The following is a 56,610-nucleotide window of genomic DNA, read 5'->3' as shown; positions in this document are numbered from 1 at the left end:
CTCAACTGTCTAAGGTCTTCTTTGTCTCATCTTCCTCTTTATGATGCGCCAAATGTTTTCTATGGGTGAAAGATCTGGACTGCAGGCTGGCCATTTCAGTACCCGGATCCTTCTTCTACGCAGTCATGTTGTAATTGATGCAGTATGTGGTCTGCCATTGTTATGTTGGAAAATGTAAGCTCTTTCCTGAAAGAGACAACGTCTGGATGGGAGCATATGTTGTCCTAGAATTTGGATATACCTTTCAGCATTGATGCTGCCTTTCCAGTTGTGTAAGCTGCTCATGCCACACACACTCATGCAGCCCCATACCCTCAGAGATCCAGGCTTCTGAACTGAGCGCTGATAACAACTTGCCCTTTGGTTGTCTTTGTCCTCTTTAGTCCGGATGATATGGCATCCCAGTTTACCAAAAATAACTTAAAATTTTGATTCGTCTGACCACAGAACAGTTTTCCACTTCACAACAGTCCATTTTAAATGAATATTGGCCCAGAGAAAACGTCTGCGCTTCCTGATCAGATGGTTTAGATATGGCTTCTTTTTTGACCTATAGAGTTTTAGCTGGCAGTGGCGAATGGAACAACCCCATGTATGTGATGCAGTGCCGTCTAAAGGCCTGAAGATCACTGGCATCCAGTATGGTTTTTGCGGCCTTGACCCTTGAAATTGTTCCAGGTTTTCTGAATCTTTGGATGATATTATGCACTGTAGATAATGATAACTTCAAAATATTTGCAATTTTTCTCTGAGAAACTCCTTTCTGATATTGCTCCACTTTTTTCACCTCAGCAGTATTGAGGGAATTGGTGATCCTCTGCCCATCTTGACTTCTGGGAGACACTGCCACTCTGAGAGGCTCTTTTTATACCCAATCATGTTGCCAATTGACCTAATAATTTACAGATTTGTCCTTCAGCTATCCCCAAATGAGCCGATATTTGGCATGCCATTTCAAAATGTCTCACTTTCAACATTTGCTATTTTATGTATATTCTATAAAATAAAATACAAGTTTGTAAATTATTGCATTCCTTTTTTATTTACAATTTGTACAGTGTCCCGACTTTTTTGGAATCGGGTTTGAAGATATTATATTAAAAGTACACAACAAAAAATCTGAATAAAATCCAAAAGTAGATAAAAGATGGCTATGTGCAATCAAACAAGCAAGAAATAACCAAACATACAGTATTGAATACACTGATCAGAATTATTACCACTGACAGGTGAAGTGAAAAACACTGACTGTGTCTTCATCACTGCATCAGTTAGTGGGTGGGATATATTAGGCAGCAAGTGATTTCGTCCTCAAAGTCGATGTGTTAGAAGCAGGAAAAATTGGCAAGCGTAATAATTTGATCGAGTTTGACAACGATCAAATTGTCATGGCTAGACGACTAGGTCAGAGCCCCAAACTGCAGCTCTTGTCGGGTGTTCCCAGTCTGCAGTGGTCAGTCTATCAAAAGTGCTCAAAGCAAGAAACCAGTGGTGAACCGACGACACTGTCATGGGCGTTCAATGATGCACGTGGGGAGCGAAGGTTGGCCTGCTTGACCCAATCAAACAGATGAGATACTGTGCTGAACAAAAAAGTCTTATCCATGGAGGCCTTACCTCGCAACTCACAGGACTTAAAGGACCTGCTGCTAACATATTGGTGCCAGATACCACAGCACACCTTCAGGGGTCTATAAGTCCATGCCTCGACAGGTCAGGGCTGTTTTGGCAGCAAAAAGGGGACCAACACAATATTAGGTCATAATGTTATGCCTGATTGGAGTATACTATAACCAAATTAAATAGAAAACTTCCTTGACTACTGATAATTATATGCATTAAATAAATACAGTCAAAAAATGTCAATGTCCGTCTTTTAGAAGGGAATATTTTTTACAACTGATGTGTCAAAGTTCATTTGGTGACCTTTGTTATGCTCACGTTGTTCTTTGTTAGGGCTTCTCCTCTCAAGCACATGCTGCATTGAATTTCATGCTTTTTCACTGTACATTGCACAAATTATAAGAGTTTGCGCTAAAACTCTGGAGTCTTAATACCGTCTAATGAACATGGATCACTTGAAGGTGAGTGAAGACTGAACACTGTTAACTGCCTGTGCTTTCATTTCAAATGTCCTTTAGCTGGTATAATAGACCAACAAATCTTCTTCCCTTGTAAGCTTAAATGTAATTAAAGAAGCTCTTCTTGAGTGATGCTAGTAATCTTAAGTGCTCGGTTTTCTGTCTAACACAGCAGTCGTGTTACGAGCTATCTCTACCCGTGACGGAGAAATGCAACCCCATCAGCAGAGATATTGATAGAGCGCACAGCAAACAGATGGTGCAAATACTGAAACGATGTGACGCTGAGATGTTTGAGAAAAAAATCAATCATGATCCATTTTATCAGGTTTGGCATATTGGGTGTAAACAGGATGGATTAATTCTGTTTTCTTAAGCCATTACACTCCTAACAAGAGTTTTCCATGAAATGCTGACCTGTGCATTTTGTTATATAGAGACTGTATAGTTCACCTGTCATCCAAACGATGGTGGATGTTGCAAAGAGGGTTGAAATGATTCTGAGGGTCAGTAATATATACATTAAGTCCTTTATTTTAATCAACAACTTAAAAAGAGCAGTTTAATTTTAAGTATATTTTAATATGAATATAGTATTTAATATATTTATATAATATACAGTGCCTTGCGAAGGTATTTGTACCCCTTTGTTTTACTGCCTTATGCTAAACTGCTTTACATTACTTTTTTCTAATTAAACTACACTCTATACACCATAATGACGAAGCTAAAACAGATCTGTGATACCTTTGCAAATTTATAACAAATTAAAAAGTGAAACAATTCTACTGCATAAGTATTCATACCCTTTTAGGGGACAGGTTGCTGCTTGTAGAGGTTTTAGTGAGTGTGGGTCCTAATGCCCCAGTATAGTGTTGGGGACACTATACTGTCCAAGAGCACAGAGACGTTAAACCAAGGTCCTGACTCTCAGTGATGATAAAAAATCCCAGGAAGTCCTTCAAAAAAAAAAAAAAAAAAAAAACATTCAGCTACAAAAAAAAAAAAAAAAAACCTTCAGCTATATTGAAGGTTCATTAGAAGGCTCCATAATCATTAATGGAAGAAGATTGAAACAACCAGGACTCTTCCTAGAGCTCAGCAAATCGATGGAGAAGGGCCTTGGTTAGAGTGATGGCCCAGACGAGCCATGATTAAATATGCAGACGGGAGAAACTTTTAGAAGGACAAACATCATTGCTATACTCCACTGATCTGGGCTTCATGGCAGAGTGGCCAGACTTATGCCTGTCCTCAGTGAAGACACATGAAAACCTGCTTTGAATTTGTAAATATGCACCTAAAGGTTTTAAGCATCATGTATGTAAGAAACCAGGCGCTGCTCATCACCTGTACAATACCATCCCAACATTAAAGCAGCCTCGTGATGTGTTTTTTTTTTCAAAAGCAGTGACTTGGGGACTTATCGGGATGTCCTTAATAAAAATCTGGCCTAGTGCATTCAGAACCTCGGACTGGCAGAAGGTTCACCTTCCAACTGGACAATGACCCTTAGCAAACAGCTAAGACAATGCAAGACTGGCAACTGTGTTAATGTCCTTGAGTGGCCCAGCCACAGTGGCTTGAACCCAATCAAACATCTCTGGAGAAACCTAAAAATGTCTGTCCACTGATGGTCCCCATTCAACCTGAAAGAGATTGTGAGGATCTGAGGAGAAGAATGGCAGAAAATCCCCAAATGCAGATGTGCAGTCACATCATATCCCAAAAGACTTGAGGCTGTAAAGGTGCTTTAAATAAGTACTGAGCTATCAGCAGCCATATCACCCTGTAACCAAAGACTGGTTTTCCACTGAAGCTAAGCAGGGCTGAGCCTGGTTAGTACCAGGATGGGAGAACGATGGGGAAAACTAGGTGTCTGCTGGTAGAGGTGATAGTGAGGCCAGCAGGGGGCGCTCACCCTGTGGTCTGTGTGGGTCCTAATGCCCCAGTATAGTGATGGGGACACTATACTGTCAAAGAGCACCGTCCTTCGGATGAGATGTTAAACCGAGGTCCTGACTCTCTGTGGTCATTAAAAATCCCATGATGTCCTTCGATAAAGAGTAGGGGTGTAACCCCGGCATCCTGGCCAAATTTGCCCAATTGGCCTCTGTCCATCATGGCCTCCTAATCATCCCCCTCTCCTGATTGGCTTCATCACTCGGTCTCCTCTCCTCCAATCAGCCGGTGTGTTGTGGCTGCACATTGGTGGTGGTTGAGGAGATTGCGCTCTTCTGTATGTAAAAGCACTTCGAGTTCCCAGAAAAGCACTATATACATGTAACAAATTATTAATTATTACTAATTATTAAGGGTATAAATACTTATGCAATGTACTTGTTTCAGTATTTTCTTTTTAAAACATTTGCAAAGTTGTCACCAATATATATATATATATATATATTGCTTTGTCATTATGGTGTATGGAGTGTATTAATGTAAAACATTTTTTTTAAGCTTTTTAACATAAGGCAGCAACAACAACATGTGAACAAATGAAGGGGTATAAATAATTTTGCAAGGCATTGTACATATTTAACATTTTATTTTTATTCATTTTTTTTTAAATTATATTTATTCCTTTAATTAATATCAGAAACTTTAAATAAATAAAAAAAAAACATCATAACTATTTTGTCTTTGCAGGACCCAGAGGAGAGTTTGATTGTTTTAAGTGGTTGTGGAACATCAGGCCGTATTGCATTTCTTTTGGTGGTATAGAGTTTAAGAAAGATTAATTGATTTAAATAATTATAATAAATAAAAATGCCGTGTTCAGTTTCTATTTTCTATCACCTCAGACATCCTTTAATGAGATGTTGAATGCCCAAAGACAGAAACAGATCTGTTCGTACATCATAGCTGGAGGTGACAGGTAAATAAACAGTCTGTCTGTTTGATGCATAAGATGAGACTCCAGTGTGACACTGCAGTATTTCAGGACTCTGTTTTTAAAGGGCCCTGCTGACATCACAGGAGGCTCCAGAGGACGACCCGGAGCTCGGAGCTCGCATGCTGGACAAGGTGAACACAAGCGCAGAGAGGGAAGACAAACAATGCAATGCAGCTTTACCATAGTAATAAATCAGTTTCCCCATGGAGAGACAATAGGCTATTCTTTCACATTTTCAGAAGAACATGTAAGCAGCACCTCATCGTAACCATCAGAGTGTTCTGGGCGGTTGCCAGGCTGTAGTTATGTGATTACTAAAGTGTTCAAAATGGTTGTTATAATTTTTCTCAGTTGCTTTGGTGCATTATTCAGATCAATTCTTCTCAAAATGATTTATATAGTTCTTTGTGCAATATCTTACCCCTCAAAACATCTAGTTATTAGTTAAAGGTCCCGTTCTTCGCGTGTTTTTGAAGCTTTGATTATGTTTACAGTGTGCAATATAACATGAGTTCATGTTTCACGTGTAAAAAAAAAACAGTTATTTTTCACACAATTGACTTATCTGTACAGCGCTTTTTTCTCTGTCCTAAAAAGGGCCTGATGATTTCCTTGTTCTATGAAGTCCCTCCTTCAGAAACACGTAACGTGTTCTGATTGGACCAGCGCTTCCTGTGTTGTGATTGGACAGCAGCTTAGCGCACTTTGCCCGGAAAGGTCCCGCCTCTTACCATAACGGGGAGATGCAAGCGCTGAATGCGCGCTCTTCTCCACGTGGGAGAGCAAAAAGACCACGCCCCCTGTGTTCTTTTGGGTGGAGGGTTCGTCAACAAACGATTCTAGTGACGTCATTCCTGAAGGAAGTGCAGAGGTGTAGTCCAAACCGGCCGTTCGCTGTAGGCTTTGAAAGGGAACTTCTGTTAAATAAAATATCTCGCTTGGCATTGAACTTTGAGGTTTATAATTTTACAGCTATTATTTATACTCTGACAGCAACATTACACACTAACTAAAGTTTGAAAGATGGAATCGCAAAGAATGGGACCTTTAATGGAATAAGTCATTAATGCAATATGGCTGATCTTGTTGTCATAAACTATCAAGCATTTTATCTACACATTTCCATTAGACTTTTTGTAAATGTGTCATGAATCGATGAATTGTGCAGGTGAATCTTGACTTTCACTAATGATGAGAATGTAGAGCTACCAATGAGAATCCAGCTCTCCTTACCTTCTTAGAGACCCTCTACAGTGTTCTCATCCCTGATGATGGGTCTATTTTGAGATGATTTACCAAAATTCGTGGTAATTTGGGATAATGTGAGATTACAGCTTGTTCTCGACATGTCGACTGCGTCCGAAAACCTAGGCAGCTTATTCGTTGCCTCAAAGGCAGCATGGCTTGTAAGGCAGCATGTTGTGCACGAAGGAACCTCACGAAACTAATTTCAGACAGACTTCTAAGGCAGTGTAACAGTTCAGTGATCTACAGCAAAATAGAGCAATCTTTGGTGAAAACAAAATATATTTAATTACTACATTAGTAATTTCTCGCTAGAAAAGACATCAGAAGTGGAAAAAATTGGTTAAAAAAAACATAGCCTGATGTGGTCATACTCAATTCTAGTCAGAATATGAGTCTGAAACTGCTCCATTGGGCTGTGATTATGGGGCGTGTTTCAACCGAACCAGGAAAGACCTCAATTGGATAGACCTACAACCAATCAGAGCAACGAAGCGACGCATTGTCAAATGTCAACAGACAGAGCTCAACTACTGTGTTGCCAAGTCAGCGTTTTTTTCCGCAGTTGTTTTATATGTCCAAGGGTTGAAGCGACTATTATGTGATATATAGACCCATGAGTGCGAATTTTAGCAGGCAAACTTGCCAAAATAACACACATTTTACCCCCAAACGCCATTTCCCCCCCGGAGAACCCCCTGAGAAGCTATTGTTTAGGGCTAGTAGTTGGCGGATTTTGTTGTAAAAACTTGGCAACCCTGTCTGCACACGCGCTGGAATAAACGATCTTTGCCGGTGTTGTAAAAAAATAAAAGAATTTATTGATACACAGAGTACTTACCCAACATGATCATCATCTTTAAGAGAAATTATGAAATGCATGTACAAACAAGCTCTCCGTTTAGGATTCGAGTAAATATAATCCAAGCCCCTTTGATGACGTGATGATTACGTTACTGTTGATCATCTGTCCGTCATCGTCTGAAGCCCGTCCTGATGATTTCATTGGTCCGAACAGTTTCTGTTCGGGGATAATTACTCCTCTATGGAGCGATGCCAGACCGAATTGCCCGACCTAAAAATGTTGTGGGCGGGGCTAAGTTCGGCTGGCATCCAGGCTAAAAAAAAAAACATACATTTACACCCAAACTGACCAGCAAATGTCAGTTTTTCAATGATCATATTTCCCAGCTCGACTGCCCTTGAATGGAAAGCACAGGATTGTGGGATATCTGGCAGTAAAGGATACATGTGTGCTGCCTTCAAAAATCGATCAGATGAAGTTAAGGAGACAGTAAAGCAAACATTTGAATCGGACATTGCTTTATGCCTTCCAGCCTTGAAATGTGTCCTCCGAAGGCAGCATTTTCCAGGTTTCGGACGCAGCCATTACCTGAGCAGAACTTTTTTCGGGTGTCCGAGAACTATTGTGTGATTGGTCATACATTTAAAGTGGGCGTGGTTAATGCAGAGAAACGCGAATTATCGGCAACTGCTTTTCTCGTGAAGTATAGAATGCACTGGCCAGAACAAACTTTGTTCTTGTTCTTGCCACCTTGAGAAAACAAACAAATTTCTTTGTTCTTGCAGAGCATGTTCCAAGCTTTATTCCCCATTCCTTAACCCAACTGAGTTCTTCTCAGCATGGAGGCGGAAAGTCTATGAGAGGGCTATTCAAATTTTGCCCTGGAGGGCCAATGCGCTGCAGAGTTTAGCTCCAACCCTAATCAAACACACCTGAACATCTTAATCAATGTCTTCAGGATCATTAGAAAATCCAACCCATTCTCACTCCCAAGGCGTCAAAATCCGAAGCATGGTCAAGTGCCTTCCGCGTCACAATAAAGACGCTAAAGGTGCCCCAAGGCGTCATGTTTCGACGCGCTGGGTGTTCCATTCATTTCAGTGAGAAACCTTTGGCGTCATACACAGACGCGCTGGGTATTAGTAATGTTATCGTCATGGTGAAATTGTATTAGTTTATAATTTTGCCATTATGACATGTTGGAGTGTGTTTTTCAATTTAATCAGCAAGCATAATTTTATTTACATTTATTTTATTTACGCTATTTAGACATGCTTAACATGTAACCCAACCCCATCCCATCCCTAAACCTACCCATTTGTCTGAACATGATATAAAACACAGGATATAACACATACGACTGCATCCACGAGTTATTCAAAAAAGTTAAATAATCCAAGTTTTCCGAGGCCAAACGATTGATTTGTATGAAGAAAATCCCCAAAAGCGATCAGCATCTCCATCCGCAGAAGATCATCAACAAACACAATCAAATTTCAAATATTGGCGCCCGTTACGTGAGATTTCATAGTGAAATTGCATTGGCTCTCGTATGTCTTGTGACCAATTGCGTCATTACGTCAGCATTGATTGTAAAATGTCATTGGCTCTCGTGTGTCTTGTGACCGATTGCGTCATGCTCAGGGGTATTTTAAATTATTTGAATGAGATATGAATGAGTTCGTTCACGGGGCAGCGGGATCATCATTTCAGCGATTAAAACATCAAGATCGACTCTGTTCTTCACATGAAGATATCGTATGACTTCAGAAGACTTGGAATGCAACATGAGTTAATACTTTTATACTGCTTTGGTCAGTTTTTGCAATAAATACCTGTGACTGTACATTTATTTGCCTGTTATGTGTTTTATATTGTTTAGATATGGGTAGGTTTAGGGTAGGAGTGGAGTTAGTTGCTCCAAAATATGAAAGTAGCCTTTAAATATTAATAAAATCATGTCTGCTTTTATAAACGCAAATAATTAAATGCGTCTGTTTATGACGCCAAAGGTTTATCATTGTAATGAATGGAGCACCCAGCGCGTCGCAAAATGACGCCCAGGGGCACCTTTAGCGTCTTAATTGTGACGCGGAAGGCACTTGACCATGCTTCGGATTTTGACGCCTTGGGAGTGAGAACGGGTTGGAAAATCACAGGTGGGTGTGTTTGATCAGGGTTGCAGCTAAACTCAGTCATTGGCCCTCCATGCAGGGCAAGATTTGAATAGCCCTGGTCTATGATCGCTAGCAACATGAACCTGCCATGGATGTAGCCTGTCAGGTCAGGACATCATAGGTTGAATAAGACATTCCAAAATATTTTTTTATTGCAAACAAATCCCACATTGCATTGCAAAGGGATATTCGTTGTGATGTACAGTACATAGATGATAATCTTGTGGCCAGACAGACTGGCATGTCAGGAGATAGACTGCACTGCAATTCCTCATACAGTGCTGCATGCAAAAGCAAAGCTCTGCCTAAGGGGTGTTGCCTGTGTTTGCCTTTAAAACTGAGCATTTTCGGTTTTCGCCTTTTGTGCCCCTATTTCTTTTTCTTTTCTATACCACAATGACATTGTAATGTTGTTGTTTTTTGTCAGACAACTAGTAAAAGTGTAACTGTAAATCCTACCCAATCTCTTTCAATCAGTATCCCACATACAGTAATGTGTAAATGTGTACTTTTACATCAGGTAATACTAACAGAGTGCATTGTTATATTGACAACATGACTAAGCATTTTGACTATATTGTGAACAATGACACAAGGACTTTTCATTCTGATGGCACTGATATGATCGTTGACATCCTTACTTTTAGATTTTGAGTAAGTTACAGGATTTTGCAGGTAATCCATTGCGTGGTGCGGTTTATACAAAGTGTTTTGAGAAATGCAAATACTTCTCTGCAAACATTAAGGATGATTAAAAAAAAAGGCACCAAAGCGAATGAGAAACTTTGCTAGGGTGTTGCTTGCTCAACCCAAGTCCCTCCAATAAAAGTCTTAATTTGTTTTCACCTGTTCATCAGCATCTTTTAGTTGAAAATATGTCTACTCGATTAGAAAAGAGGTACATACATTTTACTAAATTTTTGTTTAATAATTTGAAAAAATATACCAATTAATTTATTAAATAATTTATATTTGAATAATGAAAGTGATCCATGCCTTTACAAAAACAACATTCATATATTATGGATAAACAATGACATGATAAAACATAGGCTACTTAACTTTTCACTATGTCCTGTTTTCTTTTTCTAATAACAGGTTTGTGCGGGAAAGAAGCACGTGCTGTTCTTTGGAATATCCTGTGGCATGTCGGTATGATGTCTGTTTTTTCAAAACACATTCCATTTAGTAGTAAAAAAAAAAAAAAGAATAGTCATCATGACAACACCAAGAGCGATAACTATTACAATAGACATACTTCTAAAAGTCCACACAATAACAATAATGATAACGCAGTGTCGGCAAATAGAAACAATATATTTGAAATCACTTTCAGAACGATTTTTTCCAACTGATGAAAAACAATGACAGCCAATCAGAATCCATACTGCTTTCAAAGGGTTAGTTCACGAAAAATGAAAATTCAGTCATTAATTACTAACCCTCACCTCCAACTGTGATTTGGAATCTGATATGGGACACCTTCTTCCCTTGTAGTTAGTCAACCATATATTCTAATAAACTGATTATAATTCGTGCATGTCCATGTAATTCGATTTCACAAACTTAATTCCTATCGATCAGCTCAGTTCGACAAGCGTTCGTGGCTCGACTTGTCGAGACTGTTGTCCAAGATGGCTACTGTGTTTATACGCGTAATGGTCTTTATAAAGTATCTTCTTATTAACCCTTTAAGGACTCGAGCTTTTAAAGCGGCAGAAGACAAAACTGCTGCCTGGAAATATCTCTGTTCCCTCTCTGACGGCCACTTTTAACATTATGTTAAAAAATACCGACACTTAACTCACCTTTCTTCAGGCACCCCCCACCCAGGTACAGTGGAGCGCTTCCACCTCGAGGAGAGAATGCTCCTGTCCTTCTGGCAAAGGACGATCAAAAATGTGTTTTTGTGCCTGATACAGCTTCTTAAACAAGAAAATAATAAGGGGACTATTAATTGATCTCACTCTAAAAAAATGCTGGGTTAAAAACAACCCAAGTTGGTTTGAAAATGGACAAACCCAGAAATTGGGTTGTTTGAATGGGTCCATTCACTGGGTTCAAACAACCAAATTTCTGGGTTTGTCCATTTTCAACCCAACTTGGGTTGTTTTTAACCCAGCATTTTTTAGAGTGCATGTGAGTGACAGGTTGTTCCACACTTGTGCCAATTAACACACCATTATAAAAGAGAAGAGATGATGCTGCAAGAGGGAGGGATAGGGAAGATGGGAAGATGGGAGGGAAGATATTTCAGTTAAAGTGCGCTTTAAAGAATAAAGTCTTTTTTTTACTAAAGTGACTGCAGCCTAATAATCCTGCAGCCATCTGTGTAATTAAAGTTAATTTAAAAAAAAAAATCACTCACTGTCCTTTACTGCTTTTGTAACTATATTTGTAATGTATATTTTAATTATAAAGTGCAGTGTTATTTTATATCCTACAGTGTCTGTACTAGACCTACCTGAAAATCTTAAAACACTTTATTTCATTTGTATATTTGTTAATTTGTATTTTAATTACTGAGTGTTTACTTACTGCTGAAATTTATATCAGGCTAATTGTTTTGTTGAGCTTTTTTTTAAAAAGGCAACTGCGGGTTGGAGTTAATTGATAAGCAGAATCAGAATCTGAATGGTTAATAAAATGATACCCAACCCTATATAATGCATGCTCATATCAAAGCCCCCTGCAGGTAACCTGTGAGCGTGCTTCATGATGTTGTTCTGTTTCAAAGGCACCATTTGTTGCTGGGCAACTGGATTTTTGTCTGAACCACTTAGACATCTTCACCCCAGTGCTTCTGGGATTCAATCCTGTGCATATGGCAAGGTAAGGCTAATGTAGAAAAGAACAATGCCTCTGTCTGTATTGCAAAAACAAACTTTTTTAATCGATAGCAACAACAGATTGCTAAACTTGCCATCCTGACAGGAGTGAGCAAATGCAGGGCTGTTCATTTCATTTTAAAGATGTTGCCGAAAGGATGGCTGCAGAGCAGAGTCATAAAAAAGCATTCGTGATAAATCCTGTATTGGGGGTATGAGAAATTGCATTGACATAATTATTTAAATGAACACATAAACAAGAAACATCAATGTTATTACTGCTGTGTAAAGGATTCACTTCAAAATGAACATTTCCTGATATTTTACTCACCCCCATCTCATTCAAAATGTTCATGTCTTTCTTTATTCAGTCAAAAACAGTAACGTTTTTTGAGGAAAACATTTCAACATTTTTCTCCACATTATAGACTTACATTGCAACTAAAATGTTGAAGGTCCAAATCAATGCTGTTTCAAATCAGTGCAGTTTCAAACAGCTTCAAAGGGCTACACAGGCTCTGCACGATCCACGAATAGTTTCGGTCAAAAAAAAAAGAAAAAAAAAAAGAGTAATTGCGACTTTTTGCTCACAGTTGCAAGCTATAAAGTCAGAATTCTGAGACATAATCTCACAATTGTGCGAAAAAAGGTCAGAATTGTGACTATACCTCAGAATTCGGACTTTATATCATGCAATTGTGAGAAAAAAAGTAAGAATTCTGAGATAAAAATTCCCAATTTCTCTTTTTAATTTTATAGTGGCGGAATCCGGAATCGGGCTTCCATAGGGTTGATCGGCTATTTTTTTTTTTTAAAGTGGAAAAAGTGCGGAAGTACTGCCCCAAGTGAACATGTGAGGACTAATACTAACGGCCTTTACCAAAAAACACCTAATTTTCAACTACAAAATCACATGACATTATAGCTGTACCTTTTTTGGAGGGGCTAAAGTGTTTGTATTAGTCTTCGCATGGGCTTTGTAACGGGCCGGTACTTCCGCCTACATCTAGCGGGACCGTTTCGCCGAGATTGTGCAACCAGTGGCACATCCCAAAGCAGTGCAATATGAGAAACTGCATTGATTTGGACCGTCAACATTTTGGTTGCCATGGAAATACGGTGAGGAGTTCTTTTCGACTGAACAAAGAAAAACATGAGCATCTTGGAGGAGATGGGGTGAGTAAAATATCAGGAAATGTTCATTTTTTTCCACTTTTAAGTGAACTAATCCTTTAAGGAGTGTCCGCCTGTCATAGTTGCTGTAGTTGAAGAACTTTTGGTCTCTCCTTAGGCTGAGGCCATCAGTGGATCGTCCAGGATGAAAGGAGGCAGCGCAACTAAAATCATTCTGGAAACTGTGCTTTTGGCTGGACATGAAGCTGCATTTACAGACAAGATGATGACACCTGAGTATGTTTTCAATTTCAGTTGTTACATATACATACATAGGCTACATAAATCTTATTAAACTTAATCTACTGTAATTAAATGTTTCATTCAGATGCATGTCTTCCTGGATCACAGCGAGTGAGATGGTTTATGAAACTACTTACTGCCACGGTGATGAATTGGCAGCACTTATTCACAGAGCAGGAGAGAGGTACAACCAACATTTCACTGCTTCCTAATGGAGTTTTCCCATGAATAGGCTGTACTATATAGTAAAAGGTGGATAATTTATATTAATAAACCATTTATATTCATCATAATTAAAGGCTGACTCATGGTGGATTTCTGTAAATGTTTCAACAGCCTTAAGTTGAAAGCACATGTGTACTATTTTGGATGGCAAACTCTTGGTATTATAGGAATGACTGATGCCAGTGAATGTATCCCAACATATGGAGCAGGTGCTGTTCAGTCATTTTATTACATAATACGTTGTTTCATATTGATTATTAATTTATCCATTTGTCAAATGAGCTAATTGAAACTTTCAGTGCAGGTACACTTTCAAATGTTTCAAAAAAAAAATTTTGTCCAGATTTTGGGGACATCAGAGGTTTCATCAACAATGGTTTCAGCGAAATGAAAAACAACGAAGGAGATCTGTCATCTTTGGTGAGCTCAAAGCAATTGATTTAACAACTTAAAGCCATAGATTGTGCAAAAATGTAAATTTTGTCATAATTTACTCATCCTCATGTCCTTTCAAACCTGTATGCATATACGCAAAACTACTGTATTCTTTTTGAATATGAAACAATTGCAGTAATCGAACACTGTGGTAATATAATGTATTTATCTGAATATTCATTCTAATATTTACTGACAACTATTAATATCAAACAACTATTTTTAGGGGCCAGAATTCATAATTAGTCACAAGGATTTTGTGGACACCATCTTACCTAGCCTGAGTCCACATGACATGATCTTATTTCTGTTTACAGTGAATGGTGAGAAAACATGAATTTATTATGATTTAAATGCATTTGACAATACGGTCAATGTTGGAATATGCTTTAAATATATTTTTAATGTCTTTCTTTCGAGATGACCTACATGAGGTGAAGGCGCTGGTCAATCAACTGAGGCAAAAGACATCTAATTTGCATGCGATTGCTCATGACCTTGAGAAATTCACCTTTCCTGTGAGTAAAATCAGTAATCTGGATTTTTGCCTGTAGCACTTCTGAATAAATTTCCCTTCCATGTCTTACAAATATATAAGGCTGTTTATGTAATCAGATAAAAAAAATTTTGCATTGACTTAGCATTTTATTCTTCAGTTTGAATATAGAATAGTAATATTATGCAAGTGACATATCAGTAGGATTTTACAATAAACAGATTTTAGTTTATCAAACAAAGTATTTATTATATTTCCATAGAGATGACACAGTTCTCATGCAATAGGAGGAGAAAGAAAGATCTTTCTTAAGATGAAAAACAAGAAATGGTGCAATATTTTGCAAAGGGCATTAAAACAACTAATATTTTGCGAAAACTTTATTTTTTACTATATTGTAGGAAGGAGTTTGCAACATGTTTGAATCAGTCCTGAACATCACATGGCCTTTTTCTTCAGAGAATGAGAACTCAGCTGTAATGGTAAGTAATAGGGGTGTAACGGTACACAAAACTGACAGTTCGGTACATGCCTCGGTCAGGGATGGGCAGTATTTCAAATACATGTATTTAAAATACGTATTTGAAATACAAAATACTATTTTGTATTTTGTATTTTAAAGCCTTTGGAAAAAATCGAATGTAATTTGTATTTAAATACATTTAAGATGAGTATTTTTGTATTTTCAAAATACTCAAAATACTTTGAGCCAGGCAACCTCTTTATCAGGAGCTGTTTTCATGCATCTACTAGTTCAGACCAGACACGCCCCTCCCCCCAACATTCATTCAGGTGAGCCGCAGCTGTACAACCCTAGCCTGACAAGCCAGACCCACATCAAGATGTTTGGTCTGGAAACTCACCATTGACAGCTCAATCCGAGGGGCAGATAAACGGTTTTCTTTCAAACTCCCTCTGCACGCGATAGGATAGCGCTACAACCATCCAGAGCAACGTGAAGCGGAGAAAAGCTTAACTCCAAGTCTTCCAGAGTCACGGCCAAAGCTGATTCGAAAGACGCCGTTCGCCAGCGTCTGTGTTTACTAGAAGCATGCAAACGCAACTCTGCCGTCATTATGTTAAGCCCCGCCCACCGACTCTATACACGATGTGATTGGCCCGACCGGAGTTTGGTTTTTACAGCTCAGAAGTGTATTGAGAGTTGCTAGACGGCACTCGTGGCAGATTAGATTTGCTGCCGCTAAGGTGCGTCTAGATTTCTAGGCTAGTACAACCCAGCCTTGGATCGGCAACTTTACAAAATTGTTGGAATAAGGTGAGGATGTCATGGTCAATTCTACTTGTTGATTAAAGTAGCTTGTCAAATGTGTTTGAAGTATTAACGTTACTGCATGTTAGGGTTGAGTGATATCATATGACAATACATATCGTAGATTCGTAGCAATAATATAAAATGTGAATCGATGGAACTTTTTCTAAATCATTTACATAGATAGGCCTATCGGGGTAAGCACATATATCTGTGCAGCTTTTAGTGGGCAGGAATAATTGGAATGTTGGAGTGGAAAAAGAAGTGAGGGCGAATGAGTTATTGACGTAATTTGTGTTATTTTAACTGCCGCTAAAGGAAATTCAAATTCAAATTGAAAACGAAAGTTTCTAAGCAGTTGCACACATCTAAATGCTTTTTGGCATTCAGAATAGGCCCAGATAGATTACAGCCTGATATGGATACCTTCACTGAATTGCCAATTTCACATGTATTTGGTGTATTTTCAAAATACAAAATACTGTATTTGTATTTAAATACATTTTTCCACACAGTATTTTGTATTTGTATTTAAATACATTTTTCCTCACAGTATTTTGTATTTGTATTTTAAATACATTTCCATGTATCTATGCCCATCTCTGGCCTCGGTTTTGAAGTCACGTTTCAGTACAGGTTCGGTACAGCAGGGGAGAGAAAACTTTATAAACTGGTTTACTGACTGAAAAAAATTGTGTCTGTCCTTAAATTAATTCTAAAAGATAAAACAGATAATTACAGCTAATGCTGTAAAGTGTCAAATACATAGGAAGCCCTTACATGACATATATGTAATATAACAATACAGCTCAAATTAGCCTAATTCTGTTGCTATTTATTCTTAGATATAAAAAAATTACACTGAAATAACACAGTATGCAAATGTGTAAACTTCACATAAGGCAGTTTTTGCATTAACTTCTAAATCTAATTATAAAATTATGTTTTTACTCCTATTTAAACATACCCTATATTCAAAGGTCCCATTCTTCGCGTGTTTTCGAAGCTTTGATTATGTTTACAGTGTGCAATATAACATGAGTTCATGTTTCGTGTGTAAAAAAACCACAGTATTTTTCACACAATTTACTTATCTGTATACCGCTGTTTCCTCTGTCGTAAAAACGGCCTGATGATTTCCTTGTTCTATGACGTCCCTCCTTCAGAAATACGTAACTAGTTCTGATTAGGCCAGCGCTTCCCGCGCTGTGATTGGACAGCAGCTTAGCACACGTTGCCCGGAAAGGTCCCGCCTCTTACCATAACGCGCTCAATGTTATTGCAAAAATGTCTATATTGCCTTATCACTTTGAGCCGGAATCAGACCCGGAGAATATCGAAGAGGATCGATTACAACCTGCTCAGGAAAGACTTTTGCTGGATGTTTCAGAATGGTAAGCTGTCTATTCAGAAGTTTAAACTGATCATTACAAACACCAACAATCGATGGTGTCTGAATAAATTACTACACTTTTATATGCTAAGTTTTTCGTATAAGTTTCAATTACCATCTAACGTTAGTTAACAAAGCTAAACATCGTTGCACTTTGTGTCATGAGTTACATAAACTGTTAAACAGACCGACTTAAATAATAAAATACACTTACCGGTTGTGCACCATAAACAACGCCTTCTCCAGACAAAGAGGGAACTGCGTCATCTTTAAGAATAATCTTTCTGCGAATCCGGTGTTGTGTAATATTCAGTTCCTGTGAAAAACTGTTCCAGTGGGTGGAGTATTCATGAATATTCATGTTGGGTGTGTCTCAATCAGCTCCCTAGTTCAGTTGTCAGGGCACTGATCAGGGAGTCAGCCCATTGACTTATGTCATGATCAGTGCCCTGACTGAAGTAGGGAGCTGATTGAGACGCAGGGGATATGTCCCATGTTGTGGGCACAACCTGTTTCATGGATTATTTCGAAAAAAAGATAATGACGTTACAATACTAGGCATTAACTGCAACAGTCAGTTGACATTTTAAAAAGCAATTGTTTAGAATTTTAGAACAATTGAATAGTTTGTGTAATGTGATACATCGTCTGAGTTGTTGTGTAAGATTGATTAGACATTCAGATGTTTCATCTTATTTAAAAGCAATGTATGAGCGAATAACCTACACGTCAACGCTAACACACATTTTTTTCATGTCTTTATAGCTTTTTTATTTCATTTCTGAGGCTTTAATTTTAATTTGAATAGTAAATTTACTTGTACCACTCTGTCACATATTTTTAAAGCTTTATCAAAGCAAAATCTTTACATATAGGCTACACCTTCTGCTATACTTTCTGTCTCTATGATTTACTTTTCATATTCTCTATAAAATAAGCCACATATTTATAAGAAATGGCTTAAATTAAATATTTAGGTCTTCTTTATCACTTATACAGATATAGCATAGACATTAAAAATACTATTTTGTATTTTACAAACTTTTTTGATATATGCATTCAATTTCATCATGTCCTCTGTGCAAAGTAATCAGCTTTCACAAGAACTAAACCATGAAAAGGAAAAAAATATATACTAAAAATATTTTTAGATTATCTTGTAGAATACACTTAATTTACTGTCCCTGAAGTCATCTTACTTCAGTACATACTCTCGACTTCCAAAAAAGACCCCAAATTCCGTGGAGACCATTTTCGTAAATTAAGCAATCTATTTTTCCTGCTGCAATTCAACTGTACAAACTGAAGTAAACTTCAACTCTCACTCCTTCCTTTTTTGTAGTTTTTGAAATGTAATCTCACTCTTAAAGATCCACCCTGTTATAAAGCTATGTTTTGAAGAATGCTTGTCAGATAAAAAAATGTAAAACATATCTGACATAGAAAGAAGGTTATAGAAGGTTGTAGAAGGTTAGAATGTCTAAAATGTCTAGCCTGTTAGATTTTATAGGTCCATAGACCCGAAAAAGGTGAAAATTCTAATAGAATAATTGTATTTAGTGTATATTGCAAATTATATATATATATATATAGCAATACAGTCATGTAACTCAAGTGTTACAACAGCGGATTCACAAACCTGTAACACTATCGTCTGACGCAGAATCTCTCTCTGGCCGGTGAGGTTTAGTGTTCCTTTTAAAAAAAATGTGTAGTGTCCATGTTAACTATAGTTAACGACGACGCCGGTGAAATACAAAAGCCCGCCAATCACTGATGACAACGACGAAGAAGAAGATGTATATTCTTCTTCGTTAGTTTTTATTGGCAGTTGGCATTGGCAAACAAGCTGGGGAATTTGGGACAGTCTATGTGTGCGACGCATTGCCGACTGCCACACACACAGCACACACACGGTAAAGGAGCTTTTGTTTCATTTTTTGCCGCTCCAGTCTGAAAGACTGAGAGGAAATGGAACAAAATGATTTTTTTTTTTTTTTTTTTTACTAAAAGATTCGGGGCTTTTGACAAAACATTCGGGGCTTAAGCCCCATTAGCCACCCCCCCGCTCCGCCCCTGATTTGAGGAGCGTGCTGAATATTTTCAGTTCCATTCGTTTGCGTTGTATCAAGGCCACGCCCACAACTCGGGAACTATCATGAATATTCATGATTACTCCACCCACTGGAACAGGTTTTCACAGGAACTGAATATTACACAACACCGGCATTAAACTGATTGAGATTGAGGAAGCAGTCCTCAGCAAAATGTGCTGCACATAGTTTCATTGATCTCTACGTACAGCGTCCGTGGGAAGGCAAAACAAAGGTGATTTGCAGAGGTGGAAAGTAACGAATTACATTTACTCGCGTTATTGTAATTGAGTAGTTTTTCTGTGTACTTCTACTTTTTTAAGTAGTTTTAAAAATCTGTAATTTTACTTTTACTTAAGTACATTTTGATTAAAGTATTGTACTTCGCTACATTTTAAACCACATCCGTTTCTGAGTAAAAATAAATCATTAGTGCAAAGAGGGGAGGAAAAAGACCGCGATCCGGAAATGACTAATATTGAATAGAGGGCGCGGGAGAGAACATGCGCGCAAATATCAGATGGAGACGAACAAGACAGACATCAGTGACGCAGACCCAGGTGAAAGCAAAACGCCGTCGTGAACTCCAGACTAGTATGGAAATACTTTGGATATAGAAAAAAATAATGTGGTGTTGTCCTGGAGGATATCAAATTTGCACAAAATGTGGATGCAAATGAAGAAACACATAGAACATGTTCGGGCACACATCCCTCTGTGCAAATAAAGGTATGTTTATAAGGCCGATTGATTTCTGTGACGCAGAGGGAATCACGGAATCCAGTCATGAACATTAACTTTACATTATAACGTAGATTTGGTGTAATACACGCAAACTGGTGGATGAACGAAAAACTCGAATGTAGAGCTGTAGGCCTTAGAAATAAATCAAATCGCGACATGGTCTGTGAACATTAAAGCACAACATTTGTAACGCTTGTGTGTTGTGTTTGTGTATATGTCAGGAGATGGCGCTATAGTTCACCTGTTGTTACCTATAAAAGGTGTAGAGTAAGAATGGAAGGGTTGTTGCACCTGCTGTCAATCATGTAACCATCTGGCACTGTTGCTTTGTTTGTCCTGCTTGTGGACTGAATAAACACTTGAGAATTGGGAACTTTCTTGTCCTCATGCTTACCTGGAGCTAAACATAACAAATTGGCGACGAGGATTTTGCTGTCCTACATGAAAGATGTCTGCAGTTGCTTCTTTTCCTACGCCATTCTTACCATGTCCGGGTGAGCCGTCTATTCCCTTTGAAGTCTGGTTGAAGATGTTTGAGAACTATTTACTTGTCATAAATGCATCAGGAGATGAATGGCCAGTTGCAAGAAAGCGAGCTTTGTTTCTTCATTGCCTAGGAACAGAAGGTCAGAGATTATTCTATACTTTACCAAATCAAGGAGAGACAATGAAGGATGCTATTCAGACTTTAAAACTGCACTTTATTCCTCGACGTAATGTTGTTGCTGAGCGTCATGCATTCAGAAAACGAATTCAAGCCTCAGGGGAAACAATTTTGCAGTATGTTGCTTCTCTTCGGGACCTGGCAGCCACATGTGAGTTTGCATCTAATGATGATGAGATGTTGCGAGATCAATTAGTGGAGAATGTAAACAGTCATCGTATTAGAGAACGTCTGCTATTAGAGACTGATTTGACTCTTAACAAGGCTATCACGATTGCTACGCAAATGGAGGCTGTTGGTGAACAAGCTAAACTTTTTTCCAATCTGAATTCAGAACCTGTTCAAGCAATACAAGTGACTGGTGTGCCTGCTGTTGATCGTTACACAAGACAATCACCTTTGAAACCTCTGGCTGTGCCTTCAAAGTCGTCTGCTACTCTCTTGACTCGTGCATGTTACCGCTGTGGATCTACCAGACATCTTGCAAATGATCCCAGATGCCCTGCAGTTTCTGTAAAGTGCAATAATTGTCAAAAGGTGGGACATTTTTCCAGAGTGTGTCGTTCACAGCAAACACGTTCTGTCCATGAGATTGAATTGCCTGAGCTTCAGATTCTTTACATGCATGATTCAGTGTCTAATAAGATAAAGTGCATTACTACTATCATGACTGCATCAGCTTCTGTACCTGTGGAATTGATTGTGGATTCTGGATCTTCAGTTTCTATTCTGCCAAAATCTTTGTATGAAAAACACTTCAAGCAAGATGTCTTGCTGCCTCCTGCTGTTAAATTGGTAACGTATTCACGAGATCCAATACCAGTGCTTGGCTGTCTACCTGTTACTGTTACTAGAGATGATATGAACTGTAATACGTCAATATTCATTGTTGAATGTGGCACAGCTCTTCTTGGAATGGATTTGATAAATGGATTGCATCTTAAGTTTGAAGGTTCTTCTATTCTTCCAGGACATGTTCAGTCTTCAGTCCCTGTAATGCGACTTTCTGCTTCTGTGCCTGTTGGCAAGCTAGGATGTGCAAAAGGTTTTGTGCATAAGGTAAAAATTTCTCCAGATGTGAAACCTGTTCGTCAGAAACTCAGAAGGTTACCATTGTCTGTTCGAAATGCTGTTAGTGATGAACTGCAACGTCTTCTTGACCTGGGTGTTATTGAACGAGTGGATGCTTCGCAGTGGATTTCTCCAATTGTAGTTGTTCAGAAGAAGACGGGTGGCATTCGTATGTGTGTAGATCTGAGAGAACCAAACAAAGCTGTTGTTGCAGATTGTTATCCGTTGCCCCATATTGAGGAGATGATGTCTACGCTGTGTGGAGCAACTGTCTTTTCTACAATTGACTTAGAGAATGCTTACTTCCAGCTTTTGTTACATGAAGAAAGCCGTGATCTGACTGCATTTATTACCCATGAAGGGTTATTCAGATTCTGTCGAGTACCTTATGGCCTTGCCTCAGCTCCGTCTGCATTTCAGAAAATGCTAGCAACTGTACTGCAAGGGTTGCCAAATGTGGCTAATTATCTGGATGACGTTATTGTCTGGGGACACACAAAAAGTGAACATGATCACATGCTTAAAGTGGTTATTCAGCGTATACATGATGCAGGCTTACAGTTGAATGATTCAAAGTGTCACTTTAACAAAAGCAGTTTGCGCTTTCTTGGTCATACTGTATCTGCACAGGGTATTTGCCCAGATGAGGCTCATCTTAGTGCAATGCTTCATGCTCCTGTTCCTAATGATGCACATCAGCTCCGTTCCCTTCTTGGATTGTTGTCATGGTACAATAAGTTCATTCCAAATTTTGCCACAGTAGTAGAACCATTGCGTGCTTGCATTAGACAAGGTTCTGAGTTCAGTTGGTCAGATGAAGCTCAGAAGAGTTTCAGTACTGTAAAGGAGTTATTGCTTCAAAGCCCTGCTTTAGCATTGTTTGACCCTAACTTGCCCACTGTCGTTTCAACAGATGCATCAGATTATGGACTAGGTGCTGTATTCTCTCAAATCCATGAAAACAACACAGAGCGTATTGTTGCGTTTGCTTCAAGAACCTTGTCTACTTCTGAACGAAAATATTCAACGATTGAAAAGGAAGCTTTAGCATGTGTCTGGGCTGTTGAAAAATGGAGAACTTACCTCTGGGGTCGAAAATTTCTTCTACGTACAGATCATCAGGCCTTGACAGTGCTTCTCTCCTCTAAAGGTACAGACCGCGCTGGAATGAGGATAGCGCGTTGGGCAGAGCGACTCTTGTGTTTTAACTATGAGGTTAATTATTATCCAGGCTCTAAAAACCAGGTTGCTGATTATCTTTCTCGCCTACCCTTGCCGGCTTCTGATGAGGATCTTTCTGATACTGAGCCTGAGTTTGTTGCATTTCTGTCTTCTGAAATGTCTGCTGTGTCTCCAACTGAATTTGCTTCTGCCTCTGCCTCATGCTCAGAAATGACTGCGCTACGTGCTCAGATTGTTCGTGGATGGCCTTTTTCATCAGCGGCTGTGGATGTTGTTTTACGTCCATATTTTCAAGTACGTGATGAACTTGCTGTGCAAAAGGACTACGTGTTTAGAGGGTCACGTCTGGTTGTTCCTGTTTCATTACGACATGTCTTGGTGAGTCTGGCTCACGAAGGTCATCAAGGAATAGTGCGTACGAAGCAGCGCATTCGTGAACTTTATTGGTGGCCTGGTATTGACTGTTTGGTTAAGGAGCAGATTAAGAATTGTGAAGTTTGCTTGTCTTCTGATAAGACTACAACTCTCCGTGTTGCACCATTACAACCTGTACCTTTTCCATCTGTGCCATGGGAAAAAGTGGCTGTTGACATTGTTGGCCCATTTGAAACCGCTACTTGGGATTGTCGGTACATTATGACATTAATTGACTATCATAGTAAGTGGCCAGAAGTAGCATTCACTTCTTCAATCACAAGTAAAAATGTGATCAACTTCTTGACATCAGTCTTCAGCAGATTTGGACATCCTCATTACATTGTATCTGACAATGGATGTCAATTTAAGTCAGTGGAGTTTGCAGCATTTCTGAAAGAGAGAGCTATTCAACATCTACATACGTCACTGTATCATCCAGCTGCAAATGGAGCTATTGAAAGATTCCATAGAGTACTGAAGAGTTCTATTCAATCAGCGATTCTGTCTGGAAAGCCATGGAAATCAACAGTTACAGCATTTCTTCAAACTTACCGTGCTACTCCCCATTCTGTTACTGGACGGTCTCCTTCTGAGTTGCTCTGTGGCAGGAAAATGCGCACTCGCCTTAATGTCCTTCCTCCTCCTATCATTTGTAAGAATGCTGATGTGAGTCAGAAAGTGGCATTGTCCCAAAAGAAGATGAAAACATACACAGACCTCAAACGAAGAGCTTGTACTCCTGAGTTCAAACCAGAAGATTGGGTGCGTATAAAAATTCCAGTTCATGTTCCTAAAGGACATCCTAGATTCTCAAAGCCTTTGAAAATTGTGCGTCAACTTGGTCCATGTACTTACCGGTTGACAGATGGGAAAACTTGGCATGCGTCTCACCTGTCTCCAGCTTGTGCACCTGTGGAAGATGGCAGTGAGAGTGAATTAGTGTCCTTGCCTCTTCAGTCTGTCCCTTCCTCTACTGTGTTGCCTAAAAATGAACTTGTGAACTTGCCTACTCAAACTGCCTCTCCATCTGTTCCTGAAAGATCTTCATCACGAGTAAAACGCCCTCCACGTTGGTTGCACGATTTTGTCACTTAAAAAAAAAGAAAAAAATATATATATATTTTTACACTAATTGAATTTGATGTAACTATTGTATTGGCTTTGCCTATTGCACCAACTTTGTATTTTGGGGGGGAATTTACAGTTCTAAGTAATGGGGGAATGTTGTGTTTGTGTATATGTCAGGAGATGGCGCTATAGTTCACCTGTTGTTACCTATAAAAGGTGTAGAGTAAGAATGGAAGGGTTGTTGCACCTGCTGTCAATCATGTAACCATCTGGCACTGTTGCTTTGTTTGTCCTGCTTGTGGACTGAATAAACACTTGAGAATTGGGAACTTTCTTGTCCTCATGCTTACCTGGAGCTAAACATAACATTGTGTCCGGGTGAAAAATGCGGATAGCTCACTTAATATATCTGGAGTGGATGCAAACACGGAGGCGATTGACGTCAAACAGATCGCGCTTTATTTCCCGCTGAACTCTGATCACAAACTCCATTTCCGTCCACAGCATTACTCAATAAAACAAAATAACTGACTGTTAGCAACAGAAAAACAGAGAATAATCCCCACACATGGGTGCTCAAAACTCAGTGCGCACATACACAAGATGCAGAACTCGTTTTCAGGGAGCGCGCGCAGCTCTTAAAGGGGCCACACTATATTTCTACTCGTTACACATTGAATGCTATATGAATATATGATCTGCTTGTTCTCTCTCTGTGAATGAGCTGCTCCGTCTACTACATATGGACTCTATTATTCTTAAACATTTTTACGAATTAATGATAAAAATAAGTTGTTAATCTAATTCATAATAATTTATTGAATTTAGTTTATTAGACATGTTTTATTGAAATTTTGATTAACAAAATAAACAAATGGTTTTAAGTTTGTTATAATAAAGCATTTGTTCAACCAAATAAAAAAAGACCAATCTTCTTCATTCATTTAACATCATTTTAACAAGTGATAATAACCATCATTTAATAATAGGTACAGTAAATGTTTAATTGATGTTTTCTGAGATAGTTGTCATATCGTGAAAATCTCATCCTATCACAACCCTACAGGGGAGAGTCCCCCACCCCCACTGTTAAAAAAGTAACTTTTACTCTGAGTACATTTTAAATGAGCTACTTTTTACTTTTACTTGAGTAAATTTTTAGACCAGTAATTTTACTTATACTTAAGTAAAATTTCATTGAAGTAACAGTACTTTTACTTGAGTAGAATATTTTGTTACTCTTTCCACCTCTGGTGATTTGACTCCGGGGTGAAAATAAAAGCGTTTCAATGGCATGGCGACAAACACACTCTACAAAAAAACGATTTCTATTCTCGACCTGCGAGAGCAAAAGGACAACGCCCTCGAATTTGCGTGTTCTTGTGGGCGGAGGGTTCGTCAACAAACGGTTTTAGTTGCGTCATTAAACCTGGAAGTGCAGAGGTGTAGTCCAAACCGGCCGTTCGCTGTAGGCTTTGAAAGGGAACTTCTGTTAAATAAAATATCTCGCTTGGCATTGAACTTTGAGTTTTATAATTTTACAGGTATTATGTATGCTCTAACAGCAACATTACACACTAACTAAAGTCTGAAAGATGGAATCGCAAAGAATGGGACCTTTAAATAATGAAGACATCACTAATAGGTTAAGAATATAAATGCTAATAAAGTGCATATATTTAGCAAAAGAGTTAATTTCTCGAATGAACTAACCAGCTGTGGACACTTAGTGACTAACCTGAGGTAAATGTAAATGTAATGCTACGTTACATTGTTTACAGGCTGTTTAATTGACATCTTCCCGTGGTTTAAAAACTGATTGAGCGATTACACGACATATGATACGTTTCAGTAAGTTGTAATGTATAATCATATCCCCAGATATTGATGTTAATGTTCTGCATGTAAAACAAGTCAATTGTTAACTGTTAAATATTGCATTTGGTACTGTTTGGTACACATGTGCACCGTACCAGAAGTCCTGTATCGAAATGGTTCTGTATGAATACATGTACCGTTACACTCCTAATAAGTAATATTTATTTGTCATATTTATATTATAATACCTAGCTGAAAAAGTTTAATAAAGTAAAGATTTCTTCTTTTATTTAACAGAGACAGCACTGGGAGCTTTCAACCAAACTGTGTCTTAATGCGATCAGCACAGGAGCTCATGTACTGAAGGGAAAAGTCTACATGAATTACATGATAGATCTCAGAGTAACTAACAGCAAGTTATACAGGAGAGCCATCAACATCTTACAGGTATTGTATTAGTCATGAATTGTCTGTACTGATCTCTTAAAGGAACTATATATTGAAAGCCATGCAACTATTGAAAGTACTTTGCCAACACCATGACATTGTAACAAAGAATTTTGCATACGCAAACACCAATCATATTTTCTTCAGATCTTTTAGCTGGTTAATTTTAGCTTTCAGTTTTGAAAAGTAATTGAGCTGGAACTGTATTATGACCCCTGTGTGAGCTTTATGGTCGATTTAATTATATGCCATCACTGTCAGCGGTTCACAGGCAGCTTCACAACAGAGTGTGAGAGTGCTCTTCTGAGAGCCATCTACAGTACGGATGAACTGACTGAAGACATGATATCAGCAGATGTCCGCACACACACAGATGCGGCGAACAGACGGGAGCGAGTAAGAACTGGTTTATTTATCTTGAACATTTGAAGACTGAACAGACTGAAGTTTTAAAGATTAAAGATAATGGTCAGGTTACATAGCAATTACTTTTAAAGTGTCCCTATTATGTTTGTTTTTTTATATTCCCTTTCATGCAGCTGTTTTAAATAATAAAGTTATTGTAAAGTTATATACCACCCAAATGAGGTGTCTGTAATCCGACGGCTCTACGGCACTAGATAAGACATTTGCATAATGACGGCCTATGTTTTACGTTGTCCACTCACGTTTCACAAATAACTTGACCCGCCCTCAAGAATGTCAAATCTTGAAGTTTCAGAGCTGAAAGCTTCCTTGTTAGTAAAAGAAAAGCTTTTATAGACATCAGGCCCAGAAAACGACGCTCTCAAATCAATGACTTATTAGAAGGGTGAAACGCTGCCTCTATGTGTACGCTTCTTCTGTAGCTCCGCCCACTGACTTGTGGAGCTAAACTGATCACATTACCTAGCAATAAACACGCCGAAGATAGCAAAATAATCGTTTATAAATAAAACACAGGTCGACACTGGATTTGCAGATAGATTGAGATTACAACACAATGCTGTGCCTTCTATATTGGATACAACAGAAATGGTGCAGCACACTTATGAGAGTAAAACATGATTTTTATATGCGATAGTAGCTATTGCATTACGTTACAGATCGTATTGATTGTGTGTACGTAAAGTGTCTAACAGAACATACCAGCACGCTGTCACCGGCTGGAGAATCCCTTATTTTTTGGTTTATTGCGAGATCAGACTCCCAGGGCTCGCAAAGCCCAACGTCCTGGGGCTATGTGTTTTCTGTGTGTTTTCTGGGCTACCAAAAGGTAAGCACGTCGGCAGGCTGGTGAATCTTAAAAGGGTCATATAATGCCATATTTGTGCAAATTAATATGATTCGTTAGTGTCTAAATGAAAAGTTTGTAATATACTTTAATTAAAAATTCTCCTTAGTATTGTAAGAAAACACTCATTTTACCTGGAAAAAACAGCTCTGTTTTCACCAAGCCATTCCATTGCATACAGCTTTAATGCTAATGAGCTTTGCTCACCTTGCCCATCTGTTCTGTAGGGTGCTTTACGCACACGCACACGCACACGCACACGCACACGCCCTTAAAGGGCTAGTTCACCCAAAAATGAAAATTATTTCATTATTACTCACCCTCATGTGGTTGGACACCTGTAACACCTTCGTTCATCTTCAGAACACAAATGAAGATATTTTTGTTGAAAGCGGATGGCTGAGAAAGGCTTCAAAAATGCCTCCATTGGGATTCAGTACATTTCCACTGACCCACTCACAAGACCCATAAAAGGCACTAAAGATTTCGTTACAAAGTCCATCTCACTACAGTGGCTGTACAATAATTGTACCAAGCGGCGAGAACAGTTTTTGTGCGCAAAAAAAAAATCAAAATAATGACTTTATCTGCCAAGATATTGTCTTCCGTGTAGGTCTCGGACGTGAACTCAAGCAATAGCGGTGCTCCTCCTCTTCCGGGTCATGAATTCGCTATGATTCGAACGGCAGAGCTGCGTCATATTCTCGTGCATGTGTCGAGTTCACGTCAATAATTTGGTGGATTATATGGTTATTTTGATTTTTGTGCGCACAATAACTATTTTCGTCTCATTGTAAAATTATTGTACAGCCACTGTAGTGAGATGGACTTTGTAACGAAGTCTTTAGTGCCTTTTATGGGTCTTGTGAGTGGGTCAGTGGGAATGTACTGAATCCCAATGGAGGCATTTTTGAAGCCTTTCTCAGCCATCAGCTTTCAACAAAAATATCTTCATTTGTGTTCTGAAGATGAACAAAGGTGTTACAGGTGTCCAACGACATGAGGGTGAGTAATTAATGAAATAATTTTCATTTTTGGGTGAACTAACCCTTTAACAATAGTTTATTTTGGAGAAAGATTGGCAACAGAAGTCTCTGTGGACACATCTGTGCAACCGTATTAATTTGAACCCTGAACAAGATGGTGGCCCGGCGAGCTGGACGTTTATGAATGGTTGGTTAACGTAATGTCACTTTGTTCTATCTTTGTATGTTCTGGCAGGTTAACGTTAGCGTAGTGAGATACAAAGGTGCAGCAGGAACACGAATAGTTGGTACCGATAATTTTTTTAGGAGAAGCTTCTTAGCAAAACCTGCTTTTATACTGACCCTCGTTTATAAAGCAGGTCTGGTGAGAAATGCTTCACGCGGCACAAACATGAAAGCAGTAACGTTGATCGGGGTAATATTCCCTTCAAAAACAAAACTTTTCAGTGGTTTGGATTTAGGAACATCAAAATGACTATTGTGTTCATTATTAGACCCAAGAACAGAACACCACAATCGCTTAGATGCCATTCTGCTCCAGCGTATCAACAATGGCGGACTGTGATGACAACGACAAATTGAGCTCGCTCAGGGTGGGTCTGTGGTGAAACGCTGCTGTCAATCTTCAGTCGTATTAGGGGCGTCCGACCGTGTGACGTCACACAACGAACGGCTTGATGTGAGACAGGAGAAAACGTATAAGGAGATTAAAAAAAACCACTAGATGGTTTTTTATCAGTATAGTATGGTTGTGCACAGGCACTGTCAACACATTTCCATACAATCAACTTGTAAAAGTGCATGTACCATTATATGACCCATTTAAATAGTAAAATAGCATTCATTTCTGGATCTCCGTTGTGTTTGATGGGTGTGCGCGTGTGTGGTTCACGCTTATATCCACCGTTCGGGCGGACCAAGTGATAAAAAAAAAAAAAATCAATCATGGGTGGATGAGAGATAAATCATTGTGTTTGTTTGATAAATATGTTTTGATACTGAGCCCTGTCAAAAAATTATTCCGTCCGCTTTCAAAAACAATCCCTCCCTCATGTAACAGGGGAGCTGAAGCTCATTAAATATGCAAATCTTATCAAATCCTAGCCGCGGGCGTTTACTTCTAAGTCTTCAGTGCAACCCAGTGTTTTCGAGAGAGCCTAAAAACCAGTGTAGAAAATAAACTAATTCTTATTAGTGATGATGTTTTTTATGAAGGAATGTAAAAACCATGCAAACGTCATAAGTCAACCTCAGACAATAGTATTAAGAAAAAGCCAGTTCATGACACCTTTAAAAGCAGGATTCGCAAAAAGTTTGCACTTGAAAGATGGGTCAGTACCCAGTTTATTTGGACCAGCTTGCTCCTCATAATCAAAACCTGTAAGTATGAACCATTTTTTATGTATATATTTTCTCAACTGATCAGAACCGAACGCTGACAGTATATATAAACATAGAAGTCATAATCAGTAGGGGTGTGCATTGGCACTGCCTTCACGATTCGATTACGATTCACCAGGTAACGATTCAATTCAATTCGATTCTACGATGCATTGTGATGCATCAAAATTCTACTGCACACAAAGCAAATTTTTCATCAGTCATGAGGCAATAAAAGCAGATATTAAACAACAGATTGTATTGGCTGCTATGTGTCTCCTGTATCTTTGACATAAAAGTTATTAAATAAAATTAAATGTAATTAAATAAAATAAAATAAAATGCAATTAACCCTTAAAATCATGACTGTTTCACCAAACATTCTTACATATTCGGGTCGTTAGCGACCCAGATCTATATTTAACATGGATAGACCTCTACCTGTCGTGATAATATATAAAACTCCTGATTTTAGAGTAACAGCTACAGAAGAATAAAATAAAACCTATTTCGTTACCTTTTGGAGCTTGGAAGGATTCAGTTTGAGCAGATGTTTAATACCATCATCATATGACCTCGTCAGAGCTCGTTTACCAGTATATTCAGCATCTGCCTCATATTCGCGATCTCCAGCATATTCTCCAAACTCATTTTCAATGTCTTCAAAATCAATATTTTGATCACTGACAGCTTCTTGACCACATCCATCATCAAGAGACAGTGACACTAACATATGATTGTGTTTAGTACTTGCTCTCTGAAGTAAATCACTGAGTCGTTTCAAGTTTTGCAGATTATAATTATTGTTTCGTTTTCTGTCAGAGGTAACTATGAGTGAAACGTCACTTCATCATTGGGTATCAGACATTGCCACCTTGTGGAATAAAGGTGAATTGCGGCATATTTCGTCATTATAGATTAATTTATTATTGTGCAAAAAATATATACGTACAATCCTACACATCGGATCGTTAGCGCGTTAGAGCGTTTTAAATAACCCGTCTATCGCGGTCATCTCCCTCCGCCTCAGCCATCTTCCTTGTTGTTGTTGTTATTCTCCCGGAACCGGAAGTATTTGAAACTTCACAACTTTATCATCCGCCAGAAAATAAACAGTGACATAATCGATTATGGCACTTTGCCGCATCAATGCTGAATTGTTCATACCCCGCATCGCGATGCATCGCCGAATCGATTATTGTTGACACCCCTAATCAGTCATTTCAGCCTTGGAGAAACTACATACAATACAGTGAGGGTAATTACAAACAACCAATAAGACATAACTTAAAGGGGTCAAATAATGGTACATGCACTTTTACAAGCTGATTGTATGGAAATGTGTGTTGGCAGTGCCTGTACACAACCATCCTATAATGATAAAAAATCCATCAAGTGTTTGTTTAAAATCTCCTTATGTTTTCCCCTGTCTCAAATCGAACCGTTCGATGTGTGACGTCACACGATCGGACACCCCTCCCACGACTGCTGCGTTTCATCTCAGACCCACCCTGAGCGAGCTCAAGCTGTCGTCGTAAACATAGACATCATATAGGTTTCACAGTCCGCCATTGTATAAGTAGAGGTGCTGGGTGATTGTAGTGTTCTGTTCTTGGGTGTAATAATGAACACTGCAGTCATTCTGATGTTCCTAAATCTTAACATTTAATTCAGCTGCTCCTGAATAAAGATCTGTACCAGCTCTTCATGTTTGTGCTGCCCCTCCACAAGAAGTTGAAACACTTGCAGCTAAAGTTTACAGGGTAACGTTAAATTACGGCACGCTTTCTATGTATGATGTTCTCAATACAATTCATAATCCCACGTTTATAATGAACAACATGTAATGGTTATTGTGTTATTACAAACTGTGTACGCTGGTTTTAAAGTTGACATGGATGTGGTAAGTTAACACTAAGCTTAATTATGTAGATGGTTTATAACGGTGTCTGTTACTGTCTAAAAATAAATTGTGTTCAGGGCCGGCCCGTGGCATAGGCGGAATAGGCAAAATGAGTGATTTTTCCGGGGTTTATTCCTGCTACTTTTTATTAATATTAATTTGAAATATTACTCAAAAAAACCTTAAATAAATCCCATAGACTCTTCCCAGACCCCTGCCCAGCGAGTGCTTTAGTGTTTTCGATACTGAACGTGTGATCAGTTTAACGTTGGGAATTTGTTGTCGCGTCGCCTCTCACACATCTAACAGACAGAATTGCTTTCGTTTTTAATGTGCTTGTTCGCTCGCCCCAGATAGTGAAAGTTGCCTAATTATTTATGACGGCTGGCCAGTGTGTCAAAAAGACCGAAGCCCTCTGATACAGGAAAGATAAGGAATAAGGGGATAAAGACAGAGGTAAAGTGATGAAATGAATGAACAGTTTATCTAATTGCATTATCTGAATATGAATGTTTGCTAACTAAATTCTGATATTTTTACCTTAAACTTTATGTAAGCAGCTGTTCTGGGTGATCAGAATCTGTAAAAAATCATGTTAATTGTTTATAAACATAATATATATATATATTTCTTTAGCCTAAAGTTTTTACTCAGTTGTGCAATTGTAAGGGGATATATGGCGTTTTTAAAATGTATTTTCTGAAATTAGTAATGATATTTATATACAGGTTTATCTAAAATAGCTTAAAAAAATAAAATGCACACTAAATATAAAAATTTCTTTAAAAATGGTGAAAACATGAGAATGCGTAGTTTAGTGGAGGATACATACATACATTCATACATACATACATACATACATTTTTGTTATGTGTGTGTGTGTGTGTGTGTGTGTGTGTGTGTGTCCTTGTTTATATTACATTGTGGGGACCAAATGTCAACATAAGTATGGTAAAACCTGAGATCACCTACATTGTGGGAACCACCCAACGGTCCCTACATTTCAAAATGCTTATAAATCGGATGAGTAAAAATGCAGAATGTTTCCTTTGATGGGTAGGTTTAGGGGCAAGGGCAGTGTGTGTATTAGTTTGTACAGTATAAAAACCTTTACGTCTATGGAGAGTCACCACAAATATAGTGAACCAGACACGTGTGTGTGTGTGTGTGTGTGTGTGTGTGTGTGTGTGTGTGTGTGTGTGTGTGTGTGTTTATTTAAATGTTTTATATAAAAACACAACCAACATATAAAATCCTTGATACAAGGGGCACCAAGTAAAATCTTGCCTAGGGCAGCAAATTGGTCAGAGCCGACCCTGATTGTGTTGTTACGCATCACTGGCAAACATCAGTAAACACAAAGCATTCATGCTAACATTACCCTGCCAGTAGATAAAGACAGATCAAAGTGACATTACATTAACCAACCATTCAGAAACGTCCTGTTTAGCCTTAAATGTCGAATGGAGCTGTCATCTTGTCCTGGTCCGGCTTGTGAAGCCAGGGGTTGAATTAGATTCAGGGGCAGGCCGCTTAGTAATAGGGACCTGTTAACCTGGTTGCTTGTGCTGTAACACTGAGCTTGTAACACTGTGGGGATAGTTTTTAGGTTTTGGCGGTGCAGGCTTTGTGCAGTGTGCAGTGGCACGCACTGTGTAGTGGGCGCAACCTACGCAACCACGGCGATGGCGGCAGAGTGACGAGAGCTTCGGCTTGAGTTTGTTTATTTACTCTAGTATTCTCTGTCCGCGGCAGTTCTTAGCGCGACTGAACGAGAGAAGAGGAAGAGTGAGGAAAAAACTGTCTGTCCGTGGCGCTTCTTCAGCACGGCAGCGGCATTGTGACGTGAGCTTCGGCTTGAGTTTGTTTATTTACTCTAGTATTCTCTGTCTGCGGTGCTTCTTAGCGCGACTGAACAAGAGAAGAGGAAGAGTGAGGAAAAACTCTGTCTCTCCACGGCACTTCTTCAGCGCGACGGAACGAGAGGGGAGAGTGAGGAGAGCTGGGCCGGGCTATTGGCGTGCAGCTGCACTGCGCTTTACATAGATACCTTGATTAATAAAGTTTTGCTTCATATTCTCGTGAAAAGGAATGTTTCCCATACGCATTACGAGGAACCTCTTGAAAGGGATCTCTTTTTCTCCCAGACCTGGTGCTGTCTGCGTTTCCATTGCGGTCTAAAGAACTGTCAAGATTAGTCCAGTGAAGTCGGACTGTGCATGTTGACTTCACATTTAACACTGGATTTTGTCCTTTGCAAATAAATTTAATAAAGCCTGAACCTCGTCGTCTGCCCCTTCAGCCATATTTTTTTAAACTCTTGTTGATTCGACATTGATAACCTTTGGCTTGCTCAGTTGGGGACACTAACATTTTGAAGTAAATAATTAAACTAAATATCCAATTAAAAAGAATTTATTAGGTCTTAATTAATTGTATAAACAATAATACTGATCTGCCAACATTATCGCTCTATGATAAATTAAAATAAGCTGCTAACATCACCATTTTCTCAAATTTTGTTGCAATATTTTAACACTGTGTAACACTGTGAAGCTGCTTTGAAACAATCGTCATTTTAAAAGCACTAAATAAATAAAGTTGACTTGATTTGAATAGCAAACCACTCTTACTGCACGCACCACAACAGACTTTTAAAAATAGTGGCTGAAATAAAATGCTGCATCAAGTCGACCAATCAAAATGCTGCATGAACTCAACTAATCAGTATATTCAGCGCCCAAGTGCCACCCCCAAAAGTTCCTTAAAAAGCACTACCTCGCGAGCAAGGCCATTTTGAGGAGGGAAATATTTACCTGGAACTTAATTTAGACCCTGATCCCTGCGGACGACACACGCCGAGTACCACCCCAAAATCCCTAGTTTCTGGGAAAAGATCATGCGATGGAAACGGGGCTAAAGTGACATTGAGTGATTAAAGTTCACCCAAAAATGAAATTTATGTAATTAGTGACTCAACCTAATGTTGTTCCATACCCGTAAGACCTCCGTTCATCTTCGAAACACAGTTTAAGATATTTTATATTTAGTCCGAGAGCGTATCTAAGTGTAGGCACACTATACTGTACATGTACAGAAAAGGAATAAAAACATCATCAAAGTAGTCCATATGTGACATCAGTTAGTTAGAATCTCTTGAAGCATCGAAAATACATTTTGGTCCAAAAATAACAAAAACTACAACTTTATTCAGCATTGTCTTCTCTTCCATGTTTGTTTTCAATCCTCAAATAAAGATTCAAACGGTCGTGAATCAGCATATGGATTCATGATTTGGATGGCGTGTCAAACTGCCAAACTGCTGAAATCACGTGACATTGGGGATCCGAATATTTATTTATAAATATTATACAGTGGGGCAAAAAAGTATTTAGTCAGCCACCAATTGTGCATAAACTTAAAAAGATGAGAGAGGCCTTTCATCATAGATACACTTCAACTCTGGGAGACAGAATAAGAAAAAAATTCCAGTTCAGTCAGGGCCACTTTGAGAATGAAATTTATGGACAATCTTTGATTTGGCGAAAGGCTTAGGCTCAAAGATGCTCGAGCTGCCATACTAGGCAGCTCGAGATACATTCTTGAAACAGAATCCCCCCAGCCTTCATAATAACCAAATGTTTCTTATCATATATTACAGAAAAATATACCATGGTAACAATAAGAGTTCTACACAGAATCCAATACTCGATAATGAAGATAGGAGGTGAAGGGGTGGAGGTGGGTGTAAATGTCTGTGCGACAGACTGGGGAACAAGAGTTTGAATGAGCTTAAATACTATAATTGATTAGAGTAGGTGGAGCAACAAATCAGCTGAGCGTCAGCTTATATTGTTCAGCAGTCAGTTGTCTGCCTGAACTACACTTGAATTCCATTCGATCACTCAAGCTCCATTTCAGTCAGGACCACTTTGAGAATTACATTTATTGACAATCTTTAATTTGGCGAAAGGCTTAGGCTCAAAGATGCATACAAAGATACATCCATTAAACAGAATCCCCCAACACAATAACGTTGAATTCTATGCGTCAGATTGCGTAACTACTAAAGACAGCGTGTCTAAGAGGAACGCGGCTCCTGAAATCATTGGAGGTAGCGTACCTCAAGAGGGTAAGGAATGCGGTTCCTTGACTAATTTCAGAATCCAATCATGCGTGATCAGAGGGATATAGCTATAGGACACTCTGAATTTATTAACAAACCCCCACCAAACATATGTAAGACTTCACATTACCAACGAGCGTTGCATGCGGGAAAATTCCTGAAACATTCAGAATTGGAGAGATAAAGTTGTATGTTGCTGGTTCTCAATAGCCTTACAGCCATGTTAGATGAGGATCATTTTGAATTGCCGATAGGGGAGTTCAAAGGCTGTAAATGTCTGTGTGACAGACTGTTGAATTCTATGCGTCAGATTGCTGTAATCATTGGAGCTAGCGTACCTCAAAGGAGTAGGGAACGCGGTTCCTTGACTAATTTTAGAATCTGTTCATGCGTGATCAGAGGAATAGGCTATAGAGGCCAGACTATACTTGATACATAGGATACTCTGAATTTATTAACAAACCCCCAACAAACATGAGACTTAACATTACTTTTTATTTGTGATGCTATGAAAGAGTGAATCCCTCATGTATGAGGCAGGGCGTGTCTGTGTGCTTACCATTAAACATGTGAAATACAGATTTTTTGCCTTCACGCTCTTTATTTTCATGATTCAACGAGAGTTATCTGGGTCAAACCGTTACATTGATCATAAGAATTTGCTTGGCATTATGATGCACGCTATTCATTGACCACACATTGCTCTGAACTTAAACATTCTTAAGCATTGTAGTGTGCAGGCTGTAGAATGCTCTGAAACGTGAAGCTCACATTTATTTAATGAAATCATGGCCTTTGAGGTTTGCAGGATCATAACGTTATACGTTTTCTCTCCCCAGAATATAAGATGGCTTGAAATAGTCATTACACAGGATTTAATGTAGCTTACTTTAAGGTATTGTTATATTTAAAACAGGTTCTCTAAAATACATTTTACAGTTTGGTCCAGATTTCTGACTTTCGAGAAGAGCATGACATGACTCAAATGTAATGAAGTCGTTAAATTTAAAACAAGAAACTGTTCAAGCATGAAAATAAAATACAAACACACTTGTGAGGTAATCATGTAACCATTAGTCTGTGTTGTTACACTGTTTTCATTACAATGCTAAAGTGTATATTTCGCTCTTTGCTGCAATATGCCACCTACACGAGCCGAGCGCCACCTGTTCGTTATCGTTCAACAACTGGTTCACTTCATCATTTCGCAAACAATATGCATCAATTTGTTCAATTCGTTCGCTAACAAGATCCCCCGTTCAGAGACAGACTCAAAGCATCTCGGTCAGTAAAGGGCGTATTCGTTCACTGATTCAACAATCACATGATCCGTCACATCTCATACTTGAACGCTATTGGCTCGAAGTTTGTCAATCTTTGACAGAATGCAACAGTCCACCGAGCTGCGCATGCGCTCGTTGCCAATAGCTCCCAGCTGTTTGTGGAGGGAGGATTTTTAGTGAACAAAATAGGAGTCAATAGACCACGTGAATGAGAATGATTCGTTCACCTAGAAGATTCGTTCAAGAAGATTCATTAGTGGCACCAATATGTATGTTCATTCATTCTTGTCAAAGTTACCCACCGAATTTACAAAACGCTGAAATCAGACGCACGTAAGATAAGCAAATCAATGTCAAGATGCAGCCCAGATAGATGAATGTAACTTGCAAGTATCCATGTAAAATGTTTTAGTGCGCTAGCCTTACTTACAAACTTACTGAATGTATCAAAACAAACATGAACTTCTGTTCGGACGTTGGGGCGGACTTTCAGTTGTGAAAATGCCCTTAGTTGAAAATGCTAGCAAGATGGTAGTACTTACTGTGTCGAGCCCTGGGTATGTAAGCTTACGTGAACCTCAAGTATTGAGAAGTATTGAATCAAATGCAATGCTGAGAACCTGTCAATGTGTAAATGTCTGTGCGACAGACTGAGGAACATGAGTTTGAATGAGCTTAAATACGATAATTGATTAGAGTAGGTGGAGTAACAAATCAGCTGAGCGTCAGCTGATAATGTTTAGCGATCAGTTGTCTGCCTGAACTACACTTGAATTCCATTTGATCACTCAAGCTCCATAAAATCACATTTTCTTTGCAAATTATGGTGGAAAATAAGTATTTGGTCAATAACAAAAGTTAATCACAATACTTTGTTATATACCCTTTGTTGGCAATAGCAGAGGTCAAACATTTTCTGTAAGTCGCCACAAGGTTTTTACATACTGTTGCTGGCAGTTTGGCCCATTCCTCCATGCAGATCTCCTGTAGAGCAGTGATGTTTTGGGGCTGTCGCTAGGCAAGACCCAGCCAAGTTTCATCTTCAATGCCCTTGCTGATGAAAGTAGGTTTTTACCAAACATGGCCCCATTCATTCTTTATTTTACACAGCTCTGTCGTCCTGGTCCCTTTGCAGAAAAACAGTCCCAAAGCATGATGTTTCTACCCCCATGCTTCACAGTAGGTATGGTGCAACTCAGCATTCTTTCACCTCCAAATACGACAATTTGAGATTTTTACCAAGAAGTTATATTTTGGTTTCATCTGACCATATGAAATTCTCCCAATTCTCTTCTGGATCATCCAAATGCTCTCTAGCAAACTTCAGACGGGCCTGGACATGTACTGGCTTAAGCAAGTGGCACTGCAGGATTTGAGGCCCTGCCGGTGTAGTGTGTTACTGATGGTAGCCTTTGTTACTTTGGTCCAAGCTCTCTGCAGGTCATTCACTAGGTCTGGCCATGTGGTTCTGGGATTTTGCTCACCGTTCTTGTAATCATTTTGACCCCGCAGCGTGATATCTTGTGTGGAGCCCCAGATCGAGGGAGATTATCCGTGATCTTGTATGTCTTTCATTTTCTAATAATTGCTCCCACAGTTGATTTCTTTACACCAAGCTGCTTACCTATTGGAGATTCAGTCTTCCCAGCCTGGTGCAGGCCTACAATTTTGTTTCTGGTGTCCTTTGACAGCTCTTTGATCTTGGCTATAGTGGAGTTTGGAGTCTGACTGTTTGAGTTTGTGGACAGGTGTCTTTTATACTGATAATTTGCCATTAATACAGGTAATGAGTGGAGGACAGATGAGTCTCTTAAAGAAGAAGTTACAGGTCTGTGAGAGCAGAAATCTTGCTTTTTTTGTAGGTGACCAAATGCTTATTTTCCACCATAATTTGCAAATAAATTCTTTAAAAATTAGACAATGTGGTTTTCTGATTTTTTTCCTCCTCATTCTGTCTTTCATAGTTGAAGTGTAGGGTTAAGGGAAGTGTATGGAACAGTGTGATTATAAATGTAATTACAGAAATTCTTTACAGATGTAATTACATGCAGGTATTTTAAAAAATGTAAGTACAAAACATGTATGTACACAATAAGTGCAATTTATCAAATAATTAATTTAAATGTTAGTACATAGTAGTTAAGGCCACCTAATATAAAGTGGGCCTAATTTAACTGTTATACCTGATATTTTCTGCCCTGGTAGGTGGTCCCGACTGCACTGGTGATGATCCAGAGTGGCTGCACTCATGCTGAAGCACAGCATCATTTGGATTGTCATCCTGTGATTCGAGATGCAGTGAGCATTTGCCTCAACTCCTCAAAATAAAGAGCACTGAACAGAAAATAAAATAATTGATACTTAAATTAAGTTTATTTTCATTTATAATTTGCAAGTCTACAAATGTAATAATAAATGAAGACCCACCAATTATCACCTATTAAACGTGTCAAAAAATCAGAGCACTTGCAGTCTGAACATAGAATAAAATGATGCATTCTCACAATGAAGGGACTTATTTAAAGATATATTGTGTTTCAGGTTGCTTAGCATCTGTGTAACTGAAGTATCTACTACAACGCCTTTTTTAAAGGAAAATATATGCATGCAAGCTGTAGCCTTTTGTTATTGCTGGATGACATCAGAGAAATTCTGATCATTGTTTCACTAAAATACTTCCTTGCCCTTCTAACCGTAAACCAATAGAAACCTGTCTGGCTACAGTGTGTTGGTAGTATAGTGAGCAAGTCATGCCATTGTACCATCATTCTGCACAAATGCACACGGCATTAGCAGATATGACTGGTGGTGAACATGGGGAATTCTGAAATCACCTGTAAATGCTGCTGCTCGTGTTGCCCAAAAAAGAAGGAACAGCCTTCAATCAACCGTAAAAGGGTCAAGTCAATCCACGACTATACCTCCCGCACAATATCGGATCTAAATCTGAAGAAAGGAGATGTTCTGGAAGTGATGGGAGAGACAGAGTACTGGTTGTACGTGAGGAGACGCACAGCTAAGAATGACCGATCTGAAGGCTTTGTGGAGGAAAAGGGATATGTGCCTAAAGACTTTGTCAAACCGCTGGATAGCGTCGAGGCTGAGTTGTAAGTCTTCGAGTTATACTTTTGATAATTTGAGCTTGTGTGAATGAATAATATACAGAGCAATGAAACGCTTTGTGTTTTGAAGCCTTGCCCTAAATGAAACTGGAATCACGTCTTTCCAGTTTCACAAGTTCTGGTGAAATAGCTACAGTGCTATCACTGTTCAGTTTGTGTTTTTCTGTACACATAACTCATGAGAATGATCACAGAGATAGGGTTTTGGGAATTACAGATAGAAAGCTAAGATATGGGTTGTCGGGATGAATCTCACGAAAACAGTCATGAGAAAAGCCTACATTTTGGTGAGTTGGATTATGTTTTAGTTAACTGGACAATTAAATGCAAAAAAAGTTGGCTTAACAGTGAAAAGAAGTTGGTTCAATAATTGTTCGATCAACTTAGTATTAATTGTAAATTAAATTTGTAATTGCAATTTTACAAGCATAAGTTGCAACAAGTTAACAATGCATTCTGGGTGCGACATGAAACATGTCACCATTGTTGAGATTAGGCTTGTTTGAGATGAGCAAAATCTGCAGAACCGATCACTGGTGATCAGCGCGAGATGCATGCCGGTTAGAAATGTGTCCGAGGGCGGTCTGCCTTGCTCTGATGTCATACCGACGTATGTCAAAAATCTCTCGCAAGCGAAAGGCGGATGTGTCGGATTCTGCAGTCGAGCGAAGTTGCTCTCCACCGACTGCGCTGAGCAAAAGCATGATGGGAAACGACTTGCTGACGACACAGCATAATGTTCATTGGTTTAAACAACTGTGATGCAAGGTTGTTTTTTAATATATTTGAATTTAAAACTCTGATATCATGTTTTTATGTGTATAAATTATGTGTGCATATTCTCAAACTCTCGGACAGTGCGGTCTTTCTGTGGGTTATGTGATTGTTGTCATATTAATAAAAATATATAAAAACGTGTGTAATTAAAGTAAAAATGCTTGATAAACAGGCCTTTCGAAAGGAAATAAATAACAAAAATTTTGGGAGTCTTGTTCATAATATTTATTTTCATATAAAAGCAACAGAACTTAAATTACATCCAGTTTATCAGCAACAGAGCACACGAGTGTGAATCCCGCGATATCTGCAACTGATCTCGCAGGTGTCTGATCCACTACGAGAAGAGAGAACGGTCCAGCTTGCCTGCACTTTTTTCACTCCTCCCCTCACTGCAGCCGCCTAGTCTCGTCTTTATTTCAGGCGAGGCAAGGCGCATCTCAAACAAGCCTATTCATACACTGATTCTTGATGTCTGTGGGAGAAAATCTAGGTCAAAGCAAAGGTCTTAATTGGTTTTAAACCTTATTTAGCTTTTCTGATTAAAACCGTGCTGGATCTGATTCTAGAATCACAATAAAACAAAGTTAATGTTATATTGCTCATATTAAACTCAGTCAGAAAATCACTGAATTAAACCACTACACAATGATTCAATTCTTATTCAGCAGCCAGAGAAACACTAACATTAAAAAGTTGTCAAACTGCCCAACTAAAGAAAACACTGGTGTTGGTGGCACAAACAAATTCAACACAAAATAAACAAACAAACAAACAAAAAAACACATAAAACCCCCCTCAGCTGAACAAAAGATCTTTATTGGGAGATCTTATAAATTATCTTATAAATCTCTCTTAATTGGGAAACGTTAGTTAATTAAGTTGTGACCTACTTTGTGTAAAAGTTGAGCAAACTCAAAAACGCTGTGCAGCAAATTGCCTTACAATTTTAAGTTATGTCAACTTTTCTTTTTTTCACAGTGTTAGGCCTATAAGAAGAAAAAAAAAGATTTAAAAAATGTAATAAATGAAAAATCAAGTAAATTTACAAATAAACACATTTCCTCTATATTTTAATTCATGTAATGTTAAAAAAATCTAATATTTCCAACCTTTCCAGACCATTATTCTTAAAAATTAAAAAAATCAGCATAAATATTACAGTGAACTATACTTAAAGTATACTTTGCAAATCTACAAATTTAATAAACAGTACATTTCAATTTCATTCATGTATAATTGTATATACACCTACAGTATATAGTACAACTTTTGCTTCAATAAACTCATTTACTGCTTATTAATGACTAAGGTAGTTTTTGTATTATTTAAGTTTAGGTATAGGATTAATGGATGTGCTTTATGGATTAATGGATTACAGTATGTGCTTTATAAGTGCTAATAAACAGCCAAATATCCTAATAATATGCATGTTAATAAGCCAGTAGTCAATAGCGAGAATTGAATCCTAAAATAAAGTGTTAAAAAAAATTTTTCTCTTTAAGGTTAATTAATTTTATAGATCTTTGTACAATGTTGCTACACCACATACTACACAAATAAAAATGGACATAATAAAATCTAGTATGGATTAATTTTCAGATGGTATTTTGAGAATGTTAAAATGCGTATAGAAGCCAGGAGATGTCTGCTGAGACCCCAGAATCATGAGGGTGCGTTTCTCATCTGGAAGTGTCATGAGAATAATCAATACTACTTATCAGGTACATGTGATTCACATACACATTATGTCTCAAGTCTACTGCTTTTCATTTATATATATATATATATATATATATATATATATATATATATATATATATATATATATATATATATATATATATATATATATATATATATATATATATATACTCTTTGCACTCTTTACTAAATTGAAAAGAGATCAATCAATTAAACCAGTATCGATCTTAACTTTCAGAGCAGCTGAATAACATTTTCTATAAAACTGTAATGATTTCTTTTAAAGTGAGGAATGGACCTCATGCAAGACATTACAGGATCAAACAGAGAGAAACTGACAAACAGTTTTTCCTTGTTCATCATACAACTTTCAAGACCTTGCATGAGCTGGTAAAGTTTTACTCTGAAAATGAAGGCGGACTCTGCGCAAAGCTTTATGAACCCTGTGTGAAGGTCAGTGAATATTTTAAACTTATCCACAACTTTCCTGAACTCTGACCTTTCCCATGATCGCTATGGCAACGTAGAACAAGCCGGTAACGAACTTCCGGTTTACGTTAGTCTGTACTGTTATTTGCTAAACGTTGGTTGCATTATCCGGATTCAGGAGTAGACTTTTGTAACAACGCTTCAGGCAAAATGATCACATGTCCCAGATAGTCGCATGGATCTGACTATCTTACAATAATTTACTAATATCTGTAGCACTAAGCGGTTCACCTGAGTTATGCGGCGCAGACATTTTGCCACTGTGTGGTAGGCTTGGCTGTTCCTATGAACCACGCGAGAGTTACTTTCCGTCCATGCGCCTGTTAATCGATTTTATTTTATTATAAATAAAGGTTTATTTGTTTCTAGTTATTTATTTTGTTCACCCGCATCCGCATTCACCCATCAAATATTATCCCGCGCCGCACTCGGTTATGCTGGGTCCCGCGGGAGTGCAGGTCTCTATTTGGATAGTAACGTTCGGCTGTTAGAGTGGTCTTGCTACACATTAAATCAGTAAATTTTTGAAAACAATAAACATACCCCCTGCAAAAATTATACAGTTTTACTGCAGTATTTTAAATAGGTTGAACTAATTTATGAACTCAAAAATTATTTACAGCAATTAAATGTTAATTTTTATTACAATGCATTTTTCATTTAAATTCATGCATCTATTTTCATGTTGATTAAAAAAAAGTTTACTGACAATGTCTGACATTAACATTTCAACAGTTACAAATATTAAAATACAAATATTACTTCTACATCACAATTCTTGAGTTTATTTAAAGCTTGTTGGGCATTGAATGGAAGTTGTGGGGTGCTGCTAGGCAACATGTCAAACGGGTCCTGTTAGGTGTGAGACCTAGGCGCTCAGCGGCACTCAGCGCTCATTAATCCCGGTGAGAGAAGCCTTAACTCGGCTAGTCCTTCTGACGACTGCCGCTGCCTGGCAGAAGCCTGCCATGACGCAAATTCGCGTCTGTTGTGTAGTGAATGAAGCGAATGGATTCAAAATGTTTACGCGTCCAACTTCGCACAAATTGGACTATTTATTCGCGCCACTTGCGTCTGGTGTGAACACAGCATAACTGTTATGTGTGCTAAACCGGAACTGAGATACTGTCAACCGGAAGTATCGAGTGTCATGGCGACGCCCACTAAGACTTGCAGGAAAGTTGTGGATAGAATATTGGGCAGCATGCTGTAATTAAATTTACTTCCAATCTTTTCATTACTCTTCTAGCTGGACCAGCCAGCTCCTCTTACTCTGTCATTTGACACCAAATGGGAGGTAGAGAGAAGTTCACTAACCAAAGTAAAGAAGCTCGGCAGTGGGGAGTTTGCAGAGGTGTGGCAGGGGCTCTGGAACAAAACAACAGACGTGGCCATCAAAGAGTTCAAAGGTAATCAATAAATAGGTTTATTCAGTTGTTCTCAACTGGTTTAGGTCCCATACACTCTTAGAAGAAAAGGTTCTATATAGAACCTTAAAAGGTTCTATCAGCACTACATATTTGGAAACCCTAAAAGTTTCTATATAGAAATCTTTTTAAGTGCCAAAAGGGTTCTTTCTATATTGTTATATTGTATGCTTACCATTTAATCTACCCAGATCTTAAAGGGGGAGTGAAACACTCAGTTTCAGTCAGTGTCATGTCAATCTTGAGTACCTATAGAGTAGCATTGCATCCTGCATATCTCCGAAAAGTCTTTATTTTTTTTATAATTATATAAGAAAGATGCGCTGTTCCGAGTCTTTCCGAAAAAAGCCGAGCGGGTGGGGGGGTATCGTGTGAGCGGAGCTAAATAATGACGTGTGCGCGCCGCTGTTGTGTTGAGTGCGTCGTAAAGCTGTGTCATCCCTAACAGCGGGAAAAAACTTTATTCAAAATAAAAATATGGCTTTTAATCAGATACAGCCATACATCTATGATCCGGAATCAGACCCAGAGGCTGCAGTTGAACAGGAGCAGCAGCAAAAACGACTAGAGCAGGACGTCTCTATGTGGTACAAGTTGTACACTAACTATATAATATGCTTAGCGGCTTGTGTTATTTACATATTTATACTTGAATTATATCGTCGTATTTTTGTCTTTGAAGGTGTACATGTGGGAAGTGCAGTTGTGCATGTGTGTGTGTGTGTGTTTACGCGTGGTTTGTGTAGACAATTGTAGTAAGCGGACTGGTTTTGCACGGCAGGCTAGTTAGTGTTTACATAGAAAGACACGGAATAGTAGCGCATTTGAATGAAGAAGCGCGCTTATTTAGTTCAACATTTTTCCCCACTCTTTGTGTATTGTTGTTTGGAGTGCTTTTACAATACACAAACATAAAGTTACACATATAGTGGTCAGCTAAACAAATGTACACGCACTACACATCGCATGCTCCATTGATCAATTAACTATACGTGATCATGTTTGGGCTACTTGATGGGCATAGGCAATAACACAGACATTTGAAGCAGTCTTACTCACCGCCTGCGGTTCTAACGTTGGGACCTTTATCGTTGGGACTGCTCCATCCTTCAGCATTAGGCGATCGGAAAATCCGGCGTCGAGCTGGGCCTTGTTTATGAAACAGTTGGCACCGAAATGCAGTGAACAGACATAAACCTTTGTGCAACTCAGTTGCTGATCCGGAAAAGCAAATTACATCCACTGTTGCCTTAACGCGGGTTTTTTTGGCAATCTGTACAGGACTGTCTTGGTCTGGCAACCAAAAACGCACTTTTTTGGTGACATTGTTAATTTCTTGAAGTCACATCACCTGTGTGTGCAGCGCAGCCTACAAGCCAGCGCTTTGATGGGCGTAGCCTGTTGCTTTCGCTCTCTCTCTCACGCTCTTCCGGTAGAATTGTCCGTACGGCCCATACAAGGAAATTCCGAAACTTTAACGTCAAGTGGACCCATGATCGAAAAAAAATTGCCGAACCTTATGACTAACCGGAAGTAGTATTTTTGACAAAGAAATACTCCCATCAAACGTCCACCTTAACTTTTGAAACTTTGTCTATGTTTAGTATGGGATTCCAAGTCTTTAACAGTGTAAAAAGATCAGTATGCATGAAACAGCATTTCACCCCCCCTTTAATGTGTGGCCTAGTTAGGAGATAATGAACGATATTCGATTCAGCTGTGACTTGTCATAATGTTTTGTCTTATCACTGTATATAAAAAGCACAGCTCAAACGATTTTAATTGGTTTGTTATATGATGCAACTTATTGTTTGTACCATTTTACTTGCAGTTGTCAATTATCCATATATCAAAACCGAGATTGACATCATGAAAGAGCTTCGCCATGAGCGTTTGCTGAGGCTCTATGCTGTGTGTACCACTAGTGAACCTGTCTGTTTAGTGACAGAGCTCATGAAAAATGGCTCTTTAAAGAAATTTCTCGTCAGTAAGTGAACTGATATAAACTTGCAGATGATAAACACCACATACCTTTACCATAATCTTGAGGACATACACATAAGCTTTTATCTTTCCTCAGGCCACAAAGAGAAACAAGATCTAGAGTTTTCGCTCATGATGGATTTTGCTGTCCAGGTAACTTGATACTTTGAGAGTAATTCAATAGCTTGGAATGTATTAAATATCAAAAATCACATACTTGGTTTAGGTTAAAGCTGTAGTCTGTAACTCTTTTTTTGTGGTTAAAAATGATTTAAAATACAAAACTATCTCCTAGCTACATTAGCCCCTTTCACAAAGGTAAGCTTATAAAAAATGTTATAATTTGAGTGGTATGTGGATTCCCACTGGAAATTTAAGCTTGTCTTTGTGTTGTTAGGTCAAGTCATTTATAGCCTTTTCTCACAGCAGCTTGAATCATTTTTCAATCATTTTGATGGCGAATTGTAATACAGAAAGACCCAAATACATCATCAGTGACAACTGGTGATTCACCCGTAGTCAAAAGCAAAAGATTATACTGAAAAATCTACTTCAGGTAAAGCTAATAAAACTAAATACACGTAGTCACGCAATGCTAATGCTGCTAACATGAACAATTTGAGAATTAAATATAACAATAATAATAATAATAATTTGCACGGTTTGATGTTATATGAGTGATCATTAGATTTAATCACCATTGGTAGTGCGATTTATTGAACCCGATCTCACGAAAATGCACACAAACATAACAATGTGCAATCTTGTGGAATCTATATGCCAAAATGAGTTTTGGCGTGCATATGATACGCACTTTATGGCGTATTATACACACAAACCACCCACCCCACCACCCCCATCCTACCCAAGAACATGTCATACATGGCATAATGTGTGATTATTTTTTATCTATGGAGTGGAGCCGAAGGTTACAGTTGATGCGGCAGGTAAACTCACAATACATCCATCAGCAGGGATGGGTGTAAGAGAGTTTGCCTGCCAGTTCCTCATTAAGGTGCATCACCTGTTCCTCAAGGAGACAGAAAAGGCAGACCTTTTTAACCTCTGCCTTGACATGCCCCTCTGTCCGGGGGTGATGGAGAGAATGGGGAATCTGGGGTTCTGGGAATTCATTGACCGCCTGGATCCCAGTCGTTCCATGGTTCCGGTGGTGGACTCTGAGCCAGTGGACTCTGTTTCGGTGGTCCCTGTGCCGGTGGTCCGTGTTCCGGTGGACTCAATTCCAATGGATTGTTCTGGTATTCCTTGTTCTGGTGGACTCTGTTCCGGGGGACCCAGTTCCGGTGGTCAGTATCCCGGTGGACTCCATTCCAGTGGATTATGTTCCGGTGGTCCATGTTCCGGTGGACTCAGTTCCAATGGATTATGTTGCGGTGGACCCAGTTCCAGTGGTTCGTATTCCGATGGACTCAGTTCCAATGGACTCTGTTCCCAGGACTCTGTTCTGGTGGTCCCTGCTCCGGTGGTCCTGAGTCCACACACAGCCTGGAGGGCTGTGATGGGATGCTTTGTAGTGGCAGTCCTGCATGCTTGGAAAGAGCACAGGGCTTTATCCAAACTTCTGCAGGCAGTTCCTGTGGTCCCAGTTCCGGTGGATCGTGTTCCGGTGGTCCCAGTTCCGGTAGATCGTGTGCCGGTGGTCCTAGTTCCGGTGGATCATGTTCCGGTTGTCCTAGTTCCAGTGGATCGTGTGCCGGTGGTCCCTGTGTCGGTGAATCGTGTTCCGGTTGTCCCAGTTCCGGTGGATCTTGTTCCGGTGGTCCCAGTTCCGGTAGATCGTGTGCCGGTGGTCCTTGTTCCGGTTGTCCTAGTTCCAGTGTATCGTGTGCCGGTGGTCCCTGTGCCGGTGAATCATGTTCCGGTGGTCCCAGTTCCAGTGGATCGTGTTTCGGTGGTCCTAATTCCAGTGGATTGTGTGCCGGTGGTCCTAGTTCCGGTGAATCGTGTGCCAGTGGTCCTAGTTCCGGTGGATCGTGTTCCGGGGGTCCTAGTTCCGGTGGATCATGTTCCGGGGGTCCTAGTTCTGGTGGATTGTGTGCTGGTGGTCCCTGTGCCGGTGGATCGTGTTCCAGTGGTCCCAGTTCCGGTGGATCGTGTTCCAGTGGCCACAGTTCTGGTGGATTGTGTGCCGGTGGTCCCTTTGCCGGGGGATCATGTTCCGGTGGTTCCAGTTCCAGTGTATCGTGTTCCAGTGGACTCGGTTCCGGTGGTCCCAGTTCCAGGGTTCCCAGTTCCGGTGGATCGTGTTCCGGTAGTCCCAGTTCCGATAGACCATGTGCTGGTGCCCCCTGGGCCGGCGGACTCTGTTACAGTAAATGCTGCGTCCCTCCCTGGTCTGTTCCTCCCATCCCGCCTTGGTCTGTCCCTCCTCTCCCGCTTTGGTCTGTCCCTCAGTTCCGCCCTGGTCTGTCCCTCCCCTTCCGCCTTGGTCTGTTCCCCTGGCCCTGGTCTGGTCTGGTGGAGCATCTGGTAGCCGCTTCATATAGGGAGGGGGTAATGTCACATGCCTGTCCTGTCTCGTGTGCACATGTGGGTTTGTTATAGTGTCTATGTGCTTCTGTCATTGTCTTGATCCCTCCCGCTTGTTATCTCATTATTGGTTTCATTTGCCCTACCTGTGTTCTCTCATTCCCTGCTTGATTTGTCCCCTTTTATAAGCTCCTTGTGTTTGTCAGTCTTTGTTGGATTGTTGTTTTGTGTCGTGTCCACGCCTCCCGGTTCCCTGTAATTCCTCTTGGTATGTTTTGAGTTATATTTGTTATGTTTTGAGTTTTGGTTTACGTTTTAGTATGTGTTGTGCCCCCTCGAGGGTGTTTGTTTTGTATTTATGTTTATTTTTACAATTAAATCTTTAGTCCTCTGCACCTTGAGTCCTCTCCCTATTTTCCCTTATCTGTACGTGACAGCGATTCCGCGAGATTGCACACTCGCACTATTGATACGCATTCACATGTGATCGTGTTGGATTTATTGTAATGTTTTGTTCCCCAAAGTGGCAGACATGTTACTTGTTTAGACTACATTTTCTGGTGAAAATTCTTATTTAGGTTATACTCAAAGATGTAGAATGTGATTCTGAGGTACAGGATCCACAGCAGTGCGGTGACTGACAGCAACGCCGCACACACTCACACACACATTAGATTCATCCACGCTGAGGAGCTTATGCACAATTCAAGAACAGATGATAACTGCAAATAACTGCAATTTTAGGTTAAAACAGAGGTGGTGACACAGAGGCAAAACTCACGGACTACAGCTTTAACATGTAACTCCCACATTTTTCTGTGTTAAAAGTGTAATTACAATTGTAACTACATAAATTAATTACAGATGTAATTACATGCAGGTATTTTTAAAAATCTAAGTACAATGTAAAAACATGTATGTACACAATAAGTGCATTGTATCAAATGATAAATTACAATGTTATTACATATTAGTTAAGGCCACCTAATATAAAGTGGGTCCCATAGACGTTGCTCCGTTGGTTTATGCAGCTCGACACAGCAACATTGATATTAATATTAGGGGGAGAGTGTTCATTTTTTGCAATTTCGTTCAGTTCTGCTGTCATGCATTCATTTGGCTGCTCCTCAATTTTCACAGTGATGTTTCCTCATTTTCTCTGTCCTCCGTCTTCCAATCCATGGCCCGAAAATCAATCCTCATGAAGGACATGTCACTAAATGCACTCATGTTGGTGAGGAACGAGGAAAGAGGAAGCCCTCATCGTACACATACATAAAACATTTATTCACATCACTCAAACACTCACAACAGCAGCGCATCTTGCTTTATTAAGGCTGATTTAAGCACAGTGAGATTTTACAGCAGCACAAAGAATTCATCAGGGATCCTTTTAGTTGAAGCTAAGATAAGGATGTATCTACAGCATGTCTTAAACACTAGGAGAGGGATTTGAGAGCTACTTAAACAAGAAACAGTATTGGACAGGACTTGATTTTGTCCATGGAGAATTTCACTGTGGTTTGCTATTGGTCAATCTCATGTGAGTGACAGGTTGCCCTCGCACCAATAGACACTCATCAGAGAAGAGACAAGCGAGGGGAAATTATTTTAATTAAAGATTACTAGGGTAAATTAATTTGTTCTCATCATTAAAAAAAGTAATAATGATGAGCATGAATATTCATAATAAATACTGCAATACTCTCAATAATTCTGACATTGACAAGCACTGTAAAGCCAACTAAAATTTTTACTTTAAGTCAAATATTGGCAAGTGTAAGAAATTAGGGGGAACAGTTTAGCCATTTCTAATTACTCGGGGCAGACTTGTCCCCCTCAATGTCTATGCTGATTAAAGCTCTATGTCTTTATGTTGTTGAATCTCTCAGATTACAGAAGGAATGATTTACATTGAGAACAAAATAGTTCACAGGGATCTGAGAGCTGAGAACATTCTGCTTACCGATATGCAATGTTGCAAAATAGCAGATTTTGGACTCGCTCAAATTAATCTACCAGGAAACAGGATTTCATCAGGTGAGATATTTGATATGTACGTTCATGCAAACAAATTATAAGACAAAATGTATACAACAGTTCTCATGTACCTCCAGATGTCAGGGTCCCTGTGAAATGGATGGCCCCTGAGATATTTGATCAACAGGAGTACACAAGCAAGAGTGACGTCTGGTCTTTCGGCATCCTTTTAACTGAAATCGTCACGTATGGAGATGACCCATACCCAGGTAAACATCCTTTTTCAGAATATTCTCTGAAAATGGTAAAATTCCCAATGTAATCAATAATTGTAAAAATATTATTTGTTTCTTAAAATAGTTTAAATGTAAAAGGTTCATGCAAAAATGCTCTTCTTACTTAGTCATTTTGTCTTGTTTCTAGTCTAAATATCTAACAATTATTAAATCAAGATGCATTTACTAGATATGTAAAACGGCATAAGATATTTTTTCTTGTTTTGTTGAAAATAAAATCAAAATGAAGTGAGTTTTTGCTTAAAACAGGTACAATTATATGCCAATGGGGTGAGAAAAATATATTTTTTTTCTTAAATTGATATCTTCTTTCTTGTTTCCGTCCCAAACAGAAATAAGATTGTTTTTCTCACCCCACTGAGAAAATCACCCCATTTGTTCTTTTTTTCTGGAGAAAAAATTTAATTTTGCTTATCTAGTAAATTTATCTTGATTTAAGAATATTTAGATATTTGGACAGAAAAAAATAAATAAAAAATACTAAATAAGAAGAGCATTTTTTGCAGTGTAACGGTCATTTATATGATAATCCTTTTGCTTTACTATACGTTATTAAACAGCTAGTAATTATGTTGCTAACGTTACACAAAACTGTCACATGCCTGTCCTGTCGTGTGTGCACTTGTGGGTTTTGTTATGTTGAGCATGTGCTCGTGTCCCTGTCAGTTCCCTCCCCCTTGTTATCTGATTATTGGTTAATTTGCCCCACCTGTTCTCCCTCATTATCTGCCTTGTTTGTTCCCTTTATAATCTCCTTGTGTTTGTCAGTCTGTGTTGGATCCTTGTGTAATGTCTGCGTCTTCCGTCCTCCCCGTGATTCTGTTGGTTTGTTTAAGTTTGTATTTATATTATTCTATTATGTGTTTTTCCCCCTCGTGGGTTGTTGTTTTGAGTTTATGTTTTATTTTATAATAAATGATCATTTTCTGCACTTGAGTCCTCGCACCCTTTTCCCTTGTCTGTCACGTCACAAACAAGGGAAAAGGGTGCGAGGACTCAAGTGCAGAAAATGATCATTTATTATAAAATAAAACATAAACTCAAAACAACAACCCACGAGGGGGAAAAACACATAATAGAATAATATAAATACAAACTTAAACAAACCAACAGAATCACGGGGAGGACGGAAGACGCAGACATTACACAAGGATCCAACACAGACTGACAAACACAAGGAGATTATAAAGGGAACAAACAAGGCAGATAATGAGGGAGAACAGGTGGGGCAAATTAACCAATAATCAGATAACAAGGGGGAGGGAACTGACAGGGACACGAGCACATGCTCAACATAACAAAACCCACAAGTGCACACACGACAGGACAGGCATGTGACAAAAACATGTTCCTGTTTGCCTTCAGTAGCTAGCTATCAACCAGTATCTTTAGAAACACTTTGAACAACTCAAAATGTCAGAGATTTTTCATTTCAACAGAAAAGTATAGCTGGCGTCTCTTGAGACTCAGTCCACTGCAAAATTTAAAATATTGCATAGACATATTAGGCTATGAAAAAATATCCAACTAAATTTTTTTTAAAAAGTTCCATTTGTGATATATAAATAACATTCTTGTGCTAATGTTCTTCAAACGTTATTAAAGTCCAGATAACTTTGAATGAATATTCAACATGTTACTGACCAAACGTTTGTTCCTTAAAGGGGGGGTGAAATGCTGTTTCATGCATACTGATCTTTTTACACTGTTAAAGACTTGGAATCCCATACTAAACATAGACAAAGTTTCAAAAGTTAAGGTGGACGTTTGATGGGAGTATTTCTTTGTCAAAAATACTACTTCCGGTTAGTCATAAGTTTCGGCAAGTTTTTTGAGATCATGCGTCCCCTTTGACGTTAACGGGGGCGGAATTTCCTTGTATGGGCCGTACGGACAATTCTACCGGAAGCGTGTGAGAGAGAGAGAGGGAGAGAGCGAAAGCAACAGGCTACGCCCATCAAAGCGCTGGCTTGTAGGATGCTAAACAGGTGATATAACCAGTAGCTACTGACTTACCCACTGATAGGCCGGCGGTCGATCTGTATTAGCACTTTCCTCACGCGACGGGCGAATCACTTTCCTCACAGAGCGACTCACTTTCGTCACGCGGCAGGCGAATCACTTTCCTCACTGAGCGAATCACTTTCCTCACAGAGCGACTCACTTTCCTCACGCGGCGGGCGAATCACTTTCCTCACTGAGCGAATCACTTTCCTCACAGAGCGAATCACTTTCCTCACAGAGCGACTCACTTTCCTCACGCGGCGGGCGAATCACTTTCCTCACTGAGCGAATCACTTTCCTCACAGAGCGAATCACTTTCCTCACGCGGCGGGCGAATCACTTTCCTCACTGAGTGAATCACTTTGCTCACAGAGCGAATCACTTTCCTCACAGAGCGACTCACTTTCCTCACTGCAGCGCGCTGCTGCACACGTCATTATTTAGCTCCGCTCACACGACACGCCCCCACCCGCTCGGCTTTTTTCGGAAAGACTCGGAACAGCGCATCTTTCTTATATAATTATAAAAAAAATAAAGACTTTTCGGAGATATGCAGGATGCAATGCTACTCTATAGGTACTCAAGATTGACATGACACTGACTGAAACTGAGTGTTTCACCCCCCCTTTAACTTTGAGATAACCTTGCCTCAGTGTTTAGATTAGATTGCATCTCACCCAACTCTGGTAAATTTTTTCCTTCTACAATCTCAGGTCAAGACAAAATGACATGCGTTCGAGCCATTCAGAGAGGAGAGAGGATGCAGCGACCGCCTGGTTGTCCCGAAGCGCTCTATGACATTATGCTGCTGTGCTGGAGGTCAAACCCTAAAGAGAGGCCAACATTTACAGAGCTGAAGGACAAGCTGATGGTTCTCATCCATGAGCCTGTTACTGAACTGGAGTAGACTCTGTAGATAATTGAGTTGAGGTATACAGGTAGCTTATATGTAACCAACAAGTATACATTCACTTACATAATAGTTTACAGAGGTAAAAGCACAAAAAATCTCCTGAAATGCATTATAAAGTAATTAAGAACATTTTAGTTCCACATTTATATACAGCGCTGGAAAAAAAATTAAGAGACCACTAGGGGTGTCCCCGACTAAGGATTTCGACATTAGAATCAGAATTGTCAAATCTTTCTATGGTCGACCGATAGTCGAATCATCTATGTGTGTGTGCAACCCGATCACACATAAATGCGTATAAATAGTACGAGTGTGCAATGTCGTGGAATGTATACGGCAAAACTCATTTTGGCGTGCATATGATACGCTGTTTTTCACGTGCATATGATACGCACTTTATGGCGTATATATGACACGCGCTTGGGTAGGTTTAGGGTGGTGGGGTGGGGGGTTCGTATGTATAATACGCCATAAAATGCGTCTCATATGCACGCGAAAAACAGCGTGCCATAGACACGCCAAAATTAGTTTTGCCGTATACATTCCACGACATTGCACACTCGTACTATTTATACGCATTTTTGTGAGAATACCCTGGTGTGTGTGAATGGTTTGGGAGGGACACGACATTCAGCAGGAATATTTTTATTTTCCTTTACACACTGCACACAGCAACAACTTAATAAAGCGAATAATAATAATATATTAAATATATAAATTAATAAATATGTACATATAAAACAATAAAGCGACCAAAACTGGACGCGAAGCTCAGCGCCGCGCCTCATGTATCTCACACCGCCACCTGACGTGTGAGCTCAATTTTGAATTGACTGACACGGCGCAGTAAAAAGTCCCGGACGAAACATCTTTCCTCACTCCTCCCCCTTACTCTCTCATTTCTGTCAATAGGGAGATGTGAGGGAAGATGTTTCGGCCGGGACTTTTTACTGCGCCGAGCCGAAGTACTCTCAGAAGTACTAATCCGCCATACATTATAGTTCTCCTTTTTAATCCTATTAGAAAAGCACCACGTTTTAATTTGTCACCATACTTGATCGTTCAACTATTAGTGTAACTGTATTTAAATAGGGAAAACGTGGAGGTGTTTGGTACTTCTAGCTTGATCTCTGTTTGGTACCATAGTGAATGAACTGGGCTTAGTGGGCTAAGCTAAATGCTATCAGATCGTCACTGCGTGTCAGAGAGATTAAGTGCACACACTGAGACGAGAGAGGTATGTATCAACTCGTTTAAGTTAAGGGAATAACATAGTTTAATATGAAAATGCAGTGAAGTATCCCTTTAACTTGCCCGCCGCTGCGCAGGTAACGTGGTTCGAATCCTGCTCGGAGCGGGTCGACTAGCATCGGTGAGAGCCAGTAAAAGTGCGGGGGACGAAAATACATTTTATTAAAAGTGAGGGGGACACGTCCCCCCCGCCCCCCGCGTAATCTACGCCCATGGTTAAATCGGTATGTACATTGACGATTTGAGGGAAATAGAATATAAATTTAATATAAAACCTTGAAATGGCGCTCTGTGGCGCGGCAAGATTTTAAACAACTTCCTGAGTAGCCGTGGACAGGCACAGAATGCCGCCACTGGTGAGTGTACAGTCATTGAATGCAGTGTTGCCAGATTGGGTTGACGATTTCCAGCCCAAAAGCTCACTAAAACCCTCCCAATCCAAGAACAAAACG

The 56,610-nt window shown here is 39.2% G+C and overlaps 2 protein-coding genes across 7 annotated transcripts; both read left to right on the top strand.

Annotated features, from left to right (window-relative positions):
- Positions 1 to 1,947: 1,947 nt before the first annotated feature.
- On the top strand, positions 1,948 to 40,352 carry gckr (glucokinase (hexokinase 4) regulator). 6 transcript variants are annotated; one of them, XM_067456057.1, is made up of 19 exons: positions 1,948 to 2,084; positions 2,257 to 2,409; positions 2,519 to 2,587; positions 4,731 to 4,799; positions 4,886 to 4,959; positions 5,042 to 5,108; positions 10,303 to 10,356; positions 11,942 to 12,036; positions 13,043 to 13,208; positions 13,324 to 13,442; positions 13,534 to 13,632; positions 13,785 to 13,882; positions 13,978 to 14,093; positions 14,335 to 14,431; positions 14,529 to 14,626; positions 15,006 to 15,086; positions 26,622 to 26,771; positions 27,033 to 27,167; positions 39,928 to 40,352. In XM_067456057.1, the coding sequence occupies exons 1-19, from the start codon at positions 2,064 to 2,066 to the stop codon at positions 40,048 to 40,050; spliced, it is 1,884 nt and encodes a 627-aa protein (XP_067312158.1). In that variant the 5' UTR covers positions 1,948 to 2,063; the 3' UTR covers positions 40,051 to 40,352. The 6 variants fall into 6 exon arrangements, with proteins under 6 accessions (XP_067312158.1, XP_067312159.1, XP_067312160.1 ...); XM_067456058.1 differs by having other exon boundaries at positions 1,957 to 2,084; positions 2,254 to 2,409; positions 4,731 to 4,796; XM_067456059.1 differs by having other exon boundaries at positions 1,957 to 2,084; positions 2,254 to 2,409; positions 14,017 to 14,093.
- A 7-nt stretch (positions 40,353 to 40,359) lies between these two features.
- si:ch73-340m8.2 (tyrosine-protein kinase Src42A) lies at positions 40,360 to 55,212 on the top strand. Its single transcript, XM_067456062.1, has 9 exons — positions 40,360 to 40,829; positions 43,224 to 43,345; positions 43,612 to 43,778; positions 45,064 to 45,223; positions 47,073 to 47,228; positions 47,322 to 47,377; positions 51,607 to 51,754; positions 51,832 to 51,963; positions 54,708 to 55,212. Exons 1-9 carry the CDS (start codon positions 40,537 to 40,539, stop codon positions 54,899 to 54,901), a joined length of 1,428 nt encoding a protein of 475 aa, XP_067312163.1. The 5' UTR covers positions 40,360 to 40,536; the 3' UTR covers positions 54,902 to 55,212.
- Positions 55,213 to 56,610: the final 1,398 nt, after the last annotated feature.

Source organism: Pseudorasbora parva, chromosome 10 (genome assembly GCF_024679245.1).
Source record: "Pseudorasbora parva isolate DD20220531a chromosome 10, ASM2467924v1, whole genome shotgun sequence".
Lineage (NCBI taxonomy): Eukaryota > Metazoa > Chordata > Actinopteri > Cypriniformes > Gobionidae > Pseudorasbora > Pseudorasbora parva.
Note: the sequence above shows the minus strand (reverse complement) of the source record. Positions and strands in the feature narration are given on the sequence as shown.

What these genes read in the sequence shown, in the direction of transcription:
- gckr (XM_067456056.1), top strand. Translation starts at nt 2,064, where the DNA reads ATGAACATGGATCACTTGAAG. An exon ending in TGAACATGGATCACTTGAAG is followed by an intron (nt 2,085 to 2,253) that starts GTGAGTGAAGAC and finishes TGTCTAACACAG; the next exon opens with CAGTCGTGTTACGAGCTATC. An exon ending in AATCCTGTGCATATGGCAAG is followed by an intron (nt 12,037 to 13,042) that starts GTAAGGCTAATG and finishes GCCTACATCTAG; the next exon opens with CGGGACCGTTTCGCCGAGAT.
- si:ch73-340m8.2 (XM_067456062.1), top strand. Translation starts at nt 40,537, where the DNA reads ATGGGGAATTCTGAAATCACCTGTAAATGCTGCTGCTCGTGTTGCCCA. An exon ending in GATAGCGTCGAGGCTGAGTT is followed by an intron (nt 40,830 to 43,223) that starts GTAAGTCTTCGA and finishes ATTAATTTTCAG; the next exon opens with ATGGTATTTTGAGAATGTTA. An exon ending in AGGAAACAGGATTTCATCAG is followed by an intron (nt 51,755 to 51,831) that starts GTGAGATATTTG and finishes ATGTACCTCCAG; the next exon opens with ATGTCAGGGTCCCTGTGAAA.